The sequence below is a fragment of the Sesamum indicum genome, linkage group LG3, assembly GCF_026168435.1.
Source record: "Sesamum indicum cultivar Baizhima isolate 11 linkage group LG3, ASM2616843v1, whole genome shotgun sequence".
In the NCBI taxonomy this organism is placed as follows: Eukaryota; Viridiplantae; Streptophyta; class Magnoliopsida; order Lamiales; family Pedaliaceae; genus Sesamum; species Sesamum indicum.
Genome location: NC_142659.1, coordinates 14,853,437 through 14,914,384, shown reverse-complemented (window position 1 = coordinate 14,914,384; position 60,948 = coordinate 14,853,437). Strand labels below are relative to the sequence as shown.

Genomic DNA, 60,948 nt, shown 5'->3' with positions numbered 1-60,948 from the left:
TGACATTATTGATTTACTATAATTTTGAATCCAACACCTGTGTAAAAATATGAAAATTTATTACAATATTAAGCTCTAGGTATAGAGTACAGTTAAGGTTGTACAAGTAAATGAGGACATAAGTGGGTGGCTTGCACGTACAGCTGCATACATACATACACAGACAGATATGGGCACTTGAGCTGAAGAAGAACGCGTGAAATGAAATTAAAGTGGATAGGTATCTTAAGAAAGGTGCAAAACATTTAAGTGGACTGGACCCTCTCAGCTTTCTGTTCCTCATTCCTCAGACATCTTCAGTCAGTTTGAGTTATGTCCCAAATTCATCTTTCTTTTTTCTTTTTATAACCTTTTTTCATATATTGAGTGATTAAAATTCAATGTTTTCACCTAATTAGATGTTTGGCTCAACTTATTTTAAATATTTTATAAGTTCATACATTATTTATTATGATGTTTTGAGAGTATATAAAATATTAAATTTTATTTTAAAAATTAAATTTTAAACTTTTTAATAGAGTATATGAGATCATCAATCGAACTATTATATATCAGATGTTAGAAATTATGAGAAATTTGTAATTGATATGATCAAACTTGGGGTTTGTTAAAATCTTCAAAATTAGTTTGGAACTGATTTTTTACTTTTTCAAGAAAAGCTTACAACCTCGTAACATTTTATTCTGGGATCATATAAAATTTATTTTTTTATCAAATATTTTTCAATATCTTATAAGTTCACGAGCATATTCTTATAGAATAATTTGAAAAACTTGAGCCGTATTTGGTTTTATTTTTAGTGGACTTGTATTTTCAATTTTATTTTTCGTGTAGAAAAAAATATAATAAACCCTCTTCTATTATACATTCTTGAATAATAAATATTTGGATTCCAATTTCAAAATCACATATATATTTATTCAATAAATTAGATCTCTTTCTCAAAAATAAAACCCTCAACCCCCCCCCCCCCCCAAAAAAAAATAAAGAAAGATTTGGATGGTAGGTCATAATTAGAATATGCATGCATGGATAAATATGGAGATGAACAAAAATAGCATGCTTAATTAAAAAATTAATTACTTCCCCACTACACTACACATGAATTTTTATTCATTCTCACAATCAAGCAGATCACATGCAATGTTCCCATGAATCACATGATCCAACGGCCAAAGTGGAACCCTCAAACCATCCCCAAATCAAGAACCCTCCGATCTGCCCATATCCAACTTTAATCTTGCCGGCCCATTCTTGTGTTTTAGGCAGCATAAACTTCCCCACCATTGTTTCTCATGTGACCGACCACCAGACTTGCTTGACCTGTCATTGTCTTCTCTTACATGCATGTATAAAAACTGCCTGTTCATTAGTTTTCATCGAATCATCAAACACACATTGCAAGAAAACCCTAATTTTGTTCGAGCTCGAGTTCGACTTCTTTCATCTGAAAATGGACAGGAGTAGTGGTTTAGGGCTGGAAACGGAGCTGAGGCTGGGGCTTCCCGGCGGTGGTGAAGTGGAGAAGAATGAGAAGAAAAGGGCGTTTTCTGATATCTCCGGTGGGGAGGAGAAGGCGGCAGCGGCTGGTGCAGGGAACAATAAGAATCAGGTGGTAGGGTGGCCGCCGGTGTGCGCTTACCGGAGGAAGAACAGCTTTAATGGGGTGAAAATGTACGTGAAAGTTAGCATGGACGGCGCCCCGTTTCTGCGCAAGATTGATTTGAGCAGTCATAAAGGGTACTCCGATCTTCTTATGGCTCTTGAACAACTCTTCGGCTGTTTTGGCATTGGTGAGTTACGTACTATATATAGTTTTTAATTTCTATATTACATTTTTTATTAATGCATTTAGCATATAAACGCTACGTGTATGAAATTTATGCCATCTGTATATTTAAAAGAAAAAATTTTATACATTTCTGAAGGTGCATGAATTTGATGGGAGTCGTAGCCATGCAAATTAAAATTGCAAGATTATATAAGTCATATATTTGCAAAAAAATTGTTTGTATTAATGGTAAAGAAAAATAATTTGTTTTAAGATAAAAAAAGGTCTTATATAGTTTTAAGGATGTAATGAAATTAGGTGATTTCAGTACAATGTTATAGATTGAATGAAAAAATTGATGAAATGGGTTTGGAGTGCAGCGGAGGCATTGGAAGATGCAGACAAGTGTGAGTACGTTCCCATCTATGAGGACAAAGATACCGACTGGATGCTCCTTGGAGATGTCCCTTGGGAGTAAGCCTCTCTCTCTCTCTCTCTAGATCTATATATGTATATATATATTATTAATATTTTTTCCCGTTTTTATTTATTGATTCTGATTTCATTTGGAATTTTAGTTTATAGTTTACGTAGCATTAAGGTTTAATTATTTTAGTGAGAGAGCATATCTTGAGGAAGAAATATTGACTTTAGAATCGCGTTTTATTTGAGGATGTTCGAAAAGAATAAAATATTGACAATAAAATAATATATATATATAATTGAATATTTAGTATATTTTAAAATAATTGAATATTTTAAAAGAATAAAATATTTTCATAAATATTTTGTTCGTATCTCTAGCAGTTTAATGGAGAGATGAGAATGTAATAAAATTTCAAGTATTTATTCTTACCATCGTTATTTTTTGGTAATATACAATTTCTCTTTTTAATCTGAATTTTGTTCAAATTGGGTGAAATAAGTCTAGAACATAACTATATATGTTTTTTAAAAAAAAATGACAAAATTGTAAAAGTTTGAAGGCTTAAGAGGTTTTTTAACTTAGAAATCTTCTTATTCTTGATATTTTTGAACAAAACCACTACAAAAAAAAATTAATTTTCGTTACAATGTAAATGACCACGACTTAAAAATCATGGTAAATCAGTATTATCAACTGCAGTTAAATAAAATTAAAACAGAAAATCTAAATTTTTACTACGATTAAATAAATATTTGTCATGTTTTTGGTCATGCTTGCAAAAACGGCTAATGACTGTTGCAAAGTCGTGGTTGATTTATATTTGCCACGATCTATTTTTTTTTACTATAATAATTATTCATAACAGAAATTCATAATTTTCTAGTGAACCTTAATAAATGATGGAGCACAAATTATAACATTTTAGCTTAAATTCCGTCATAACACATACAGATGCTTATCTATTTTATACTAACTATTTGTTAATTAAATTAAATAAATGCAATAATTAATAAATAAAATATATAGTATAATTAATAATATATGTGTTCATAATTTAAATTAAAAAAAAAAGAAATAGGGATTTGTATAAAAAAGAAAAATTCCCCCTTGTAATAATGTAGAAGCAGCTGATGTCTTGGCGCATTTACGCGTCGCCGACAAACGTGAAATCTTCATCATCATCATCATAGTTGTGAATATGACAGAGAGAGCAATAAATTGGAGCAGGTGAAGGGACAGAGATGATGGCGTATGTAGAAAGTTAGAAGAGGGTGATGAAGGCCACCCAGACAACCTCATTCCCACCATAATAACACTTTCTTCCTCTTTCATCAATGCCTCTGCCTAATATTAATGCCCTGTTTCTCCAACATTACCAACCTAAATTCTAACCCACTTCCCCATATCATAAGCTAAATATTTATAATTTAAACAAATAATTAATAATATAATATTTTTTTATTAATTTAATTCGATTAAATTTGATTTGCGTAATTAATTCAACCCATCTCTCTTCAGCTTATGTTTGATTATAGATACATTCATTTGATGGGATTATATATATATATATGTGTGTGTGTGTTTGCTATCATTTGAAATATATAATTAATGACTGTATGAAAATTCTGATATTTTAATGATTTTTTAATTTCCCTTTTTTTTAGATAAAAAAAAAATTACAACAGATTATTCGAGCTGAGGATTTTGGTATATACATAGATAGATATGTAGCCGGTGATCCATGTTTAATTACGAAAAATGATACTGTCTTGCTTTTATTTTATATTTAATTAGAGATAGATTAATTTAAATTTGACGAGTCAACAACCCTAAAATATTCTCATACTTTAATAATTCTTTTGACCTTCATTACAAGGTATCACAAATTAACAAAGTGGAAATTGTATTTTTTACCCATATATTAGGATGTTTTTCAATTTAGTCTCGTTTGTTATTCTTTTTTTCACGTTTGTGTTTCATAAATTGAAAACTTTTCTCAATGTTAATTGACAAAAAATGCACATGAGACTACTAAGAGTTTTGTTAATTATTGGATTGAAAAATGCACGTAATGATTAAAATTAAAAAAAAAAATCTACTTATGGGATACTCTCGATTTATCACTTGATAGTATCTCGATTTATTTTATTTAATATATATATATATATATATATATTAAATACTAAGATTAAGGTCCTAATGAGTTTGTTAATTACTACGATGTGTAGGATGTTTATAGAGTCATGCAAAAGGCTGAGGATCATGAAGAGATCAGATGCGAAGGGTGCAAAGGACCTCCTCAAGGCACTGGCAGCCAAGGAGGACTACTCATCACTTTTGAATTAATTAATAGCATTTTCTTTTTTGTATTTTTGTTTCAAGTGAGAATTAATTAATATAATATATATCTAGGAAGGACATATCCGTCATTTTACCACCTCATGTAAGGACAAGGGTTGTTCCATGCAGCCCATAGTTGTCATAATATTCTTTGTATCATCAATCACTACTTATTAGTATGGATTTATGCTAGGTGAGATATGTCATAACTAAATACAGACACTTTGGATTTAATTACAAGAGTTGCCTAGCTATATATATGTTTTTGTGAGACATTATTTAATGTTATTCTGTTTTTTATTATGGTTAATTTATCTTGTTTATTTAAAAGCTATTTTTTCTGTAGAGATAGTTGTATTTATACCGGTGACCTATTATCTATTTTTACAAATTATTATCGTCTTTTTTGTAATTATAGAAATCACCCCAACAGCTAAAAAACAGAAATAGTTCGTGTAATAATGTTGATATTTGCGTATATGTAATTTTTCAAAATGTACAAGTAATTTATGTAACTGATGTTGACGTTTCTGGTAGGTACGTGTATATGTATTTTTCAATACATAGATCCGATGGTGTAAATATAATTATTTCTTTTTACATAAGATAATTACAGCATTACATCATAATACGATTCAATACACATTTACAACTATTTGTGTTAATTACTTTACAATAAATTCATTTAAAATTAAAATGGATACCTAATATACACGTCTGGCGGGACTCAAATCCAGATTCATAGAACCCTAGTCGTATAGTTAGACCTCAGTAGTTAGTAAAATAAATATAAACAGTAAGTAGGTCTAATAGAATTACTATATATACTGTGATTTTTATGAATAAGTAGGGGTGTGGTCTCCAGATGTGTGGATATTTATTTTATTTATGTCTGTTTATTGTAATTTATTACTTCATTTTGGATATTTATTCCACTTTATGTGAACTTATTATAATATATTATTTCACTATTTTTTATAATTTAATTGTTTATGAGGATTTATATATATATATTGATATAGTAATACTTAATAATGTAATTATCGCTCCGATTAAAAAAAATGATGAGCCACTAATTATTTTGATGAAAAATAGATTTATAAGTTTTTATTTTAACAAAATAATCAAAGCTTGTCTATCCATGTAACTAGGACAAGATGGAACTTCAGTTCGAGTTAGTTGAACCCAATTCTTGAAATTTGCGAAATTAATTAATTAAACCGATGATGGGTTATGAACTTGATAAATATTAATAAAGAATTAGCAAGTGATTAAGAATAAATTAAAAGAATTAAGGAAGTGATGTCCCCTTGCCCATGTTTTTCCAGATTATATATGTTATGTACATGCATGTAAGGGGTCAAACCTGTTCATTTCATTGAATCATAGAATTAGTTTGTCCTAACAAGACTCTATAATTAGGTACAGAATCTTGAGTTGATGCATATTTTAGTCTCACATGCCCAAAATTAATAATTTCTAATATTATAATAATTTTCAATATGCAGAAGAATAATATGGGATAAGTAGGCTCTCATTTCTTAAGGTTTGGTGTAATTACGCATAAATTCTTTATGGTTTGAGAAATTATATTTAGCACTGCTGATGTTTGCTTCCGACTAATAAATAAGTTCCTCCATTAATCAAAATTCATCAAATTCGTAGATATCAACAAAAAAGAAATTAGAAAAAAAATCTATATTAACTAGTGATAGACCTATTACTGACTTATTCCAGGTCAAATAATTTTTTTTATGATCAAATTATCCTCATACGTCTTCAGGCGTTAACGAATATGAGGAGATATATCTTCACTATTATAAGGGTAGTTTAGTCCGAAAAAATTATTTGACATGCAATAAGTCAGTAATCGGTCAATCGTGGAAAAATATCAAATTTTTTTTAATTTTTTATTAATATTAGCAAATTTAGTAAATTTTAACTATAGATTAAAGGCAATTTATCGTCCCCTAACTTCAGACCATTCTCGTTTTAGTCCTTTAAGTTACTAGGGTTCCATTTTGGTTCCGTAAAACTGAAAAAATCTCAATTTTGGTACAAATTTGATCGGAAAGTTGAGTCACTCGCCGGAAAAAGTCACATGCCAGGCATGTGATTTTTTAAATTGGTGCTTGCATTGTGATTGGCTGAAAAAAATGATGTGGTGAAGACATGACCTGAAGTTAGGGGACTAAAACGAGAATGACCTAAAGTTAGGGGACGAAAATTGCTTTTAAGCCTTTTATTTTCAGCCAATCACAATGCAGGCCCCAATTTAAAAAGTCACATGCCTGGCATGTGACTTTTCCCGATGAGTGACTCAACTTTTCCGATCAAATTTGTACCAAAATTGAGATTTTTTCAGTTTTACGGGACCAAAATGGAACCCTAGTAACTTAGGGGAATAAAACGAGAATGATCTGAAGTTAAGGGACGAAAATTGTCTTTAAGCCTTTTAACTAGCGTAAGAACTTAATTTGTTAGATGAAAACAGAACTCAAGGGTGTTAGATTTAATTTGCAAACTACAGGAAGTTTAAATATAATTACACCAAATTTCAAGGGGAGTGTAATTATTCCAAATAATATTGCAATAATTTGTCATAAATTAAAAGGCCGTGGTGTTCAAGCGCCATGATCAATGCATGCATACATATGTTTATTTTTATATACTTATCCGTTATTTTTGTTTTTTTGAATATTTTTAATTTAAAATTATCGATATATTGAATTAATCTTTGATTTGAATATATTGAATGATACGATGGACTATAATCTATAAAAAGAACAAATCGATATTAGTTAAATTAAATAAACACTAATTAATACTTTTGGTAGATTCGAACTCAACGCCACAACACTAGAAGAAATTTGAGTTTTTGCTACAGTTAATTATCGGGTCAAAAGGAAAAAAAAATCATGGTGAAAACTATGGCTCCATGACAACCATTAGGCGTTGTTTCTGCAAGTGACGCCAAAACATTAGCCATAGTTAAAATCAAGATAAATATTTTAATTATAGCTAAAAAATATTAATTAATTACGGTAAAAAAAATTAAGTTTTCGCATTTGTCTTGTTTGTCTGTGATTAATACGATTTTTTAGTCTTAATCATTTACCGTGTAACAAAAAATTATTATTTTTTTATAGTGCCAATTTCAGTTGCAAAATATTAAATATTTAAGTCCACCATAAAAGACTATAATATTTATAGATATATATTGGTAATTTTAAATTTTATGGTGACCTTATAATTCTTCCAATTATCTGAATATTTATTTCCAATCAATTCAATAATTTCAACCGTTTTAACATATATTCAAATTCCAATGAATTCATCGATTGTTGGGCGGTCAATTTCATTACACTTTAATAGAAAAACACAGTCAATTTCATATAAAATCATGATTCACAATGTCTAACCAGATCAGGAAACCGACCAAAAAATGGTTCGTAAATATCAAGCGTGCCAAAATCACTATAATTGCATATTATTTAGGAAGATTATGATAAAATATTTAATCATGACTGCTTAATTCTATTAGTACTGTAACCATAAAGTGCAATAGGCCCAAAAAATTCCTGCCGTGCCCAATTTGAGTAGTACATGATGTGTGTGATTGTCAATGTTCCATTTCCAAAATAAGGAAAAAAAATGGGCATGAAATTGATTAAATGCTATATGAAGCAGAACCTAATCGTAAATTTAGAAAATTGTGCAGGGCTCAAAATAGGAGATGTCAAATTCGATTGCAATAAGCTTCAAAATCTTTTCATACTTTTTATTTTTTTTAGATAAATATTACAACGAGTTCTCCTAAAATTTGATATAATTATTTTAATATTTAATAAAATCTTGTAATCGTTAGATGGAGGAATGGAATTATCAATTTTGTTCTTACTGTATTCTACCTTTTTTTAAAAAAATTATAGAAAAACTGGAGGACATGAATGAATTTTTTTGAAAATCTGTAAAAATTGTCTACTTAGCCCATTAAAAGAATTTAAAAATAATAAAAATAAGTAATTCATAGTTCACAAGGATATTTTAGGGACTAAAATAATAAAATCAAACTTATTAACCACTTTACCTCCAGAAAATCGAAATCCGACCATATTTTTTCCGAAAAATGGTTAGCGGGATCAAGATGAGACAAATATTAAAATTTAAGAATATTAAAATTAAAAAAAAAACCTTAAAAAATTAAAACATTTTAAAAAAAATTAAGAGGCTAAATGTAACATCTACCCTAATTATAATACTAAAATATAATGTAGTATTCGAAATTGGGGCAGGTCATGCAAACGTTTGAATCGGGTGATACCCCCATAATTAGGAAACACGTGTCGGTCGCGAAACTTGACCCTGGAAATCCGACAAAGCAGCAGAGTCACATGGGCAGTGGGTGGCCCGCATACCCGGATTCAAGCTTTCACTCATTCTCAATTTGGTTGACTTTGTACCTTAATTTACCCGACAGGTGGGCTCCACAACGTTCCCCCCTCCCATCATCTCTTTACCGCTTTCTACACACCAAATAGTCTTGGTGGGACCCGTGAGATTTTATATTTATTTATTTATGAAACTTCATCCTTATGTAATATACATTTGATAATATTAGAAGAGATTTTGCAATGAAAATACTTACTATGCAATAAAATATCAAATAAAAATATTAAATAGTAAATATTTGTATGTGATTTGAGCTGAGATTGCCGATGAAGTAGTGATCCGAATTGGAACTAGGGTACACATGAATCTACATCAGCTAATCAATGTAAGGTGGGGTCCATCAAAACCAACGATCTTTAATGATAAAGTTGGTAACAAAATTTAGATCTGTATTAACTAAAATCCTTCGATGCCTAATTAAAATTTGTTGAGGAGATAGAATTGCTTGTTATAAATGCGCACTTGTGTATTAGAACCTCAATACTTATAGACGGTCATTTGTTAGAAGTTTTGGCTACCCATGTGTCACAATGACCGCCTTTAAATATCTTATGAATCAATAGCTATCAACGTGGTTTATTGGGTGGGACGGGTAATTTTTGTACGTTGCTTGATTTTATTCGTTTGAGGGGGCAAATTCATCTTTGTTGAGCTTTGAACTATTAAACTCACCAATTTGATACAAAAGAATAGGGTAAGTTACAGTGACCTCTGTTAAAATTTATCATAATTATGAATACATCTTTGTATTTGAAAAGTTACAAATATTTTTCTAAAATTAATGATCGTCTAATCAATATCCCCTCATGACAGTTTATTATAGAAGATCTTTGTTAGGTAATCGTTGATTTGAGAGAAGTGTTTATAATTTTTTAAAAATAATAAGTGAATATCGTAATTATGATAAATTTTAAAAAAAATCGATAGGAATTTACCCCAAAAAAAATATAATTTATACGGTGATTAACATTTTTCACTCTTAAATCAAACAAACAATAAAAAGCAGGATGGTACGAGGTGGGGCCCCAATGTTGAAAGCCCTCGAAATCACAAAAACCCAATCGAAACCACAAATGGAAACATGGACGAATCAAAACCGCTCTTTCCAACACACGCGTCTACACATTACTGGTCCCTCAAGACGTTGCCGTCCGCCCCTCTCTCTCTCTCTTCCTTTTTTTTCTTTTTTTTCTGATTTCTCTAAAAGCGCGTTTTCAGTTTCATATATATTCACATTACAATCTAAACACAAAGACAGCCGAATCTCGCACTCTCTGGTAGCCAGTAGCCTGCCAACTTAGAAAATCCCAACAAGGAGAAAAGATGATGTCAGGAGGAAACGCTGCGCCGCCGGAGCAGGAATATCCCGGCGGCCTGAAGACCGACCTCACCTTGGCCCTGCCCGGCGGCGCGGAGACACCTAAACCCCCGGCGAAGCGCGGGTTCTCCGACACGGCGGACTTGAAACTAGGGTGCAGTTGTGAAGATGACGCTAGTGCTGTAACTCAACCTCCTCCCCCCAAGTATGTTTATTTTATTTGATTTTCTGAGTTAATTCCAATTTATGAGTGACGTAATTGACAAACCTCCATGCATAGGGTGGCACAAAACAATTTTTCTTTCTTTTCTTTTTTAGGGAAGATAAAGATCAAAACTGGTTCTCCAACTTTTTGTTCGGGACTCGAACACTTTTGACCGGGTGATTCATTTTCAAAACCTCAAATATTTTACACATATACATTGAAACTTAGAACGAATTATGTTAAGATAATCCAAAAATTTGAAAGTTTTATGAGGAATTTGCGGAATTTTAGTGAAAAGGTCAGACAAAGAAATATTTTCATTCATATGGAATATGATCTTTTATTAACTTTTGGGGGGTGGATTTTAAATTTTGAAGAAAACTAGCTATAATAATATTTATATAGGTCTAAATATTGTTTAATAAAATTCAAGCAGAATGAGAAATAATAGTAATAATAATAATAATGATGATGATGATGATGATAATAATAAAATGATCATGTAATTTTGTTTAGCATTTAATGTATATATGTGTTAATTAACTTTTGGAATTATAGGGCTCAAGTTGTGGGTTGGCCACCGGTGAGATCATACAGGAAGAACATGATGATGAAAATTGGGAAATTTGTGAAGGTGGCTGTGGATGGGGCACCCTATCTAAGAAAAGTTGATCTTGAGTTATACACTAGCTATCAAGAATTGTTGGCTGCATTGGAGGCCATGTTTGCATGCCTAACTATATGTAAGCATTTCTTTCATTTTAATTATGTTTTATTTTTCTTGATAATGGTCTTTTTTTTTAGGACTAAATGCATTTTTGGTCCGTAGCTTAGTTTATTTGACGTTTCTTTTTTAATCTTTTAGGATAGTATTTTGATCTTGCGTCTTTTTAACTTTTGTAATTTTAGCCCTTTTATTCGTCCAAGTTCACCTCAATTGGCGAGAAGGGTGAACGTCGGCAAAATTGAAACATTGAAATTAAAAAGATGTAGGACCAAAATGTTATTTTGAAAATTAAAAGATCAAATATTGGAAAAAATGGACGAATAAAAATAAAAGCCCCAATTTAAAATGTCATATGATAGACACATGCATATTTATGACGAGAACAATGAACCTCAGCGAAAAAAAAAATTAAAATTACTAAAATTAAAAAGATATAAGACCAAAATACTATTCTAAAAAAACAAAAAATGAAAACACCACATAACCTAAATTACCGGACAAAAAATGCATTTAACCCTTATTCTTTACACCTAAATTTCGATGGCTGATTTTGTAATTTCATTCTCTAAGGTAATGTTCTGAATGAGAGGAAGATCATGGACTCTACTAATGGGAAAGAGTATGTGCCAACTTATGAGGACAAAGATGGGGATTGGATGTTGGTTGGAGATGTTCCTTGGAAGTAAATTCCCTATCTTGCCCTCAAGATTTTTAATTTAATTTTATTATATTTTAGTTTGGTTATTAGTCGAATCCCTGATCGGGTTTGTTCTATTTTGGCAGGATGTTTGTTGAGTCGTGTAAGAGGTTGAGGTTGATGAAGAGCTCTGAGGCCGTCGGATTAGGTATGTATGTTGTGCTTCATATAATTTAATGAGCACTTAGAGGGTGTTTTGGCCAAATTTACTTACAACATTTCTTAGGTTCGTACATTTTATAATTTTATCAAACAAATCACCGCACTGTCTGAATAAAATGCAGATTATGAAGTTAATAAAATGTTAGTAACGATAACTTATAACTAAGATATCAACTGAAAATTGAATGATCTTATTGTATAAGTTCTCGAACATCCCGACTTATTATGTACCCCTTAATTAATTAATTAGATTATTTATTTTTTTGAAGAGTATTAAATGTTTCCTATTTTTGATAATTGTTTCGCATTGTGCAGCCCCAAAGAGCACATCTTCAAAGGGCTCGAGCACCAAGTAGATAAACATGCGACTCTTGCCAAATCCTTTGCTGAGCTTAGTTTGCTTGTACATAGAGGCATTGCTTGATGTACCTTCATTATATATAAATTGATATTAGACCACCCTTTTAAGTGTAACGTTGTACTCTGGAAGTTTATCGAATGTTGCACTTTTTGTGTGTAACTAGTTTATTTTTACTTAGTATGTATGTATATCATTATTGGTATGGAATGGTTTGGTGTTTATGATATGCAAAAACATATTCTTTTAATAGGGTATATTATAATGAGGTCTTTGACAATTTGTTATAATTATAAATACTCTCTTATTATTTGAAAGATTATGGGATAATTTCACTTTTCATACCCAAATTATATCCATTTTTCAGTTTTAGTACTCCAGGTTTTTAAATCATCAGACTTGGTACCTAAAGTTTTTAACTTTCCAAGTAAACTAAAGTCTTAGTTTTAACGAAAAGAACGGAATGGACCAAAAATGATGAAATATATAAACTTGGGAGATTAAGTCTAATGAGAGGAAAACATGATGGACGAAATCTGGATAAGTGACATAGTTGAAGGACCAAAAGTGATGTTTACCCTTTATATTGTTCATTTTGTCCTTATTTACTAATTATAAGAGTCTGAATATTCAGCCAACACTTAATATTTGTGCTCTCTAACCTTAACAGAACTTACCATTTGGCGTATCGGGACTGGAGAAAAAACAAAACTAGGAGTTAACTGAATATTTGGACTCGTATAGTTAGTAAATGAGAGTATGACAGATAATATACATGCTAAAACATGAGAACCAATTTTGCACGATTGAAGTGTACAACAAGGCAAAGGGGAATTAAATGCTTCTTTTTCAAAATATTAATGTGTCTTTCTGGCTTTTTTTTTTATTTAGGCATAGAGATAACTTGAATTTAGCTCATCTGCACAGAAGCATTACGTATCCTAAAAAGAAAGGATATATTCTCAAATTTACAACCAGTTGAGTCCCGAGTCCAGGATGGGCGGATTCCAAATCCCAAAAATCCTTCAACAAATTGAATCTCGAGTTTTGACCAGCCGGCCTCAAACTCGATGTAGATTGAATATTCAATTACAAATTTTATTCCATCTTTTACTCTATTCAACATAAACATGTCATGTATATAATGACGATATTATATATTTTATTTAAAATAAATTTTTATATACGTGATGAAATAGTATTTACAATAAAAAAATTCGATTCGGACATATTATCATCTTTAGAAGCTGAAATTTACTTGAAGAGGTTGCTTTGCATTTGGAATTGGACTCTCTTAACTGGTAAGATCCGGAAACAAGAAGCCCAAACCATTCGACCCGACAAAGGCTAAGGACTGGGTCTTCATTCATGTTTTGTCCAAGCATAATGGATAGCCCAATACACATATGGGTCTTCATGTTTTATCTATGTCTCTTATGTAAATCTCTTTTGCTGCCAATAAAATATATTAAATTTTAAATAAAACAGAAAAGTGTCTAAGAAGAAAAATTGAGAGTTTCTGAAAATATTTATGTAAAACACATTGGTGTATTTTCAGTTTGTATACAAAATAAGTAGCAACGATTGCACACCATCTCAGAACATATAATCCAATTGAGCGGAACACAAAGATTATCCACTCTTTTCCAATTAATAAAAAGACGCAAAATTGTCCATATCCTTTTAGATTACGAAATAAGAACACATGCTAAGGTGGTTGACACACTTAGAAATAATTCAACATTTAATAAACTATATAATTCTTTTCTTTATGTAAATGATAAGGCAAATTAAATTGATACCTCGTGTGATTAGGTTAAAATATAAAAAATATTTTGTATTTTTTACAAAAAAATATCATGAAAGGTGTTAGTGTAATATTTTTCATGAGTTTTTATGTAAATTTTGCTTTTAAATATGGGGTGTAATTGTAATAAGAGCTATAAACTTAGAGGATGTAACTGTAATTTTACAAAAGACACGGGTGTTTGTGTATTTTGACTAAACCTCATGTCTTGTCAATGTAATTTTTTATAAATTTATTATTAACTAACAATTTCGTATACAAGATAAATTTTAATAGTACAACTGATTATCGTAGCATACCGTCCCTATAAATATAAAACAAATAATATTTTATATTTTAAAATACATTATAAATAAGAATAAAGTATGTAAACCAACACATCACATTTAAAAAATTTAGGATTTTATGAAATCATATCGTTTGCGAGTAAATTTTTTTTTTTTTAATATTAATATAGATAATAAGGTAATCTTGAATTAGAAGGGAGATCATTAGTTTTTTTTTTCAATTTATTTATTTATTTTAATTCTTGACCTAATTTTGGATAAACGATCCATCCAAGAATCCAAATACTGAAATCAAGGGGCAATTCAAGTACACAGAAAAGAAAAGCCATCTGAATTCATTGTTGTCAGTGCTAAATCCTCGCAATCCTTTCGCCCCACCGACAACGGTGTGCGCTCGTGACTACAATTCCTTCTCCCTCCATTATTGCAACGAAAAAAATCTGTGATCTAAATTAATCTAAAATAATTTGGGAAAGGAAGAAAATCCCTTTACTCGTTTTTCTGTATAAAAATGCATTCTTGACTCATTTTCTTGCACATCCAGTAAAAAAATATTCTCCTTGTTGTTATTTGTTTACCATCCCAGATCTACTAAGTAGGTACATTTCAATTCCACGTAGTTAATGCTGTGAAAATGACATGATCTTGCTTGTTCTTTGGATTAATCTTGTGGGCTCTTTTCTTTTGCTGCAGATTGGTGTTTCTTGACTGAAGATTATGTCGGCCGGGGCGGATTTGCGTTCTTCAAATGGTGTTGAGGTAAAGAATTCCGATCCCATTTCCAAGAATTTGAGCAATGGCAATGTGAAGCCGTTCAAGGTTTTCATAGGCTATGATCCGCGTGAAGATCTTGCTTATGAGGTCTGCCGCTATTCTCTGCTGAAAAGATCTTCAATCCCAGTTGAGATTTACCCCATTAAGCAATCGGAATTGCGCCAGAAAGGCGTTTATTGGCGCGATAGGGGGAAGTTGGAGAGCACTGAGTTCTCCTTCTCCCGTTTCTTGACCCCGTATTTGTCGAATTACGAGGGCTGGGCCATGTTTGTGGATTGTGATTTCTTGTACTTAGATGATATCAAGAAATTAGTTGATTTGATTGATGATAAGTACGCAGTAATGTGCGTGCAGCACAATTATGCACCCAAAGAGACGACGAAAATGGACGGTGCCGTGCAAACTGTGTATCCTCGCAAGAACTGGTCTTCCATGGTTTTGTACAATTGTGGGCATTCCAAGAATAAGGTTTTAACTCCTGAGATTGTGAATAAGGAGACAGGGGCCTTTCTGCATAGGTTTCAGTGGTTGAATGATGATGAGATTGGGGAGATTCCATTTGTGTGGAATTTCCTTGTCGGGCATAATAGGGTCGTAGAGGGCGATCAGAACACGTTCCCTAAGGCGATACATTATACGCTTGGAGGGCCGTGGTTTGAGCAGTGGAAGGATTGTGAGTTTGGAGATTTGTGGGTGAAAGAGTTGGAGGAGTACCAGAAATCTGCAGGGAAGAAGGCAGATTAGGTTGATCAATCTTTGTCGAATTTGTTATTCATTTCATACATATATATAAATAGATGTGGTTGGCCCGCCACCATTTGTCTAATGACCTTTGTCTAGATGTTGTTTAGAAGGTGTTGACTGGTGGAGGTGGTGTCTTTGTTAGCTAGCTACATATTGTTCCAGGTGTATTCCGTATTAGTTTGTGGTAATCGGATTGTTTGCTTGTCGTAGTTCAAGTTCTTTATTTGTTCTATGGCTAAGCATTCTTGAGATCACATTGTAATAGTGTATTCGCAATGAGTATTATTCAGAGGAAGAGAGCAATAGGGTGTTTGATGACTTTGTAGTATGATATTCGTAATGTTTTAATGGAAAGCTCTTCTGTTGATGAAATTGAAGCTCGGTCTCATTCTATTTAATTTCTGTATTTTGCTTTCCTGGAGCACTTTTGTTCTAAGCAAGCTGTTGTCTCAAACAAACTTCAGTTGTATGTCATGATTTTGCTTGATGCTCGTTACGTGCTGGTAGAGTTCATCTACTTTATGTTTGATGTTTCCTGAAATCCCAATAAGGGTCGGCATCACATAATCTTCTGCTGCTCGACTTAACGCTGCAAGTATTTTGAGTGTGAATATGAACTTTGTGCTTCACCAATGTGTCTCTGTAAAATCTCAAAAGCTCTTGGGCCTTTGAGCTCCCTACCTGTCAGCTTCTTGACATGTCCTTTGCAGGAAGCGTCCAAGGGCATAAAAATCTCAACTAGAGATCTCCATATCTGCAGGCTTCATATGCAACTTTTTCTTGTGAGATTGATCATTCTATTCCATAAATTTCTATTGTATGTAGTCCCTGTGTTTATCTGTTCAACTAGTCAAGAGTGTTGGACGAAATTGTTACCTCGGTAATTGCTTTCGTTTTGTTCAAAAGTGCATGATGTCACCTATCGTCTTCCCTCTAAGTTGGAATTCTAACCAGTTTCTGATGAACTATCATAGATATAAGCAAGATTCCAGCTACCTCCTATTCTAATGGACCATATAACATTCACTTACCCTTCAGTAGACATCCCTTTCTCTATGTATAGGTGAATGCGCAACTTTTGAAAAGTCCCATATTCTTAACTTTCAGACAGTCATAATTATCCATGTATATAGTTTATCTGTGTGACTGTAGGTCTTGGGGGGGAGGGGGGTTCACATTTTCCATTTCAAGCTTTAGCCTTTAGCTCCAATCAATGCTGGAGGTGCCACTCTCAACTGTCAAATTAATGCACTCAAAAGCTGTTCTTGGTAGGCCAGCTAACCAACACAACTAGGCATTAAATATGAGACCACCACAACATTTTCATGCCTTGATCATATCTTCAGACTCCCACAACAATTTGAAGCAGAAGAAAGAGAGACAGAAGAGAAAAATGCAAGCAGCACCAGCATATCAAGGCATGTCCTACTCCAACCATATCCAGAAACGCCGTGATGAAAAAGGATGTCTCTATGCTTGGTTGGTATACGGTCCTACCGAAATTACATTTTACTTAATTTTTACAAATTTCATTGCTTATTTTCTAGTGAAGGGCTTAAATGGTAAATCTTGAATTTCAGACTTGAAACATTTTTTTCATGTCTTTTCCTGTCTAAATTTTTCATAATAAATAGACTGAGCAGCCCATGTTTGTTTTGGGACAGCTTGTTTGCAATGTGTTGCTGTTGTTGCTGTGCAGAGAGCTGTGAGTTCTGTCTGGAGGGTGTTTGCTGTTGCTGCCTATGAAAAATAGGATTTGCTGTTCCTGTCAAATGTCTTGATCTATCACCATTCCTGTTTATTTTAGCAAGACAAGAAATTAAATAAAAATTCCTATTTATGACTTTTCTTTGTGTATTGAAATTAATCTTTAATCCATTTCAATAAAAATGCTTCTTCACGTCACTCTATCTGTTATATTATCATCTCAATTATTCATCTTTCTTTCTTATTTTTTCTTTTTTAGTTTTGAGTGTGGAACTCAGTCAATTTTTTTTATAAAAATAATAATATAATTATAGCACTTCTTCCTTTTTCGTCGATTCTATTTTAAAACTACGAATGGGTTAAAAGATCTCTTTCATTTTTTCATTTGACAAAACTATTTATATAATTATGTTAATTTTGGTGATGTTTATGTAGATAAATATTATTATTATTATCTAACTTAATTTTGATAATATATAATAAGTATATTAATTGAAAATATTGAACTAAAAAAATCTTGTAACAATGGTATTAAAAAAGTTCATTAAATTGTTTAAAAATTCAATTCTAATTACTAAATTCATGTAATTAATTTTCTAAGTACCTTTCTTGATTGCATCTAATCTATATCTAAATATTTTATCTATATTGTCTACATGTTATATATATAAATGCAATTTATATACTATTCATAAGACTATTAGCATCACATAATATTTTATATATTTTTTAAAACTTTTTTCTAAAGACAAAAGTATCTATACACAAGAAGTCATTCAAACATTAAATCAGTATACCAACATAAATCTTATTCTCTACAAATTCTATTTTACATGTCATGAAAATATATATATATATATATATTTATATAAAAGAAAAGACTAATAATTTCTGAGCGAAATAAATATGTTGGTAATCAAAGAAATAATCTAATAATTTTAACTAAAACTATGAATGGAAGGTTTTAGATAAATATAAAAATTGAGGTAAGTTTTAAGTTCTAGAAGCTTTTAGAGTATTTAGAAGTATTTTTGAAAGAGTTTGAGAGTTTCTCACTATACCATTAAGATTAATTTTCACCATCCATTTGAATAGACAAATGTATAAATATCATATTGGAGTTCATTTTCAATAATCAAGTTGCGTTAGAATATTTTTATCAAAATTTTCTCATTAAAATTATTTATTTATTTATATATTATCTAAGGATGGAAGAAACAAAAATCAACATTGATAAATTTAAAACTATGGCTTACACTATGTATTTACTAATTTCATTAAAAAAAATATATTATAATTATATCATTACATTAAAATATCAGTCATTACTTAATTTGGTACAACCATTAATAGTTTAAATATTATTACGAATAATAAAACAACAAATTGAAGATAAATACACACATAGTTAATAAAATCTAATTAAATACTTCATATTTATAGAATACTGGACCTCAAATTTGATGTTGATATTGCTAACTTTAAAGGAATTATTCAAACATTTAAAAATATGAATCATAAAATCATGCAAGAAATAGACTTTTCAAAATGGAAAAAGGAAAGGAAAAACATTTAATACCTACAAGAGATTTTATATGAATTAAGTCTAATTCCCATTTCCCAAATCTCCAACTGGCAATCCCACAAAATCATAAACAAATAATCACATATAGAGACATTCGCAATAAATACATAGACCAAAAAATCAAGTAAGGTGACTAGAACTCTTAATCCATAAGCAAACTCCTCAGTTACACCTCTATAAAAACACCTACAAACACAATCTATTAGTCCATCACAATTAAACAGAGACTTAGTAGAGAAGGATGGATGCTCCAGGGTATCAAGACATGTCGTATGTTGATCATGTCAAAAGGAGACATGAGGAGAAAGGCTGCCTCTATGCATGGTGATTACTAATGCATCATACATGAATATGAGTTTATCTTTGTCTTCTAATTTCTTTTTTAAAAATATTATTTGAATCGTGAAACTTTTGACGTTTTTAATGCAGTTTGTTCGCGTTGTGTTGCTGTTTTTGTTGTTTTGAGACATGTGAATGTTGTCTGGACATTTGCTGCTGCAACTGTGGTTGAGTTCTTGCATGGAGGATTGGTGCTGCAAGAATCTTGTGTTAGTATTGTACTAGGTTTGGAGAGGGAATAATGGGGATATGTTAAAATTAAGAACTTGGATTTGTTAGATATGTATAAGATGTTTTGTGTTAATTTTGAAGTTGTTAAATCATAATGTGCTTTTGTGTGGAACTGTTTTCTAGTTTAGTTCTCATGTGAAAGGAATACATCCGAATATGAAAACTTAGATGTTTTGATTTTAAGGTTACTACAACTACTTGTTAATAGTGATACTTATTATGCATATTTGATTCTTAAAAAAATTACAAAACTATTCCCTCTAAGTTTTCACATTAGAAAAAAATATGTAATACTTCCGTTTTGCGATTATGTACAGAACAATTAGACCCTTATATTACTAGACATACAACATTAAATCTATCAAATCACTAAGATAGATCACAGGTTTGAGTGCCAGGAGAGGGAACAGATTTATCCTTCTTAGTGTATATGCAAGAAATGAAACAGTATGAACAGTTGAGATAAACACGAGGGCTTTGTTTGGTTTTGTGTTTTCGTATTTCCCGAGACAAGATAAAACACACTCAATGTTTGTTTTTGTGTTTTTACACCTTATCTGCGTGTTTTTCTGTTTTTCAACTTTCTATATATAATATATATATACATATATATATAATATAAAAAACAAATATGATTTGACAATAAACAGTATTTTTTGTCTCCCAAAAGTACAACATTAAACATAAAATATTTATATATATACATATTTATATATAAATATATATATAAAAATATATGATTTGACAATGAACAGTAATTTTTGTCTCCCAAATCCCAACATCAAACATACACCACTTATTTTAAAATATTTTAAATTTTCCCAAAACACAAATCCAAACATATCATCTATTTTCAACACACACTCACTTATCTCTATTTTTCTCTCTCTATTTCCAAAAACACAAAACAAAACAACTAAAACACAAATCCAAACATAATGGAGAGTTTCAGACAGCAGGGTCGCTCTGTATTTCTTGAACCATCAGAATTTGGACATGAGATAACTGTTTCATTGGTGAAAAAGAATCAAAGAAATTAATTTACATACAAAAATTAAGATTAAACTGGAAGCCTCTCTCTAAATTCTAGTTGGCGAGAATGGGGTTTCTGCCCTCATCAATCTCGACAACGAGTAAATGCTCTGGATCCGATCCATTTGGTCCTTCGGCATAAAGGGTTGGAAGGTATGCTTTGTATGCCGGCAAGTATCTTGAAACGAAATCCAAAACCTGTAAAAGTTACAGCAGAAGAGAAGGAAATAATTTGTTTGCTTAGGAAACTGCAACATATAATCTTTGCAAGCCGCAGATATCAAACAATTTTAGTCAAAACACTTTAAAACTACCTCCTCGTCGGACATTCCAGGTTTTCCATCAGCCCTCATAGCGATCTCGGCCTAAAGATACCCCATGTTACCAGTCAGAGGACTGCGGCATGCAATGACATTTTTCAGATGATGGGATTAGAAGGGCGCATTGCACAACTTACCTGTAATCGCCACTGATAGACACAACTGGGATCCTGAATCTTGATTACTATCCATGATTTGATGAACTTGTCCCACGCGTCAAAATAAGTTTCCAAGTTTTTGTTAATGATCTCCAGCTGCAAATTATGTTGAGAAAATGAGGTTGCAGGCGTGTTGGATGAAGATAATGAATGAGGAACAAAATTAATGTGTCCCAGTTCTCGAACCTGTGGATCTACAGCCTTCACAACATCTACTGGAACAGGCTTAAACCCGAGCATCCAACCCTCAAATAGAACAGCCTATGGACCATGAGAAGAACAAGCTTTGATTAAATAGACAACCCCTAAGTTTTGGGTATATTACAAGAAATCCATCGAATTTGTAATGTATACTGACAGCCTTTCAAGTTATGTTTTTCAAAGGGGAATCTGTAATGTGAAGCATGGCTGTTGGAGATGCAGTGTAATTGTTCCAAATCAAGGGGTTCTTTTTGTAACATGCTTAAATATTAGATGGTGCTAGTGCGGTAATCCCAGAAAACAACGATGATAATGTTAAGTACCATCTCAGGTCGCATCTAATAGGGCATGGTATACATCTGAAAGATTCAGTTTGAACCCAGAAGAAAACAGTATTAAACCAATTTCATGCGTCAAACGTGCAAATTATCCACAACCATGTAACTCATTGTCCATAAGAACTCACTGACCATGAGGACTAGATCTACTATGAACGACCTACCGTTAAAGGGCCTTCTACCTCCGGCCATGTCGAAGGATCAGCCCTGTCACCTCGACCGCTATATGCGGACTGCAAAATAGAATATAAAATTAATGAGTTAGTAACAGACCAAATATTTGAGAGCAGGAGTTTGGTCATTTATGCTTACTTTGTCATATCGAGGAAGCTTCATTTTTGTGCCTGAATTTTGAAAATATAAATAACTATTATGTCACCGTAACATGATCCAAAGAATTAGGAGGAAATACAATATGCTAGATCCCACCTTCTCTAGTTAATTTGCTTAGGGATGTCAGTGTCTCAATGGACAATGAGAGATCATGGCTTCCAGCATTTCCACGGAACTGGAGGTGAAAAAGAGATGTTTAGGTTTTAAACAACAGTTCTAAGAAAAGAAGTTCAATTTCAGAGATAAGTTGTTCGAACTACCTCTAGGAGCGCATTTCCAGGATTGCTTTCTCTCAGTTTCGCCTAAAACAGATATTAAAATCCATCAGAGAGGAAAACTTCACAGATTAATGCGAAATGATGAACTAAAATTTACCTGACCCTCTGCTGTCAGATAAAAGTCATCAATAGATATAGTTGCAGTCTTCCTGAAATTTTCTGTTGGTCAGTTTGTACATCTTTGACTTAATATTCAATATCTTACTTTCAACAAATATTACCATCTTGTAATCTACCTCCCATTTATACGGAAGAGGAAATCCAGGGCAAAAACGAGTGTAGTTTTTCCACAACCTTGTGGTGCACTGAAACCGATCTGCACCAAGAGTAAATAAAATTATCAATGCCAGCTTCAATAGATGCTATTGCACTCAGCATCTGGCAAACAATGTTTGAATAGGGAAGAGTATGAGAACTACTCCAAGGCCCAAGCAACATATACAAGAATTAGTTAAGAATTAATGCAATCCCTTGAACGTTAAAAAAGTACCACTAGAGGGGGGATATCATCTTCGTCTTTGAACTTGGAATTATGACGAGAGATTTCCTGTTCACACCACATGAAGACTGGTATGTAGTAATGGTAGATCCGAACTTTTTGTGGTTCCGTGAGATAAAGTTCATTTAGCTTAAACAATCGGCACAGCTGTGATCCATATACTACCCACTTGTCGATGGATTCAGCCACCTTGTCTGAGGTCAAGCCGACTTTGTCAATAAGAGGACCGCCGCATATAAAATCAAATAGGTCCTTCACAGAAGATACTTCCGCCGGTTTTGTAGGAAACACTGAATGCAATGGACCTTCCCTCATCCCATGACCAGCAATTTTATCTTGAACAGAAGAGTTGTCCGTCATCCATGAGCATCCACTGCCTGCATCAATTATCACTAAGAAAAGAGCAACAAGAACCCATCTAATGAATCACACAACAATTCTATTCTAATAGAGAAATTCTGTGAACATTAGAAGTTTGTATATTCTAGTGTTTGAATCTCCTTCTTCTTTTGTGGCAGGGGCTTTATTTTACAATTTCTCAACCGAATTCTGATGCAAAGAAATAACTCACGGCAACATAGTCTGTGCAGTAGGAGGAGTAACAGTCCAAAGATAACTTACAGAACTCATGGGAGTCACTGTCAGATGATTTCTCTTTACCTTTCAAATTTCAGATTTGGTGCAATTAGAGTGCTTTCAAATATAATTAATAAGCCCATATTGTGGAAGGCAGACAACAGCAAAAGCCCCTGCAGCGGGATAAAGGGAAAACAACATTTTCTGTTAGAACATTGCTTAGAGTTCTTATTGAACAAGAATCACCTATTGCTTAGGCAATTCAACCACCCGTGTGGGAATTATGAAGAATGGCCTCACTGTTGATATGCCTCGAAGCTGCTCTTCGCGAAGACTCCGGTTTCTCTTCTTTTCTCTACCATTTTCTTTCCCTTTAAACAAATAGCTACCAAAAACTCTTGCTGAGCGTTCAGGGGTTAAAAATCTTTCTTTTTTATCAGAGCGCTGACAAGTTCGAAAATTGATCTACTGACACACCCCCTTCAAATGTCTTTATGCCACTCTTGCCCTAGGCTCTTTTTCACTTAACTTCTTTCAATGAAGGAAGAAACAAGAATCATGAATTCATCAAAGCAAACAGAGACTGGAAACAATCAACACATGAAGAACACAAATGCACTGGAATAAGTACTTAATACAGTTATAAGTTTATGATAAACCTTACAGACGAGACTATAAGCCCAACAATCAGGTGCTGCACAACTAATACTGACTGTTCTTTTCTTAATATTCTAACTTTTTTCGTTCATTTCTATCTCTTCACAGTAACCACAAAAATTAAACAAATCAACAAAACAACAACAATTATAAAAAAAGAAACAAATTCAACAAAATGACACAAACCCTTAACCAGGAATGATCACAATAGTTCCCAAACTACAAAATACAACCAAAAAAGATAATCTCTTGCGAAATTAAAATTTAAAAGATAACTTCAAAAATCTTGCATAATCATCCCATAGTGCAAGAAACATCCACAAAAAACAAAATCCTGACAACCTCAGTAACTCACCTGATGAACTTGAGGACTCGGGCATCATCCGGGACTGCATCAAGCATAGCTTTGATTTAGCTCTTGCCTTTGTTCTCTGCTTAGAAACTAGGGGAGTCGTGGAAAATGGAGCCCATTTAGAATTATTCTTGTGCAGACAATACCAATCTGTACAGTCATTGTTATTAAAATAATAGGAAATGGAGAGTGAGGAGGGTGATGGCGTAAGCAGAGAAGGGTTGGTTGGCGGGGAGAATACAGTCAGCACCGCCATTGTTATCTGCTGGGGAATTGCGGGAGAATCGCAACTCTATTTTGTGGTGACTGATAAAAAAATATGATCAGTTTGGGTTGGCTCAGAAACAATTCCAGCCTTCGCCACCTTGGATTGAGCCAAAGTACACTATTGCCCTCGTGGGATTCCATTTTTTTATTTTTTTATTGAATAAAATTATAACGAGTTCTCGTGAAATTTGAAACAATTATAAGTATTCTTTGTTGAAAAATTATCAATATTATTAATGTACGAAGAAATCACTTGAATGGAGAATTGGACTTATCAACATTTTTTGTAAAAGAAAAAAACAACTTGTAAAAGATTTGGACAACGTAGACGGAAAACTTTGAAAAATTTTAAAAAAAAATGGTCCATTTAATTTATAAAAAAAATTAGAAGCTTTTTTAAAAAATAAAATTATAATTTATAATTTTAAAAGTATTTCGTCAATTTATCGTAAAAGTTGAATAAAAAACTAACAAAAACTAACAAATAGTTGTTGGACGATTGATAAAATAATGGAATATTTATAATTTTTAAAATAATAAAAAAGTATTTATAATTAAATAGTATACAAATTGCCCTCGTAGGATTAAACTAAGTAGGTGAGCTTTTTTTTTTTTGGGAGGGGGTAATAAAAATAAATGTATTTTGCATATAGTAATGTGTGGCACAAAGAATGCGTTGCTTATGGAAAATTATAAATATTTATTCATTTATTTTAATAGTAATTTTCATGTGTACATATGTAAATTGAAATTCACATAAAAGGAAAAAAATAAAAATACCATGAATAAATAATAAATATAAGAAACATAAGAAAAAGAAAACATTCATGCGGATGCGATTATATTTCACTTTAATTATTAAAAAAATAATAATAATTTATAATAAACTCCCCTAAAATTTATCATAACTATAAAAATCCCATTCTGATTTGAGAAACTGTCAATAATTATAATTTTAACGTCGTTCAATATTTAGCACAATCCGTTAATCTTTATTAATTTGTCATTCAATTTTTGCCGTGACCAATTAAAATGATACTTATGGACCATGAATTATAATTTTATTAATTTTTTAAAAAAAATCAAATTTTTTTAAGGATTAAGTGGACATATTATTAAAATCTTTCAAATTTTGTTATCCACTTCGTCCATTTTTTTAATATTTTGTTGTTTTTAAAAAAATACAGCAATAGCGCAAAGTTGGCATTTCAAACCTCTATCGGGATTACATAATGATAATTTTTAAAACCACAAAAGAGCATCATAATTATATCGAGTCTATCGACTCTCAACCTTCAGAAAAGCTTGTTGTACTTTACCTCTATAAAGTTATAGACGTACATATATACATACATCGACACTTGTATGTATATTTCAAGTTTAAATTTAAAATATTGGGAATATTAGTGAACATGGGTGTTATAGCTGAAGTGCATTTTCTTGAGATGGGACTTATATGACAATTGATTGAATTTTTGTGCCTTTACAATTATTCATTTATTAAATATTTTTATCCTTTTCTATATTCTAACATGAACATCAATCCAATCTACTACAACAAGTTTGCAAAAATGGTCAAGATGAATGGTCAGGATCTCAACTCAAATATTTTTAAAATGTGTTGATTAACTGATATTTTCCCTATTTCTAAGCCCTCAAATATGGTTTATGTGGAGATCACATATCCAATTTATCCATTCTCCAAAATGTATCATGAAAATAATCAAATACTCTACGATCCAAAATCGATTTAGTGATATAATTAATTTAATGGCTTTCTGATCATTAATCATTTTTATATCGATGGATCTTAGTTTGACGTACGGTCCAATAATTACTATAAAAACACTGTTTCAATGTCAAGTATATTTTTTTGTCGCACTAACACTACTTGAGTTATCTTCATATGCATGTTACCAATTTAAATGTCGAAAAACTATAATCAAGGTCTTCGCAAAGTTCTTCTAATTGAAATCTACAAGTGTAGGGATGAATATTGGTTCGGACCCACACCTCATTTGTCACGGTTTTTGAAGATGTAAATCGAGTCAACTCGTCAAGTTTCCGAAAGGGGATAGTCGGGTCTGAATCCAATAATTTTTTCAATAGATCAGGTCCTGAATTTTGGCAATCCCACCTTTACTTCGACCAATTGTTTTTCCTATACAAATGTAGATTCACGATAACAAATTTAACAATCTGACACAAAATTTAAGGATAATATCATAAAAAGACAACATAATCATTGTCCAAGTTAATACAAACAGTTTAAAAAGGCTGAAAAACTAATTTGACCAGCTGCATTGGTTTTTCTTTCTTTTTCATTTTTTTTTCTTTTTATTAAAAAATATTCATATTTAATTCCTTTTAGTTTGAGAAGGATAAAGCACAACTATAATGGAACTTGAATTTGAACTCAGAATTTTTGGATGTCACATGTTTGAAGTGTATGCAAAATAGGTGTGAATATTTATAAAATTATGAGTAAAAAGTAATAGAAAAATATAATAAAAAGTGAGACTTTTAAGAATTGCACATATAACTTACCAAATTGGTGTTGGTAAACTATTAAAATGTAACAATATTTTAAAATTTTCACATATGATATACCAAATTAGTTGCTTAGGGAGCTTAGATTTAATATAATGTAAATGTATATATATATATATACACTAATATAAAAATAAAATATATTTTTCACCCACAAACGATGATTTACAATACTTATCAGTTTTTTTGTTGTGTCGATAACACCATTAAGTTGTTTTATTATTTATTTTTGTTTAAATGTAACGTGTTGGTTTATATATTTTATTTTTATTTATAATATATTTTTTAAATTATAAAAAATTATGTATTATATACATACAGAGATAATATACCATATATATATAATATAAAAAAAATGATATTAATTCCACCATATTATTTATTTGTTGATAGAATTGAAGCAATTGATTTTGGGCAACATTGAGAAGCACTAGTGAATTGGGGGCAAATTTGGATTAATTTGATGTTAGAATTTGGATTGGGCCTACTTAATAAATGGTTATGGACTCCATATTGCAAATATCTCAAACTTCCATTCTTCTCCACTACATTCTCTTTTGCAAATTTCAACTTCTTTATTTTTTTTTCTTTTAATAGAAGCAAATGCATAATTACATTAAAATATCCACAAATCAATATATTTTAAAATAACTATTAAATTATAAATAGTTACAATAAAATACAATTATTTATGCATCTGATGAAATTTAAATTTATAATTTTACACTTACAAATTTACAAAAAATCGACTTTTACTCGAAATCTTATCAACAAAATATACGTTTTATTTCATTTTAAATTTTTGAATAAATTTGAATTTCAAGACACATTAGCACATTTTTGGATGAGTTGTATGATTCCTCATCATTATGTCACTCTTCTTTTTTTTGTTTAATTATGAAACTAACAACATATGCAAAATTGTGTTTGAAATTTAAAATGTCAAATTTAAAGGTTTAAGATGGCAAGGAATCATTTAAAGTGCTTTCAAGTTTGAATTATTTGTTGTTTTACCATTTTACATATCTTAAATATTAATATTAATTATTATTTATAGAATATTATTTTATTTATAATGCATTTTTATATCTTGCTTTGGGAAAGAAATTAATTTTCTATAAAGTTAATTTTATATTAAATTTAAATATTAATTATTTATTTTGGATGGATATTACTTTCTTGATTATATAAATAAGTAATGGGCTTTAAGTTTTTTTATTTAAATAAGTGTGAATTTCCAAATAATTTAATGTGAAATTGAATGTAAATATTATTTCTTAATTATGTAAATAAGTAAAAATTCAATAAACTAAATTTCCAGATAATTTAGTTTGCAATTTGTAGATTTAACGTTTAAAAAAAACACACACACACACAAAAAAAAGATAAAAAGTTTATTTTGGGAAAAAGTGGATTAAAAATTTTCAGAAAATCCCCCTAATGTAAATGTGCTTAAATCCAGGGGCGGAAGTGTAATTGGCGATTCTTCTTTTCTTCTCAGTCGACCGTTTAAACGTCGCCGTCCTCCTCCATTTCTATGGCTCTCAGCTCCAACAGCCTCAAATTGCAAACCAGTTTCTTGTTTCTGTTTCGTTTCGTTTGATCAATCGTTAACTCTTCTTCTTCCTATTGTTGTCTGAGCACGGCTTGCAAGTTCGTTTCAAAACCCTAATTCGAGCAAACCCTTTTTGAATTCGTGTTGTACAAATACAGGGGGAGTGTATGTATATATAAAAAATGGTGGGCGCTTCGCTGGCCGGCTTGCAAGATCATCTGAAGTTAGCGAGAGAGTACGCAGTGGAAGGGCTCTATGACACTTCTGTTATCTTCTTCGATGGCGCCATTGCTCAGATCAACAAGTAATTTTCTTTTGCTAATTGGCCGCTGGCCCATCTCGTTTTTTTGATTATGCGCTTGTGTTCCAAGAGAATTTGAAGCTAATCGGAGCTTTAAGTAATTTTATTGGATCTTTAGTTTGGATTTTTTTACTTGTCTGATTGAGAAAGGAGTGGAAGGAAAATGAAAACGTGAAAATTTCAGAAAGAGCGGATTTTGGGAAATCTTTACTCGGTTTGGAATTTATTAATTTTGTTTTGCTTGTTTTGATGCTCTTTGTTTTTGTTGTGTGCGAATTGTTTTACAAAGTAGGTTTTACGCAGATGCAGTTTCCTGTGCTGAAAAATTCATCTCGTGTCTATCTCTTTACAGGCATTTGAACACGGTTGATGACCCTTTGCTTCGTTCCAAATGGATGAATGTAAAGAAAGCGATTTCAGAAGAAACAGAGGTCGTGAAGCAGTTGGATGCTGAGAAAAGGTCGTTCAAGGAGGTTCCTATTGGTAGGCGGCCTAATTCTCCTCCTATTTCGACCAAATCGTCTTTTGTATTTCAACCATTGGACGAATATCCTACGTCTTCTGGTGCCCCAATGGATGACCCTGATGTGTGGAGGCCACCTAGTCGAGATCCTACGGGTCGGAGACCTACAAGAACTAATCAAGTGGGCATGAGGAAGTCACCACAAGATGGAGCTTGGGCTCGAGGAGGTTCCACAAGAACAACTGCACGGGGAGGAAGGACTGGTGCGACTAGTAAGGCCAACACAGGTGTTCGATCATCAACTACTGGAAGGAAAACATCTGGGAAGTCCACCACTGGGAAAGCTGATTCTGCAGTAAGTATAACGACAGAAGCTCCAGTTGTTGTTTTTATTTTTGTTGCTTGTTAGAACTTTTGGACGTGGAGTAGAATTCTGCTGAGAATTTTGTTCAAATTTATGATGTTATCTAAGAAATCAACTAATAATAGCAAGAATAAGTTTAACCTTGACCAAGGAGCTTCTTTTCTCTTTCTGAAGGGTCCAAGTGGATACAATTCTGCTTTACACTTCCTACTGATTTGAGTATTACTGTGGTTACTAAATGGGAAATTGAGTTGCCTCTTTTATAGTTGGATAAAATAGGAAATATCCCCATGCTCATGTCAGAAAGAGTCATAGAATTTGGCAACAGGGGGATAATGTGTAAGCATCTGTTTAATTCATATACCACGATAATGAAGATGTCAGGTCGGAAGTCCATTAAGTAATGTAGTGCTATCTTTTTGTTCCCTCGTTTAATATATTTCCTTCCTTTGCACTTGCTGTAAGTGGTATGACTATAATGTCAGAAGAAAGTCAAAGATGAAGAACACACATGTTTGCTTTTTGTTTTGAAACTTACTTTCTTTATTTAAATCAGGTGCATTTATTGACTACCTTACAGTCTATTTGAGGAGTATCTTCTATTTAGTTTGATTATACTGTTCTCTTCCGGAGGCAAAAAAAAATGATAGTTCAGGCCAATACCCAGATTTCTCTGTGTTCAGTATTTTATTTCAGTTTTCTGTCTATATCACTTGCTAAGCTTTAAAACTTTGACTTCTTTCGAGGATTTGGAATTGGCTTTGCTTTAACTATTTGTTCATATATTGTTCTTCTCAAGTTTCTTGAATTTCTTGATTTTGTTGCAATTTTCAGAATGGTGATCCTGAGGATGGAAAGCCGAAAAAAATTCAATATGAAGGCCCTGATGCAGACTTGGCAGCTATGCTTGAAAGGGATGTATTGGACTCCACTCCTGGCGTTAGATGGGATGATGTGGCTGGGCTGAGTGAAGCAAAAAGACTTCTTGAGGAAGCTGTGGTTCTTCCACTATGGATGCCCGAATATTTTCAGGTATCATGTACTGGTTGAAGATGAATGGTTCTATTATAATTTTAATGTTGTCTAACTTCCCTAAATCAATTAGGATATTCTTCATCATGAATAGTTTCTAAGTATATGTTGTTAGTGTTGACAATTCATGTGTACTTAAGCTGGAGACTAGAGAATCTTAGTTGTAATCTTCTCCCTTTGCTGCTAATCTGCAGTTGCTATAATTAAGCTATGGCATTTATTAGCACCGAGCACTATTCTTTCTTATTCTTCACTTGTGGAGAGAATTTAACTTGGCAAAAGATTGAATTTCATTGTGGAGAGACAGGTCTGTTATGTTTTTGGGAAAGAAGGATGAAATCTAGAAAACTCTATCTGCTTTTAATAATTAGAGGTTAAAATATCTATGCCTGTAGGGAATTCGAAGGCCTTGGAAGGGTGTTCTCATGTTTGGCCCTCCTGGTACGGGGAAGACTCTTCTTGCTAAGGCAGTAGCGACTGAGTGTGGGACGACATTCTTCAATGTTTCTTCTGCGACCTTGGCTTCAAAATGGCGTGGAGAAAGTGAAAGAATGGTCCGGTGCTTATTTGATCTTGCGCGAGCTTATGCTCCCAGTACAATATTCATTGATGAGATTGATTCTCTCTGCAATGCTCGCGGGTAAGATATTCATTGCTTTTAATACTAAGAATTCAGTAGTTGAGTGATTAAAGGCATGGTAAATCTCTCAATCAATTATTTTTAGCATTTTAGTATGTATGTCGTATATTTGCAAACATCTAAATTTTTTTCAATAACCAAATATTCTTCTTTTCCGGTCTCTGATTCTCTAAATCTACATGGCTTGTGATTGTATCTTAATCCTGTTACTACCCATGTGCTTGGTAATGGACTTGGGGCTAAGCAAAATGCGTCTTCTAATTATTATTTTCATAATGCTTTACTGTCTAACATTCAGCTATGACATTTAATTTCTACACTTGTTTAAGTGTTTAATCCAAGAATTCAGTCTGATATGCTTTTGATAATTGGTTCAGATGCATATTTTGTTTACGTCCCTTGATCTATGAGTTATTTTCATTTCATAGGGCTTCTGGAGAACATGAATCATCCAGAAGGGTGAAGTCTGAACTTCTAGTTCAGGTAGATGGTGTCAATGCTTCTTCCACCAATGAAGATGGTACACGGAAGATAGTGATGGTTTTAGCAGCTACAAATTTTCCTTGGGATATAGATGAGGCATTGAGGTCAGGCCTTGTGTTATTCATCATTCTATGTTAGTGATTTTCTTTCTTCAAAACCTAAGTTGGAAGTTCCATTCTGTTTTATCATGACAATTGCAGGAGGCGGCTTGAGAAAAGAATCTACATCCCGTTACCAAATTTTGAGAGTCGTAAGGAGCTTATACGAATAAATTTAAAAACTGTAGAGGTAACAACTTACTGCTCTTTGAGCAGGCAGATATTGATTTTGCAATCATGTAATTTACTTGGGAAGAAGCACACTTCCAATGCTACATTGTTCCATCAGATCACTGTGCTTAACACAGTACCCGTTGACACGCTATTTTGGATCACTTTTTGGTTTAAGGCTTCGTTGAGTCTGGCATCATCATTGTTCATACCAAACTAGATTTATTAATATGGATATGTTGTTCTGCAAAGAAAACTATCTAATTTATAACAATGGAGATGGTAATACTCAAAGCCGGAATATATCCTGTTGGTACTTCTGAACTATTCATTGTCATTTACTGTTTCCTTGATAGGATGGTATCTCGTGTTATGGTATGTTGATGTCCATGCATTTCTTGGTTATTATAACTGTCTCGTGGAAAAGATAATCAACATTTTGAGAAATGTTTTAACATATGATACCTCGATTGCATAAAAATTCAAAATGGAGCACAACTATATAGGTGTCGGTCCTGATTTTTACTTTTTCCTATTAAATTCTCATTCTGACAGCATTTGCATGGATGCGGAATAGGTGATTATCATATCATGACTAGGGTTTCGTGTAGGTTCTAATGCTTTATTTTCTTGGACTGTTCTTCGTTCCAATTCTATGAACAGAACTTACTCCTAACCACTATGAATGATGCGAACGTTCAAGAAAATTACATTTCTATTCATTCACTTTGTAAAGTATGAAAACGCGCAACGTGCGTTTTAGAATTTGTTGTATTGTAGTAATCAGTTAATTTGTGCCATTAATTGTCATCATATCAGCTTAAAATTTATGCATTTGTCTGTTCAACCAGGTCGCACCAGATGTGGATATAGATGAAGTTGCGCGTCAGACAGAGGGATACAGTGGGGATGATCTAACAAATGTTTGTCGCGACGCTTCATTAAATGGCATGAGGCGCAAGATAGCCGGAAAGACACGTGATGAGATCAAGAACATGCCAAAGGATGAGATTTCGAAGGATCCGGTTGCAATGTGCGACTTCTTAGAAGCCATCGCTAAGGTTCAACCCAGTGTTTCTGCGGCTGATATTGAGAAGCACGAGAAATGGTTTTCTGAATTTGGATCGGCATAGAGCTTCGAATTTCTTGCACTTTTAGCTTTGCTGCTTCATGTGTCTCATTTCGTCCACTTCTCAAACTAGTGTTCGGTTTCTTGGTCGGAAGTCAAACGTTGCAAAGGAATCCGATCATCGGTCTTTTTTTTTGTTTTTTTTTTTTCCTCAGCTCAGTAGCTATATTGGCCGCTTGGTTGATTGTTTTCTGAATAGTGAGAGGTGCTCACTTTGTTGTGTTCTTTGTATTAGTAACCTTGTACTCAAAGGCTTTATGTTTGTTCCCTCTGCTAATGGTACAGAATCACTGTTTTCCTTATCCAAGAATTCGATTATTTATCTTTGTATATTTAAGATATCTTTGATTGCAACCCTTTCTGTAATTACAAATACCCTTCGTTGGAACTAAGTAAATGCAATCGTAAAGCGCAGGGTTATTTTTTAAAATGACCCATCCTATGGAACTAAGTTTGCAATTTGGCCTACTTGTATCTATATAAATTATTTATATTTTTATAAACAAATTTTCTAAAATAAATCGTATCTGAGCTATGTCATATCCTAAATTTTCTAAAAATTACTTACCATAGCATCCATTACTCTAAATCCGATACAATATATACCTATTATGTATATAAATCTTTCCTTAAACAAATATATGATATTTTTTTGGTAAACATAATATATATATATATATATATTAATTAAAATGAAAATGGGACAAGATTTAAATAATAAAAAATATAATTTGGACCAACATTACACTATTGTATTTTTTAAATGAAAGCGATGCGCTATTATTCAATAAATATATTGATTACAATTGTCAATATTAAATTTTTTTACCGAATAACAACAGACAACTATAATAATTATATACTAATCATCAATATAAAATGACTATATTTAATCAACTAATATTATTAAAATAAAACAATACTTACTATTAAATTAAAATAATATCCCTATCCCAATGAACTAGATCTTATCGACAGACATGATTGTTTCCTCAATAGTCGGTTTGGTACTTGAATTTTGTCGTGTTACATCGTCGTACAAATCGAGTCGTTCAATTGGAAATGTGACTTCTCGACTAATCACCCATAATTGTCGCATTCGATTTCTCCGCCTATCGTCTTTAATTTATTCACAAACAAATGGTACTTTTTCCCAAGTGTAAAAAATTCGTAATTTTCTATGTAGATTTCTCCTTACGTACGTACAAGATGCAAAACTTGCTTATTGATTTATATATATAAGATAAATTAGCTGTTTTAATTAATTAATTACCATCGCATTATTATTGAATAACTGACGATGGTAATAATAAATCTATTAATGATTAATATTCAATATTTATAAATAAAAAATTACTATTATTAAAATAAATAAATAATTAGTATTAATAGAATAACAATCTACACACTACAGAATTTGAATTCCAAATCTTATATAGTTATGAAGCCTTATCTTCGACAATTAAATTAGACATCATTTGCATTACTACTACAGATTTAATACGAAAACATTTTAGAATCAAATCAAAGACTAGAACCACCATAAATTAAGAAAGTTAAACATCTGATAGACTAATATATTTATATATATATATATATGTATATGGAAGATTAATAAAAATAATCTATATATTGTCGAACAACATAATATTGGAAACATAATCACATCAATACTTGCTACTTTAAATCTCAATTTGTCTTGCTTTTTGCACTTAAAATCTTGGGGGTAAATTTTTTTAAAAAAATTCCTTTTGGAACTCTTACGGAAAAGGTTCCTAGAAATGGAGAATACAGGACAAAGGGTGCATAAGAATTTCCCTACAACCTTTTAACTTTGTCAATACAACAAAAAAACATAGGTTTAAGTGGTGTATAAATATGTTCTTTGTGCCTCTTTTCTCAATTGCATCAAAAAATTATGAGGGTTTCACCTACCCTTATTCTTCTTCCTCTCTTCTTCGTCTCCTTCCTTCTCCTTCTTTCCATCCATGCAAAAGGTACTTTGACTCGTGATTTTGATCAACTTTCAAGTTTTAAGTATATATTAAAAGTTTTGTTCTATTTTACAGTTGAACTTACGTATTAAATATTATATATTAGATTGTGAATTGTCGGAAATGTAAATATGATCATATCATACAGTGTAATACCGGCATTGTTAATTATATAAGGTATTTTAATGTTATACAATTTATTTCGATATTTGTTCATGTGAATAGCATAAATTAATGCGGGCCCTTTTGATAGATTGACGTATGTAAAATTCAAGTTTGATTTAATGAGTTTGGTATTTGTGGTCTTGTACTGATTAAGGTTGTCTTGTGTTGTTTTTGCAGCAGAAGATGTTTGTGCGAACGTGAATTGTGTAAAAGGAACATGTGTCCCTTATAATAGTTCGATTCTAGGGTTTGATTGCGAGTGCTACTCGGGGTGGAAGAAAGTTCAAATTGGTCCCGTCACCTTCCCGACATGTGTCATTCCAAATTGTATATCTCTATATATTTTCTCAATAGCTCGTTTCATTCACACGTATAAAAATATTTGAAAAAAGAAAAAGAAAAATAGTTGGTTTCCATTTTTGGCATGCCTATAGGAACTTTAATTATTTAGACTTCATAATGATGTAAATAATTATAACATAATTGGAAATATTTACAGGCACTTTGAAATTGCAATGTGGAAATGGGGCGCCACCGTCTCCTCCGCCGCCTGCCGCTGCGCCGCCACCGTTCAATCTCCTTAGTCGTAAAACATTTTTATTATTTATTTAAATAATTTATAGCTTCTCATTAAATAATTTATTAAAAAATTGAGAAAACAAATTGAAAATACCTTTTTTGTTTTTCCTCCTAATTTTGAAAGCTTGTAATCTTGTGTGGTGCGGTGATGGGAGCTGCGTTGCAAACGGAACGGGGTATTATTGTCAATGTAATGAAGGATCTACCAATTTATTCAATCTCACTACCTTAGCTTGTTTCAAGGGATGTAAGTGTTTTTCCCCATTTACCCTCAAAATTATTCTAATAGTGGGCTTTGTTTTAATTGGCAAGCTGAGTTCCCAAAGTTTCTTTACTTGAAACCGGTCTTGATTTTGAATGTCATGTACATGTAGCTTTAATAATTTTAATTTATTTATTTGTTGAGGTTTGACGAAATTGCACTTTTAATTTTATCAAAAAGAGGGATCAATATTAATTTAGTTCTTCGATTTACATTATTCTTGAAATGATTTTATATTAAAAAAATTCGACACGTTTAATCCTATGTTTTATGGAATGTTCAAAACAATCTCAAAATTAGATGGTAAGAACATGTGCAATGTGCGTATTTGTTAGCTTGGTTATTAGTTTAGCTTCTTATACAACTGATAGACACACACACTGTACGTATCATTGCCGTCTAATTTTCGAACATGGGACTAAACTTGTCGAGTTTTCTCAATTTTATAATCATTTCAAAAGTTCCTTAAATTAGAGTACTAAATGTGTTGACCCCCTATCATATGAAGTTGAAAGTGTAATTTTACTTATTGAGCTGGTAACGTACTTGATAAAATTTTGAATATTTTGATATACATTATATAATAATTTAATTGATAGTTATATATAATATATATAAGAAAATAAAATTATCTTATTTTTTGGTTAATTCGACAGGTTCGTTTGGAGCAGATTGTAGTGGACTTGGGCTCAATCTACATTCACTACCACCACCGCCGCCGCCATCATCAAATGGTACGTTAGGATTAGCACCACCACCACCACCACCGCCCCCTCCAAATGGTAGGTGGCTTGGGGTGTTCATTTTGTTTTTCTTCCCATTAAAACTTTCACACATTCATAAAACCTTTCAAAAATTAATTTAAATTCATATTATTAATTGGCACCAAAACATTGCTTAATTCTTATATTAGCAAATATGCCAAATACATATATAGAGACAGCTCACAATTTTTTCTCTCCTTTCCCACAATCTAAAAAAAAAAAAAAAAAAGTATCTATATATATATATATATATATATATATAAATAAATTTTAAAAAAATTACAATAATCACTTCTTAGGTTTAATCTAATTACAAATACCCCCTCTCACTATTTGAAAAATTACTTATACCCTCTTAAGTTCAATGACTGTGAAACAACTAGTTCAATCCGTTAGTTTCTTTTAGATTTTCATCATGTAAATTGACAGAAATGTCTTTGTGATTTGTGAACTATAAATTATAATTTTATTTTTTTTTGAATTTTTATTCTATTCCTTTTGACTAATTATATAAGTTTTTACAGCTTCTTGAAATTTTCTATCCAGCTCGTGTAATTTTTTTATAATTACTTTTTTGCAGACCTTCATATAAAAATTATATAATTTTATCAAACATTAGAGGGTATTTATAATTTTTCAAACAATAAAAAAATATTTATAATTATACCAAATCTTATAAAAACTCGTTATAATTTACCATAAAATTTTTGAGTGGAATAAAATATTCATACAGGCATTAACAAATTATATTTCTTTTTTCCCCATGGATTGAAGGATCGGAGAAAATGTCCAAGTGCTCAAGGAGTTGTGATATTCTCAATATGCTTTTGTTATCTTCAACTATTATTGGTTTGGTGCTGCACTTGTAACAATTTTACTTTTCCTGTAGTTGTGAGAACATATATAATATTCATAAATACATTTACTACTTCAATTATTTAATCATTGTAAAAACAATTGGGTCTATAAATAGTTCAGACACAGCTATTTAAACATGATTTTTCGTCTTTTACTCCATTTAATATATATATATATATATATATATATATAGCATGTACAAAGATCGTATTATTTATTTTATTTAAAGAAAGATTTTATACACATGGTATTAATATAAAAACTTTAATTTTTCGCTATACTATAAATGACCACGATTTAAAAATTATAATAAGTTAATATTATTGACCACGTATGGTCAAACAAAACCAATGTGAATATTTAAATTTTTACCACAATTAATCAATATTTGTCATGATTTTAGCCGTTGCGGAGCCATTAATAAATTTGTATTCCACATGATTTTTTTTCTTTGATCATAGTATTTAACTATAACAAAAAAATCATATTTCTTTTAATTTATTGATATTTATGCTATATATTAAGGCTCAAGGCCTTAAGACAATTCAACTACTTTTGGCATGCAAGATGTAAATTGGCTTAAATACCTTTAATTATATTTTTTTCTTCATCAAATAACTATTTTTAAATTAGTTAATTTTTTATTCATGTAATTTCAAATTTAGTCTATCTTATCAATTTTGATCCTCTATTCATATCTCAGTATACGTATGTGTATGCATCGTGGAATGACAATACTAGAACAATCCTGGTATCCAGTAAAATTATAAATAAATAAATAAATAAATCAAAGCCAAGATGTACACTATGGGCCAAAATAGGCCTACAGCCTAACTAAATTTAGGCCCAAATCCAAGTAGCCCAACTTACACCAACATATCCCTTCCATGTGTCCTCCTGCAAGTTCTCATGCATTCACACTAAATCAACAAAACACGCCTCCATTTTTTTCGAAAAAACAAAAACAAAACACGCTTCAATGTGAAACCATTGATCTCTTTTCTAAATCATTAATCTCTCTCTCTCTCTCTCTCTCTCTCTCTCTTCACATAATTATATATATAAATATAAATATATATACACATATATATTGCTTGTCTTTTTTTTCTTCCTGTAGAATACATGTACTGGGAAGTTGTTAAAATGTAGAAAAAACACAAAAGTTGAAGTAAAAAATAAATAAAATTGATGTTGTCGAGGTTTTTTACTAAAGGATTAAATCGGGATTTTACCGCGATGGAATTGCACACCAGGTGAAATGCAATTGTCGCAAAATGTGTAATTTTCAAGAGTGGGATGTCTTGTCAATGAAAGTAACCTAGATTAAAAAATTAGTATTTTGGTATTTATAGGGGTGTTGGAAATTATATGGTGTGGTGAGGTATATATGTTTAAGGTGTGCCCATATATGTTAAATTACTCTTTTACTCTCACAAGTTAATATTTTTTACTAATATACATCATATAGCCCCCCACTCTCGGATGAAATATGCACACCCGGTGTAATATTTCGTCCGAGAGTAAACACTTTTCGAAATTGAGTTAACACATGGGAGTGGATGGTTGGGCAGTCGTTTTTTATTTTTCAATTCACTGGGGGTGCGCGAATTCTTGGCCAACAGTGTCTGGTGCCCGGCTCGGGCTGCGGATTCATTAAGTGGTGCACCCCAAGCCCTCCTCAAGTTTGGCTTGAGTTTTCAAGTGTTGAGAGGAAGTGCTTATTTTTGCGTCCCCTGGGTTTTGAACCCAGGTCAAAAGTGCGAAAAGTGAGAACTCCAACCACTACACCATCAAATATTTCTTGATAATGTTTGTTCCCATTCTCTATTAGTAGGAGTTATTCAGAGTTTATTCATCTCTTCCGCTAAATTTTTTCATTTGTCTTGAGGATTTCGACGTCATCTCCAAGAGAGACTCCTGTAAATAATTCTTACATGCGGTGATAGAGCCCTCCAAGACTTTGGAGAAGATGAAGCGACGCAAATTTTTTTGAGGATGTAGCCTCTTGAGGTGATTTTTTCACCATCCATTAAGTTGAAAATTTTGGTAAGTAACTCGATAGTCCTCCACCTTCATAGATGTAGTCACTACACTCACTAAGTTGTTGTTTTGTTCTCTTATGATTTGTATTAATCAGATGTTGCCTCAAGGGATGTTTTTCTCATGCCCCGGAGTTAGATTTTTACCAACTTCGGAAGGGGGGGCAAAATTTTCCGAGTTCAACATTTTTATGCCGAGGCATTGCCTCAAGAATTTGATAAGGGGATGTTGCCTCAAATGATACTTAATCTCTCGGAGTCGGTCTTTTACCAACTTCAAAGGGATATAAAGTTTTCGGGGCGATATTATCGACGAGGATCTCAATGAAAGTTCCATTTAGGGGGTCCTGGGACAATGGCGACTTTTGTCTATATGACAATGACGATTTTTGCCTCAAGGGTCCTCGTGAAACTTCAAGGATCTCTATGTCTATATTCGTCTCGTTTGTTGGGACTACGACAAAAAAAACTAACTCCATTACTTAAAATTCGAAGTACAATATTTTTGGAGAAATCAAAAGAGGAGAAAGATATGTTGAGCTACTACTCGAGTTTTCTCCTATTACAAGTGAATAGCCAAAAAATGATTTTTCCGCTACATGAACTCTGAGTTACTCCTTCGTGGCTTGTTGATCTTTTTTAGGTCACGGGATAACTCCTGCGGTGGGATAGTTATCATCGTGAGGAGTTGGCGCATTCGGTCCACGGTCAAACTGGCGTCCTTGTAGATAGTGGTTAACATATTCCTTTAAGTGTCCCCGCTGGATCAATTTTTCTATCTCATTCTTCAGGTGATGGCATTCCTCCTTCGTGTGTCCCCTGTCCCGGTGAAAACAGTAATACTTATCGGATTTGAGTCTCTTGGGGTTATCTTTCATCTTTGCCGGCCATTGACTGATTAGCTCTTGCTGTTCCGCCACTATTAATATCTCCCCCCTAGGAGCGTTCAAGGGGGTGTAGTGAGCAAACCCCGCCAGAGGTACATGCTTGTGTTCCTCTTTCTTTTTCGGCTCCTTTTCCTCTTCCCGACCTTTCCTTTTGCCGCTAAGGGAAGGATCGAAAGCATTAGACTCCTCAATCCGAATGTATTTCTGGGATCGCACGAGCAAATCTTCCATAGTGCTAGGGGGCTTGCCGGCTATGGACTCCTTGAATCTTCCCGGTAGTAGGTTCTGTTGGATGATACTAGCCAACAACTCATGATTAACATGGGGAACTTCGTGCACTGCGTCCACGAATCTGTGGATGTAGTCTCTCAAAGTTTCGCCCTCCCTTTGGCGAATGGTGAATAGAGATGCGGCCGTTTTCGAAACTTTTTTGTTCATGGAGAAGTGGTGCAAGAAACGTTGAACCAATTGCTCGAGGCTAGAAATAGTTCCAGCAGGTAGTTGGTTGAACCAGGCTAATGCGCGTTTTGACAGCATAGTGCGGAAGACCTTGCAGTAAGCGGCGTCACTTAAATCGTACCAATCAATCTTGGCATAAAATTTGTCTAAGTGTTCTCGTGGGTCTCCCGTTCCATCATACTCCGACAGATTCGACACCTTGAGACCAGCTGGGAGCGCCTCTGCCCGAATGTTGGAGGCAAATGGGCTCCGTCTTGGAGGTGCCACACCCAACGGCAAGTGGGAATCCTCGGCTCCCCAAGTTGGTGGGGGGGGGGGGGGGGGCGAGAGATTCTCGATTATGGAGATTTCGATCTTGAGTTTGTGCAACTTTGGGTCTGGAAATCCGACTGTTTACTTCCTCTCGCCTCTGCTCCTCCTCCTCGGGAGCCGAGGATAGTTCTCGACTTCTGCGAGGGGAAGGAGGGGGCGGGTTCACTGGTTGTTGCGCCACAAATTGGGCAACGACTTGAGCCGCAGCTCGTGTAGACGCGTCTCGAATTAAGGCTAGCAAGGCCTCCTGTGTCAGCTGAATCATCGGTTCTTGGGGTGGAGCATCCGGGGGGAGTACTCCGGTTGAGGGCACGGCCGAAGATTTTTGATGTGACGAGGGGAGTCCCCCATTGAGGGGTGTCTACTGGTGCGTTAGGGGGGTTACCTCCTGAGGAACTGACTGTTCGCCAGGGGGGTTCTGTTCCATTCCGTTCGCTTGGGCTTCTGGGATTGCGTCTAGATCGTGTACGTCACGGGCTCGGGACCTGGTCTGCATGCTCAACGTCGAGGTAAAATTTTTTCCCACAGACGGCGCCAATGATGTTGTCGAGATTTTTTACTAAAGGATTAAATCGGGATTTTACCGCGACGGAATTGCACACCAGGTGAAATGCAATTATCGCAAAATGTGTAATGTTCAAGAGTGGGATGTCTTGTCAATGAATAGTAACCTAGATTAAAAAATTAGTATTTTGGTATTTATAGGGGTGTTGGAAATTATATGGTATGGTGAGGTATATATGTTTAAGGTGTGCCCATACATGTTAAATTACTGTAAACTCACAAGTTAATATTTTTTACTAATATACATCAAAAATAAAAAATTTAGGTAGTGTAGATGAGGCGAACGTTCTGGATAGCCAATCAGTGTAGCTATGCCCGCCCATTCGCTCTAAAAACTCCAAGGTTCTGGTTTCCATGAATTTCATTGGTTTTCTCATATACATGCATATATTATGTAAATCGGGCGGGCGGGATGCATTAGCCCGTCTGATCTTTATCTTATCCCGCTGAGTTATCTCTGCTAGCCTCAGGAGATACTTCCATGCAATCACGCATATCGAAGTTGTGCTTTTGGCGTACCATGCATGTACACCACTTGATGATGACGATGATCTCTTGATTGTTCTTGGATCTAGGTAGAGAATGTAGTCTGTCGTGGGATGAATGGATGTCGTACTGGGTTTCTTGTTTTTAGGGTTTTTCATTAGTTTCTCATGATAATTTCCAGCATTTTCATTACAAGTAGATCGTCGAGTCTTTCGGGCAGAGGGCATGTTTGGTTTTGCACACAACCTATATAAAATGATATATAAAGTAGCCGAAATTGATGATAATATCATTACACGTTGTTCCACATTGAATGCACCATATCGGGATATTACATAGCAATACCCAAAAAATGCATTATAAGTTTGGATTAATTATATTTAGAACCCTTTGAAAATAAAAAGTTACAATTTTCCTCATAAAAGTTCTAAAACTACATTTACAATCCCTTCAAAATTCACTTCATGACCCCCTTTTATTAGTATTTGAACAAAAAATATTGACATTAGCAAAAAACTCATATAAATTTTTAATTTACTCCTCATTTAACATTCTCATAAAATAATTTTATACTTATAAGAAATTATAATGATGTTAACCTCACTCCACATATATATTATATTTATTTTTTTATTAATACAAAAATCTACATGAAAATGTTGAATGAGGGCAAAATTAAAAATTTATGTAATTTTTTTTATTAGCGTTAGTATTTTTCGTCCATACTCTAACAGAAGGGTGTCAGGTAATGAAGCAATATTTTTCGAGGGAGTGTAGTGTAATTTTAATGTTTTTTAGGAAAAAACTGTAATTTCATATTTTTACAAGAGTGTAAGTGGAATTAATTCTATAAGATATTTATGCTAATCTTTTCCTACAGATCACAGATCGATAATTATAAAAATTAATTAACCCATAACAGGAACAGATTCATTTCCCTTTCACATATACATTCTCTTACATTATATTTTTATGTATTTGTTGTCTTTTACTAAAAGCTTAGACTGATTTCTGTGCCTAATCTTTTTATAATATCTTACGTTATTATTCGTCAAGTTGGGTACTTTTTTCTCTTACTTTTTATTTAGGAAATCTATGTCTGAAGGTTTGCATGTGTGAGTACAGATCATAGATCTGCTACAGGTTACAATGATATGCTACATCTGCAGGTGTAGATTAGTTTGCAAGAATAATAATATTGCAATCATGCACCCACAGAAATAATTGACCATACAATATTTTATTATTTTAGGCTATTTGTTTCTGTCCCATCTCTCAACACTTTGTTCCTGATAAAATTCCATACAAATACATATCTATTACTGCTACCATTAAATCTAACATATATAAATATATAGTGTAAATATTATATACATACGTTTGATTTGGCGTATGTTTTTGAAACTGAAGAATGATGAATGATATATTTATTTTGATTAGATTAAATTATACAATAAATAATTAATTATGACGTGCGATGTATAATAAGTTTGTAACATGTGGATAATGATTGATGGTGTTCAATCCTCATTCGATCTTGTCTAATGATCAACCGAATATGTGTGTCAATTGGGTGAGACCATGCGTTTATTTGGGTGAAATGATGCGTCCATTCAATTGAAAAATCGTAACTTTTTAGATTGGATATATTCATTCAATGATACCTTCCCGACTTTTATAAATTGGTCCTCCCCCGAGCATTTCATGAAATCAATTTGAAAAGCATTTTTCCATATTTTAAAGTGTCAGCAATAAAAGCATGTTGTCTTTTATTAAGAGATTTTCAAAATATTATTTGGTTGGCTGTTTCTCAGAGTTTGTAGTGGTACTACTTTGAGATCATTATAAGTCGTTGTATCTTGAGAGATGAAATGCCGTTTTCATTAGCATTAGAACGGAGCAATAATTGTCTTAAAGATAGAAAATCGAACTCTCTTGCCTCGATTTCTATAATACATTACTCCCACATATCCCTCAATTTTCTTAAAAAAAAGCTTCTATTAATTTAAATGTCATGAACAACATACTATTGATAGAAAAATCTAAGAAGATGATAATTTTTATATAAAAATAGGGTAAATTAAAACCAACTCCTTTAAAATTTATCATAATTATAAATACCCTTTCACTAAATTATCACAAGAGGGTATTTATAATTTCATAGAGATATTTATAATTTTTAAATAACGAGAGAATATTTATAATAATGACAAATATCAAGAAAAATTTATTTTAAAAATAAATATTAAAAAATACATATTTTTATCAATAAAAAATAAACTCCTCACACTTAATAAACAGTATAGACAAGAGAAAGCGGTGTACAATTGTCCATAAATAACGTAAGGACATCCATCATCATCATCATCATCATCATCATCATGCCACCCAATTCTCTATGATTGATTGAAAACTTCATACTTTATCATTTATTTTCTTGTCATTCCCTCTCTTGGAAATGGGTTCGACACACATACAATACATACATATATATATATATATATAATATTAATCAAGTTATTATTTTATTTTCCCCATTAGTATCCTCATCTCATGTTAAAAACGAAACTAATCTTATTAAGGGAGAAAGCACAAAAATCAAACATATGTGGTTAAGTATGACTCTAAAATTTTATTCCTCGAAAACAATTAACCAAATTATCTACCTGTTCTACCAACAGCCATGTCTTTTTGTTGGTACGAAACTCTTATTAATTTACTGACTAACTTTGTGATATACATTAAACACCAACATTAACAAATAATGTGGTTTTATCTATTTTATTACAATTAATAAGGTTTGTTCTAAAAAAAAAGAGAGAAATTTGAATTTTTCACGTCTCCCTTTTCACTAGAGGTTTTGAATTCAAATCCAAATCCCCCACCTCATCAGCATAAAATAAAATTAATTCATGTAATCATTATAATTTAAATTTCACTTAATACGATTTTATATATATATACATATCACATCGATTAATATAATTTGTTCTACATTGAAATACAAACTCGAAAATTATTCCAATCTCATGAAATTACTTTGGTCTTATTTTTCACAAGATAAGATCAAAATATATAAATATTTTTTAATCATTCGACCGAACAGAAATACTAGTACTAGTAGTAGTAGTAGCAGCCCTTGGTGGACCTCAAGTTGCGCTGCTCTTGGGACAGTACCCCTTCGCGTTGGGTTTGAGACGAGCAAAGCCTAACAAGTTAAAACCCACAATTTTAAAAACTCCAAGTGAAGCAAAAGTAAAATTTTGGCCTCTTATTGTCACTAATAATATTTTTTTGAGACGAAATTTGTGTCGGAAAAACGTGTAACGTGGACGAATTATCTAAACTGTTCCTTCTCTCCGGGAATGCTGTACCGTTGGTTTCGGACCATGTGATTCCTCATAATATATGCTACAAGTTGCTATATATGGTAATAATAATGTGCTAATTTCTTATGCTCCAATCATAATGTAATGGATGAACTACCAATTAGCTACAACTCTTGCTTTCTAAGTTACTATTTATGGAAATTATTGAGGTCCTTTATTTTTTTCGGGTAATTTGTATTTGTATCCCTTGATCTATGCTCCAGTTACATAAATTATCCATGTTTTTGCCTAATTATAGAATTCATTGTCAACATTCAAAAAACATGGGTAATTTTTGTGATGATTTAAAAGTTTTTGAGTGTGTGTATTTTTAAAACAAATTAAGGATGATTTGTGTAAATGATGTTGATTTTCCGGTAGGCGTATGTGTAGCTTTCTAAAATACAGGGGTAGTTTATGTAAGCAAACTTTAGATTAGAGGTGTAGATGTAATTTATCGATTTCTTTTTAATGATTTGGCCAAATTTATGACTCAACTAGAATTTTTTGGAAGTTCGTCAGGGAAGTGTTAAATGATCATTTCATTTAAAAGTTTAAACCATTTTTATTATAAATAGGTGACAATGAAATTTGAACACAAGACTTTCTGTTTGGCTTGACTTTGATACCATATTTACTAATGGTCTCATCCAGAAACTTAAGTTGTTAGAGAGAAAATCATTTAATATTAATCTCTTAACAGAAAATTTTTGGAGTCGTGGTAGGAGTGAAATAGCCCAAGCCCAAATCGGTTTGGGTAAATTACATTAGTACCCTTTGAAGTTAGATCTAATTGGACAAAATATCCCTTGTCTTTAATAAAATTATAGGTACACTCTTGAGGGGGTATTCGTGTAAAGTTTCGTCATTGGGTAGGACTTGTATTTGTAATTACGATTGCAATCTGAAAGGTTATCTTCACTTATAAATCTACAAAAAATAGGAATATTTGTAATTAAATATAACCTTAAGGGGTGTGGATATAATTTACTCAACATATATTTATTTGTTCGTGGACCGACCTGAATTGCTTTATTAAAAAATTATGTAAAAAAAGATGATTTTAGGGTTATATGATGTACTTATATCAGTAATAAAAATTATCTCTCTTCCCGCGCAAGTAGGTCTACTAATCGAATTACGTAAATTCTTGTGAGTTTTTTTTTTTCCTTCCAAATTTTCTTGCTCTGATTAATTTATATTTATTTTTTGGAGTTCCCGGGAACAGAAATTTAAATGTGTTGAGGGTTCACTTGAGATAATTTAAATATGGGGTTGGATATTTTTTATGTGGTGGAGGGCTTTGTGACCAACCCGCTCCTGCCACGTCGGCATCCCTTTCAGTGATGTATGTGTATATGGATACCTAAATACGTATGTATGCTTATACGTGTATATTATGCAGTATTGCAACTTCAACGTAGTCAATTAAAATTTTCCGCTAATACTTTAAAATTCACATAATTTGGATTTATTTCGCACATTTATGATTTTTGCTAAGTTTATTGGATGTGATTGATTTAGATGGATCACTGCAATAAATAGCATTATTCATTGACTATTAGATAATACACATTATATAATTTTTTAATTATTATATTGACTTGTATGTCACAAAAATTATCTTTAGAATTAACCCTATATATTGATCCCAAATTGATTTGTGAATGAAGGAAACACCTCAAATTTTCAAAGGGTTTAACCCTAGCTAGCTATCTTGAACATGTGTCTCAACCTTGATTACGACATATATATATATATAGGGAAAAATGTAAGCAACTCTCTTGTAATATTATAAATGAACAAATTACCCCTTATGAAAAAATAAATAGCAATGTACCTCTTTGTATTTTTTAAAATTACCTTCTATAATTTTTAAAATGAAACAATTTACCTCTTTTTCAAAAAGTATAGGGGAATAAATTGCTATATTTTTTTATAAGGGGGTAATATGCTCTTTTTTAATATTACTGTGGGATAAAATTATATATACGTAAAAGCTTGGTTTGTTATTAAACTATTATTGATAAAATTTTGCAGAAGATTATAAAAGAATAATGTGATTGATTAGATTGTTTATTAAATTATTGTAGAAGGATGATGTAATTCATGTGTGTGTCTACTCCTCTACTAGCAATTCCATTAATTATTTTCCTCATCACTTCTATTTTGTCTTTCAAATGTCACCTTTCGTTTCATACTTGATTGATTGCTTACCATGTTTATCAAACTTACTCAATTTATCCTAATTGGCTCGCTCTATTTATGTTTTCATTTTTATTGAAAAATATGTATTTTTTAATTTGTATAATTTTTTTTATATAACAATAAGAATATATTTGAATCGACTAATGAGATGTTATTTTATATTAAAATGTGGTAAAAAATTAATATATTTTCAATAAAGATATATGTAACTAATCATATTTTTATTTTAATTAGTTATCATTTCAAAATAATAATAATAATAATAGAAACTCTGTGATTTTTTTTTTCAAGACAACTCTTCGTGGAATAAAAAGTATTTTGCCCTTTTTTTAGGAGGATTTTTTTTATGAGATATATTATCGAAATGATAGTAAACTATAAAGTAACTCTTTAAATTGTTTTTTATTTATTTATTTATTTTAAATAAAAATTTATTGAACTATAATGATTTTTTATTTCCATTCAAATAAAATAAAAGTATTTATCATATATATATATATATATATATTTGTGTGTGTTGCCAAATTGATGGGCATGCATGTGAGCATTGGCCCCTCATATCCAGGGGATATCGTCTTTTTGCAATAGCTAGCTGCCAATTAAAGCACGACTCTTCCAATTATCAAGAATTTCCATTCAATAATGCATTGCTTAAAATGAAAGTCACCATGTTACCATACGTATCTATGTATATTTCATTATATGTGTTATTTTTTTTAATTAAATTTGTAAATTTTTATATATACCATAATAACAAGAAGCTAATATAGAATTAAAATAGAAACAACTCTTAATATTAGTGATATTTAACATATAATACTTCTTAATTAGATGATTTACCATGGAGTCAGACTGAAAACAAACATATGAGTTGCACGAAACATTTGAAAATAATATATGTATTTACGTAAAAAATAAATAGGGTTATAAAAAAATTCGAGTCGAGTCGAACACACTATGTTTGAGGTTGTTTGGATTATTATCGAGTTCGAAAATTCGCGTTTGTTTTGGTTTGAATTAGTCATGTTTTGGTCAATTCAGTCGGAAAATTGCATGTGACTTGCACACGATCGAATTAAATAGCAATTCTTTATCCTGTAAATGAACTCATGCAGGACTAAAAATGCCACACATTCATAAGTTACAAGACTAAAAATTGTAATTTAATTGGGTCATGTGCAAATCACATATAAATTTTTAGTAAAATTATCCAAAGAAGGACTGAATTTGACAAAATTTTAAAATTACAAGAATCAATTCTTACATGAAGATATTAGGTGTGTTACTACATTTGTGGATTTAGGTAGCTAAGTAGGAGGGTTCAATCTGATCATGCGTCTCATATTTGAGATGAGACACATCGCCTATGATGTATCACAAGTTGTCTTAATAGCTTGCACTAACATAGACTAACAAATGAAGGTATTCAACTTTTATTGTCTGCTTCCAATTAATAATACTACTATGCAAAATAAGAATACTGTCTAAATATTTGTATAAAATTTTACCTTAGTAATATATATGACGAGTAGTTAATTTTAAATGAAAATGTTGTTTTGGGGGATAATATATTTTCTTCACTTCATGGGGTTGACATTTTATAAAAGTAACATGGGGTTGACCGACGTGAGGTGAATTATGGACCAAAATGCCTGAATTTCAAGCCTTTTCTCTTGCACTTATTTGTTGATCATTTTAGCAACTATCCCAAATATATTAAAATATTAACACAGTATTTGGTTTTATTTTTGGTTCATCTCCGACAAAACATATAAAATGCTTGCCTTAATTTATTTTGAAAGTTTTTTTGGTGTTTTGAAATAGTGTTTCGTTTGTTTTTTGTCCAAATAAGTCTACATTAATTATAGGCCCTATAACTAAAAGAATTATATACATACTCATATATATAAAAAAGAGGCATGATTTGACAATGAACAGTAGTTTTGTCTTCCACTAAACAACATCAAACACACTGTATTTATTTTATATTATCTCCAAAAATAAATCCAAACATATAGACTATCTCTAACACATACTTATTTATTTTTATTTTTCTCTCTCCATTTCCACATAACAGACCAAAATAAGTAAAAAATGAAAACAAAGATGGTGTAATGTTTTTTTGGTAGGCAAAAACTACAATGTCTAGTGGTAGACTGGTAGCAACTCTAGTTCAAAAAATTCATTCTTATTATGCTGTCAATCACAACAAAATGTCTCGTGATTGTTAATTGCAGACGTGTTATGGGCGTAAATATAAAATGCTGCTAACATTAACACCATCCAATTTTTGTGATTTGTCTGTTGACGAAATGGGCCTTTTTGGTACGTTTTATATTTTACGAGTGTATTTAAAATTTGAGTATCGTTCAAAGATGAGGAACGTATTATTTGATTTATTATTGGTTATTAATAAATATAATGATATAAATGTACTGAACTGTCTATTGATATAATTGATAATATATAATTATCACTTCTATAAAAATATTATATATAGCAAACCAAATACTAATAAATAGTGCAACTTTTTCCTTTTTATGCCAACGTACGCTTTTCATACTTAATTAGGAAAAAAGATCACAGTTAAAAATATATAAACAATCACTCAAATGATTCTTAGAGTTAATTAATTAAGATCAAATATGCTCCCCTCACTAATGATGATAATAATAAAAAATACCATCGATCGTTATAGCGTTATCATAACTTAAAATAAGTTTTAATATTCAGACCAAATTTTCGTGACTAAAAAATTAATGTTATTAAACGCTTTTATAACTTTTACAAGGAATAAAATAAAAAATAAAAAATAAAAAATAGATAGTTAATGACTTTAATAAGGGCTCAAAATCTAGAAACTAATGATTAAAATGATTAAAATTGGAGTTTGGTATTGTTCTCCACATCAATGGCAAAGTTTTCCAAAAACAAGTCAAAAGTATGATTAAGTGTACTATGTGGTTATAATATCCAATAATTATTACTTTTCCTCTTTCCTCTTTTTATGGGTTCTGCCGACAACCATTGACCAATACTATTTGCCTCAGCTGTCCCACACCCCATTTTTACCCATTTATTTTTACCATTTTTACCTCAAAAGGGAAAAACAAAAAAAAAAAAACAGGTAGCCAAAAAAGAATCATAATTGTTTTTTTGAATAAATTATACTAACACTTTTTAAGATTAAATTAAAATAAACAAATATCTCTTATTTTTTTTTGTAAAATTTTATAGTTACAATACTTTCTATAAATGCCAGTGTAATATTTTTCAAAGCGTGTTTTTGTAAGCTTTGTCTTTAAATGATAAGTGTAGTTGTAATTACAGCTATAGTATTAGCGAATGTAGTTGTACATTTGCAAAAGATTAAGAATATTTGTACATTTTTAACCTAATTTTGGAGGGCATTAATGTGTTTTGCCCATTTTTTTGTTGTTGATTTTGATGGAAACAAAATAAGGAATAAAGTGAAAATACAAAAAAAAAAAGAAATAAAAATAAAAATTACATTATTGCCATTATACAAATTGTCGTATCATCGTCATTGGATAAAAAGTAATAGTTGATGAATGAGAGAGCTAACCATATTTTTAATAATTTATACGGAATATTGAATAAGGCGTAAAACTAAAAAAAATATGCAATTTGTTGAGGTTAGCATTTTTATCTAAATCCTAAAGAAAGGTGTACAATTATAAATACAGAATTTTCCGAAAAGGTGCAAACATAATTTTATATTTTTTAAGGAGGTTTAAATGGAATTAATCAATATGCTAAATAAGTAATATTTTTGTTACTATATTTTATGAAAATTTTGTAATTTTCACTTGATTTTTGGTTATATAGAGACGAGTTTTCTTTCTTTCTTTTTTTTTTCTTTTAAATATTCTATTTTTTTATGTTAAATTTAATTTATAAATATGATAATAATTCTGAATATAATCGAAAATTTATAGATTTGCGTGCGGACGTATTTGGAATGAGAGCCCATCATTAATTATTATCTTTAGAAAACAAAAATTAAAAAGTTGAAAATAGTAAAAAGAATGTCTATATTTAGATAATTCTTGGGCCCCACCTATTCTTTACCTGAAATAACGGTCAATTTGAGGCATAATATTTCCATATTACCCCCTTTCAATGTTGCAAAGCTAGACTAGCTAGCTACTCATATATATATATATATATATATTCCGAACACACACACTCAAGATTTAAAATTCAGATCTAATCGTTTGGCTATCCTTAAGAAAAAACAAGTTTATGCTGGTTGAATAAGAGTCAAATTAAAACAGACACATCAGAAATATTTACTCATAAAATTTAAAAAAAAAAAAAACTCAAACATGTTAGCACCACGTGAAGAGCATGTGCACGGGAGAATGATAAATATGCATGTGTATGTGTCCTGAGGAGCACATGCCCATGTATGGTAAATGTCTTGGCATGCCAAAATGTGACATGGGTACATTTGTTCCCATTCTAGATATTGTGGTCATCCCCATTGCCACCACACAAGAACAAAAAAAGGTTTTAATTGTTGATGAGAATTTATGTGTTAAAAAAGCTTATCTTTTATGTATGTGGAGATGACTAGAAGAGGCAATGTGTAGTGGTGTGATGGGATTCCTGTTTTTCCCAAATCCAACATCATGTGTATGTATATATATATGTGATGGATTTTTCAAATGAATGCTAGTATTAATAAAGTTGATGATTAGGGTGCCCACTTGGTCTATAGGGACAAAAACCTACAAATCTAACCCTAGAAACCAAAAGTGACTTTGTTATTTATCACCTACTATAATAGATTTCAATAAATAAAATAAAATATAATACTCGTTTTGTTTTTGGATGACGAGAATGCCCTTCAATGTGAGTAAGAACATCGAGAATTCTTTATTTTGGTTATTAAAAATAAAAAAAATATATTTTGATCAAAATTCGGTGGAAATGATAATAGGAAGAAAAAATATACGACATAAGACATCTTTTCACCTTTTTTTTCCGATTGATTTATGCGTTTCGTCTTATCTCTATTTATGTTGTAGTAGTAGCCTCATCATCCCATTTGAGGATAGAACATGCAAGTCTCAACAAGAGTGTGAGTCTCCTAGGCATGTCCTAGATTCAAGAGAAGTTTCATCAACTCCTAAAGGGCAAGGACAAGACGGTCTTTTCACAAGGGTGAGGGCTGGGAAAGAAGATGAAAATGGTGTTGTCTATTAGTGAAGGAGGGATTAGGACCAAGTAGGGAAGAGGTGATGGAGATGTTTTTCTACTTGAAGACAAGACAAAGGCACATGGAGAAGGATAGGCCCCTCCCTTTACATGGAACCCCTCCTCTGTTTTTTTGAGGTTGAGATGCCCTTTCTTATTTTCCTCATCTATGTAGAGGACAAAATGGTCCTTTCCGCTCGTCTTTTCTCTTCTCCAATAATATTATATATACATACATATGTATATATTACATCATTTTTCATTTCTTGGTACACGTATATACAATTATATTAATCGTATAGTTTAAAACAACGTATATATATTATTTAAAAATACGAGATAAAATACTGTATTTTTTTAAATTAAAAAAAAAAAATCATATGAAAGCAAATCCCACCGCTAAGTTTTCTCCACTAACCTCCAAAAAATAAAATCACTAAAAGTTAAACCGCTCCACACACACATACAAATATGCACACAAACACACAAAATATTATTCAAAATCCATACTCCATTGAGTGGTCACCATCCTCTCCATTTCTATATAAACACAATAGACACCCCTTCATTCCCTTACAACATATTTTCCTCCAAATTCTCCCACTACAAACCTTGCCCTACTACTACATCTACAACTAGTACGAGGACTCAAGAAACCAAAAGTTCTCCCACACACTTTCTTTCTACTCTAACCAACACACACAAAAAAAAAAAAAAAAAAAAAAGGACATCCTCCACACCATGCTTTCAACACTACTCTCCGATGCCTACAGATCCCATCCTCTCAATCTCCACAATAAATTTTTGGACCTAAACTCGGTCAAGGAGTTGCCGGATACCCATGCATGGACGTCGCAGCTCGACGGCTACCCCTTGTCCTCTCCCGGCGGCTGTGGTGGCACTTGCCATTCCGAAATGGTCCCTATCATCGATCTAAATAACGAGAACGCCACCGAACTCATCGGCCATGCATGCAAGAGTTGGGGTGTTTTCCAAGTCATTAATCACAATATCCCCATGAATTTGCTTGATGAAGTTGAGTTGGCTGGAAATAAGCTCTTCTCCCTCCCCATGCACCAGAAGCTCAGGGCGGCTCGCCCGCCCGATGGCATATCGGGCTACGGTGTGGCCCGTATATCTTCTTTCTTCTCTAAGCTCATGTGGTCGGAAGGTTTCACCGTCGTCGGTTCGCCTCTTGAACATGCCCGACAACTTTGGCCTCATGACTACCACGAATTCTGGTATGATCTCATGCCCATCACCACTACATATGATCAAGAATTGTAGTGCTCTCTTTAATTTAATTTCCATCTTTATTTAAATTCATATAGCTTATGTGCCCTCACATATAACATATACTTTTATAGTACTGCACGTGCGAGAAATTATTAGTAATAAATTATTGATTCTATCTCGTACTATAATTTTCAGTGATACGATAGAAGACTATCAGAAATCAATGAAAAAGCTCGCGGGTCGACTCATGTGGTTGATGCTCGGTTCGTTAGGCATAACAAACGAAGACGACATCAAATGGGCTAGCCCGGCAGGAGAAGCCGGAGGAGGAAATGCGGCCATACAATTAAATTCTTACCCGGCTTGTCCGGACCCAGATAGGGCCATGGGGCTAGCGGCACACACGGATTCCACCCTCCTCACGATTCTCCACCAGAGCAACACTAGCGGACTACAAGTGTTCCAGGAGGGAAGCAAGCGGTGGATCACGGTACCACCACACCCGGGAGCGCTAGTGATCCACGTGGGAGACCTCATGCACATACTATCGAACGGTTTGTACCCTAGTGTGCTCCACCGTGCGGTAGTGAACCGGACCCGACACCGGTTGTCTATAGCCTACCTATATGGGCCACCATCAAGTGTCAAAATCAGCCCACTTCCCAAACTAGTAGACCATTTCCACCCCCCACTCTACAGGCCAATCACTTGGAGTGAATATCTGGGCACTAAGGCCAAGCATTTCGACAAGGCACTCACATCAGTACGGTTGTGTGCTCCTCGAAATGGGTTTGTCGATACCAACGATCATAACAGTGTACAAGTCGGATAGAATTAAAATTAGTTATAATTAATGATAATAACCATATATTTAACTTAACTGCACCATTTTTATTTTTATCTTTTTTTTTTCATTCGTCTATGTTCTAATTTGTAATAAAAGATTCAGACAAGAATATTTGTCTTCGCATAGACCGGAAAAAATACTCTTAATTTGAATATGTGGAAGGAAAGGACAGAGAAACCGACATGTTTTATTCCCCGGATATAAAGGAAATCTTCCCTTGAAAGAATAAGACAGGGATGAGGATAAAACTGGTTAAATCATTGGGTCATGCATTTATTGGAAAGATAATGGGCGACAAATATCACTGTGAATAAAAACACATATAGTGTCCCCCAACCCCACCCCATACCACCCCAAAAGAAAAAAACAAATAGAGTACATTTATTATAATAAGACAAAATTTTAATTCAATTGGAGTTTGATCGAACGTGAATGAATTATATAATAAATCACATTTACTCTATGATAGGTGTATAGTTAAAAAAAAAACTTATCATATAACAAGCGTATTATATTTACTTTATAATTAATTTGATTTGGTTGAATTTAATTTGAATAAAAAAGTTCTTAATATAAGTTGATCAGAGGCATAAATATTAATTATTTTTTCAACCTCCCACTATCTGTCTACTCCTGTTTTTCCAGCCGGGAAACTTTTGGGCATTATTGTAAAGACAGGGAGTGACAGTTCTTGCAGTCTTAATTCAGCAGATCCAGACTGTGAGTTTAGTAGATGTATTTCTTTCTAGAATCATGTGATCCTTGTCAAGTCCTAACATTATATTACAAACAACAAACAACTGTATCACTATATTTGATTTCTTCACTGTGAAATTTTGAGGTGGGAGGAGTTAAAATTTAATATTCTCGAACCAAGTGTCAGTGTAATTAATTATAAATTCTGCATTGCGATCTGGTATTCAGTATAAAAAATACACATAAATATGATGATTAAATACCATACGAGACAAGACAAACAGGTTTATTGCTTTTTCCTTTTTTGAATTTTCGTCGCGTTTTTATTAATGTCTTTTTCCTGGTTTTCTTTAAATATGAAAAAAACAGTAAAAGTTAATTGTGTAGTTTTCGGACAATGTAGTGATTGAGTTTGAGACAAAATCCAGGTTTGTTTGAGGATGATCATAATGACTGAAGGAATGAAGATTGAAGGCAGAAATTGCAGTGTAGCATTCCCTATATATCTCTCTCTGTCTCATCTTATTCGGCAATTCTGCTTTTTTATCTTCTTATCTAAATTAGTCTGCTTCAAAAGCAGCGTCCAAACTGCTCTACAACTTTCAAGACTGCCTGGCCCCGCCCCCTCCAATCTCAATATTATTCGAATATTTTATAATTTTTTTATTTATAATAATAATAATAATAATAAATTATGCAATTTTTTCCCACTACAAGAGGATCTGGTTCGTGTCGAGGAGTCATCTACTATCAATGTTGAAATCATTCGAGGCGGATGGAACTAATTAGGGTTTAACATGAACTCATCATATAAATTGATCGGGGCCGTTGGCGGGGACTCCCGGTGGAGATCTTTCCAGGACCATTTACTGTAAGTATTTATTTGTGTGATGTATGGAGTAAAGTTTCGTTTCCAACACATGTTGCAAGTTAATGATCATTAAAAATTGTCTGAAAATGATTTGAAACAATGCAGAAAAATTGTAAGAAGTGAAGAAACATATGTAAAAAAGAAACTACTATATATTTTTGTTTCTGTTAAATTGAAAATGAAAACTTTTCCATAATTTCAATAAAATCACTACATGAAACTACCATAATTTTCAAAATCTAGATTAAGGTTGGATTGCGGTCGGGTCGAATACAACTGTGCATGAAATCATCTAACTTTGTTGTAAACTGACAAAAGTGAGTTACAATCCTATATTTTAAAATTTTCAAGATTTTTTTATGAACTAAGTGAAAGTTTTTTTTTATTTTTTTTTAATAATTTTCTGAATTTGTTCATCCATATTGTCTGATTTTTAAAAAAATTTAATAAGCTCAAATATGACAATTTCAAGCTCCCAACAAAAAATTACATAATTTCACCAAACATCAGTAGGGCTATTGACAATTTTTCAAACTATGTAAAAAATATTCATAATTATACCAAATATTGGGATAGCCGGTTTAATTTAATTTATCCTTTATTTTATTTGAACATTTTCATCTAGTTTGAAGGATATTGTAGTCCTTTTGACATCATTTTCAGAGACAAAAACCATCAAGGAAAAAACATTTACATCTTAATTAACAGTAGAAATGGTTATGGGACAGGAAGGAGGGAGGGGAATATATATAATATAGGGAAAAATGCAAGCAACCCCCTTGTGATATCGCAAATGAGCAAATTACCCCCTTGTGAAAAAATAAATAGCGATTTACCTCCCTATATTTTTTAAAATACAACAATTTACCCCCCTATGATTTTTAAAATGAAGCAATCTACCTCCCTATATAAGGAGGTAAATTGCTTCATTTTAAAAAGTATAGGGAGGTAAATTGCTATATTTTTTTCATAGGGGGGTAATGTGCTCATTTTTAATATCACAAGGGGATAAATTGCTATTCACCCTGTATATATATATAGATAAGATATAGTAGTTGGGCACTGATTGAATGAGAAAGTGTGAAGCAATGATGATTAGCATTTACAATGAAAAATATTCCAGTTTTTTGAGATGTCCATTCACCTCATTATCCTGAAATTGCTGAGTGAAAGTCCCAATCTCAACAGTCCTACAACAAATCTCCCACTCAGGAGACAACAGCGATCACTCACAATTCACAAATGCAACCTCAACATAATCACATTTCCTGTCCTAATTCAAAATATTTCAAAAAGAGGAATTTCGTTGCGATGATAATCACAGTTCTATAACACGATTAGGAATCGAATAGTTGTTTTCGAATCAAGTTGGCCCACATGAAATATTAATCAAAATTAACTTGCACTCAACCAAGACGGCCATCACCAGCCTATCATGTCTATACCTGCATAGAGTAGCGAGTTTTCTGGCATTCATGAAAATTTAAGTGGGAAATTGGCGTTTTAATCAATAAACCAGAAGAAATATTTATATTTAAATATGATTAATTGTTATGGAAAAAAAATAAATAGACGTAGTAAATAGTTATAGACCACGGCTCCACAACTTTTGTTGGTCATGGGTTTTGCAATTATGCTGAATTATTTCTAATGGTTAAAAGTCATGGTAAAAATATTTTTTTTATATGTATAAACTAAATTTTTGTATTGATTTTATTTAATCATAATTAATTATAATTATTTATTATGATTTTTGGTTCGCAACCATTAAATAGTATTTTTTTTATCTAATATTAAACCATTGTATCAGAAAATGATTAAAAAAAATTAAAAACAAAGAAGCAAGAAAGAAAAAATAAGAAGTATTTAAAATAAAAAATATATCAAATAATAATAATTGATCGCTTACACACAAAACAAATAAATAAATCAATAATCCATCAATCAAAGTCACCCAAATTGCTTCATCCCCCAACACAAGATGCCAAAAAACCAACCCACTTCTCACCAAAAATGGGCTGGTGAAAAGGAAGAAACAAGAAAAAGAAATGGCCATCATCACTTTCTCTTGCTTTTCTTGTCAACTCCTACTACTCCCATTAAATAAAAAAAAATGGAAATACCGACAGAAAAGTGAAGAAAAAGCATCAGGTATTTTCAAGAAAGTCCACTTAATTCCACGAAATTTCAAATATAGTCATCATGATAACTGCACATCATGAGATAATTTGTGAAACACGACATCCAAACACGATTGTATGCCACTGTGTGACTGTGTCCATCCATCCATCCATCAACTTGGCGCAATATCTCGTTTTGTCAGCTAATCCATCGGATTCTTACAATCTTTCAGAATTGATATTTGAATGGGATAGAGACAATAGAGTTTAAATGGATAGGACAAACAAGATTATGTGGTCTAGTTCGGACGGTTAGAATTTGGAGAGTATAAATTTTTCAAAATTTTAGGAGTGGAGAAAACTAATTTGTATTATCTTCTAACTTCAGTTCTTGATTCCTTATAAAATGATGGATACATGGGTATTTATAGGTGATACCAAAGATGTATCTTACACATATTTATGAATCAAAATTAACTCAACTAATAAATTAAGTTCATGTATTGACCAAGAGTTCAAAGGTCATTCATGTATTCTCCAATATTTATCCAAAACTTATTTATGAACTTTAATTATTTAATTAATCTAGTTTATATTTTCAACATCTCCTCTTAAACTAGATTAATTACTTCGAGCAAACAACACAGCCTTTTGAAGACATCGGACTTCAACGGTTTTGTGAAGATATCAACAACTTGATCTTGAGACTTTACATACTCGAGCTTCACTTCTTCCTTATGCATCCTCGAATAAAATGATACCTAGTATCAATATGTTTGCTTCTCTCATGTAGCACCGGATTCTTTGCCAATGCAATTACCGACTTGTTATCAACATAAATTTTCGTCGGACCTTCTTGGGCAAATTTGAGTTTTTTCAACAAACTCCTCAACCAAATAGCGTTACATACACACGATGTTGCAGCCACATACTCCGCTTCACATGTTGAAAGAGTCACAATAGGCTGTTTCTTTGAGTTTCACGTGAATGCTGAATTTCCCATAAAGAAAACAAACCCGGTAGTACTTTTCCAACTATCAACATCACCGGCCTAATCGCTATCACAATAGCCAACAAGCTTAAAATCTTGAAAATTATCATAGAAAATTCCATGATCAATCGTTACCTTTAATATAACAAAGAATCCTTTTTGCCACCTTCAAATGTGATGAAATAGGAGCCTCCATGTACCGACTAGCAAGTCCAACACCAAAGAGAATATTCAGTCTCATACAAGTTAAATATCTTAAACTTCCAATGAGACTTTTGAAAAATGTTGGAT

The 60,948-nt window shown here is 32.1% G+C and overlaps 8 protein-coding genes and 1 long non-coding RNA gene across 11 annotated transcripts; 7 read left to right on the top strand and 2 right to left on the bottom strand.

Annotated features, from left to right (window-relative positions):
- The first annotated feature begins 1,367 nt into the window (after positions 1 to 1,367).
- Positions 1,368 to 4,848, top strand: LOC105157571 (auxin-induced protein IAA6). The gene is made up of 3 exons (XM_011073980.3): positions 1,368 to 1,793; positions 2,152 to 2,245; positions 4,427 to 4,848. The coding sequence occupies exons 1-3, from the start codon at positions 1,454 to 1,456 to the stop codon at positions 4,542 to 4,544; spliced, it is 552 nt and encodes a 183-aa protein (XP_011072282.2). The 5' UTR covers positions 1,368 to 1,453; the 3' UTR covers positions 4,545 to 4,848.
- A 5,369-nt stretch (positions 4,849 to 10,217) lies between these two features.
- Positions 10,218 to 12,662, top strand: LOC105157570 (auxin-responsive protein IAA1). The gene is made up of 5 exons (XM_088878695.1): positions 10,218 to 10,513; positions 11,072 to 11,256; positions 11,811 to 11,922; positions 12,024 to 12,085; positions 12,415 to 12,662. Exons 1-5 carry the CDS (start codon positions 10,314 to 10,316, stop codon positions 12,453 to 12,455), a joined length of 600 nt encoding a protein of 199 aa, XP_088734821.1. The 5' UTR covers positions 10,218 to 10,313; the 3' UTR covers positions 12,456 to 12,662.
- Positions 12,663 to 14,785: 2,123 nt separating this feature from the next.
- LOC105157568 (protein CDI-like) lies at positions 14,786 to 16,441 on the top strand. 3 transcript variants are annotated; one of them, XM_011073978.3, is made up of 2 exons: positions 14,786 to 14,937; positions 15,245 to 16,441. In XM_011073978.3, exon 2 carries the CDS (start codon positions 15,269 to 15,271, stop codon positions 16,067 to 16,069), a length of 801 nt encoding a protein of 266 aa, XP_011072280.2. In that variant the 5' UTR covers positions 14,786 to 14,937; positions 15,245 to 15,268; the 3' UTR covers positions 16,070 to 16,441. The 3 variants fall into 3 exon arrangements, with proteins under 3 accessions (XP_011072280.2, XP_011072278.2, XP_011072279.2); XM_011073976.3 differs by lacking the exon at positions 14,786 to 14,937 and adding an exon at positions 14,944 to 15,146; XM_011073977.3 differs by lacking the exon at positions 14,786 to 14,937 and adding an exon at positions 14,944 to 15,150.
- A 2,159-nt stretch (positions 16,442 to 18,600) lies between these two features.
- LOC105157567 (uncharacterized) lies at positions 18,601 to 20,043 on the top strand. Its single transcript, XR_847452.3, has 2 exons — positions 18,601 to 19,685; positions 19,791 to 20,043. It is a non-coding gene; the product is annotated as an uncharacterized LOC105157567 (long non-coding RNA).
- An 829-nt stretch (positions 20,044 to 20,872) lies between these two features.
- Positions 20,873 to 25,004, bottom strand: LOC105157566 (P-loop containing nucleoside triphosphate hydrolases superfamily protein). The gene is made up of 12 exons (XM_011073974.3): positions 24,679 to 25,004; positions 23,082 to 23,467; positions 22,828 to 22,907; positions 22,689 to 22,740; positions 22,574 to 22,615; positions 22,410 to 22,488; positions 22,293 to 22,324; positions 22,145 to 22,213; positions 21,628 to 21,702; positions 21,421 to 21,537; positions 21,278 to 21,328; positions 20,873 to 21,161 (listed from the first exon to the last, which is right to left on the bottom strand). The coding sequence occupies exons 1-12, from the start codon at positions 24,929 to 24,931 to the stop codon at positions 21,018 to 21,020; spliced, it is 1,380 nt and encodes a 459-aa protein (XP_011072276.2). The 5' UTR covers positions 24,932 to 25,004; the 3' UTR covers positions 20,873 to 21,017.
- A 3,989-nt stretch (positions 25,005 to 28,993) lies between these two features.
- On the top strand, positions 28,994 to 34,030 carry ERH3 (P-loop containing nucleoside triphosphate hydrolases superfamily protein). Its single transcript, XM_011073973.3, has 7 exons — positions 28,994 to 29,351; positions 29,701 to 30,166; positions 31,010 to 31,207; positions 31,603 to 31,847; positions 32,276 to 32,434; positions 32,531 to 32,618; positions 33,451 to 34,030. The coding sequence occupies exons 1-7, from the start codon at positions 29,230 to 29,232 to the stop codon at positions 33,730 to 33,732; spliced, it is 1,560 nt and encodes a 519-aa protein (XP_011072275.2). The 5' UTR covers positions 28,994 to 29,229; the 3' UTR covers positions 33,733 to 34,030.
- A 1,576-nt stretch (positions 34,031 to 35,606) lies between these two features.
- Positions 35,607 to 40,528, top strand: LOC110011766 (uncharacterized). Its single transcript, XM_088878101.1, has 6 exons — positions 35,607 to 35,725; positions 36,042 to 36,214; positions 36,387 to 36,473; positions 36,591 to 36,713; positions 37,385 to 37,510; positions 40,488 to 40,528. Exons 1-6 carry the CDS (start codon positions 35,607 to 35,609, stop codon positions 40,526 to 40,528), a joined length of 669 nt encoding a protein of 222 aa, XP_088734227.1.
- A 505-nt stretch (positions 40,529 to 41,033) lies between these two features.
- LOC148788696 (uncharacterized) lies at positions 41,034 to 42,312 on the bottom strand. Its single transcript, XM_088878100.1, has 2 exons — positions 42,126 to 42,312; positions 41,034 to 41,956 (listed from the first exon to the last, which is right to left on the bottom strand). Exons 1-2 carry the CDS (start codon positions 42,310 to 42,312, stop codon positions 41,034 to 41,036), a joined length of 1,110 nt encoding a protein of 369 aa, XP_088734226.1.
- Positions 42,313 to 54,458: 12,146 nt separating this feature from the next.
- LOC105157564 (gibberellin 3-beta-dioxygenase 1) lies at positions 54,459 to 56,104 on the top strand. Its single transcript, XM_011073972.3, has 2 exons — positions 54,459 to 55,137; positions 55,328 to 56,104. Exons 1-2 carry the CDS (start codon positions 54,638 to 54,640, stop codon positions 55,962 to 55,964), a joined length of 1,137 nt encoding a protein of 378 aa, XP_011072274.1. The 5' UTR covers positions 54,459 to 54,637; the 3' UTR covers positions 55,965 to 56,104.
- The last annotated feature ends 4,844 nt before the right edge of the window (positions 56,105 to 60,948 follow it).

Bases quoted from the DNA above. Each gene is read 5' to 3' on its own strand.
- LOC105157571 (XM_011073980.3), top strand. From the start codon at position 1,454: ATGGACAGGAGTAGTGGTTTAGGGCTGGAAACGGAGCTGAGGCTGGGG. The intron at 1,794-2,151 runs GTGAGTTACGTA...TTTGGAGTGCAG, and splicing joins CTTCGGCTGTTTTGGCATTG to CGGAGGCATTGGAAGATGCA. The intron at 2,246-4,426 runs GTAAGCCTCTCT...TACGATGTGTAG, and splicing joins CTTGGAGATGTCCCTTGGGA to GATGTTTATAGAGTCATGCA.
- LOC105157570 (XM_088878695.1), top strand. From the start codon at position 10,314: ATGATGTCAGGAGGAAACGCTGCGCCGCCGGAGCAGGAATATCCCGGC. The intron at 11,257-11,810 runs GTAAGCATTTCT...TCATTCTCTAAG, and splicing joins GTTTGCATGCCTAACTATAT to GTAATGTTCTGAATGAGAGG. The intron at 11,923-12,023 runs GTAAATTCCCTA...CTATTTTGGCAG, and splicing joins GTTGGAGATGTTCCTTGGAA to GATGTTTGTTGAGTCGTGTA.
- LOC105157568 (XM_011073978.3), top strand. From the start codon at position 15,269: ATGTCGGCCGGGGCGGATTTGCGTTCTTCAAATGGTGTTGAGGTAAAG.
- LOC105157566 (XM_011073974.3), bottom strand. From the start codon at position 24,931: ATGGCGGTGCTGACTGTATTCTCCCCGCCAACCAACCCTTCTCTGCTT. The intron at 22,616-22,688 runs GTAAATTTTAGT...TATCTGTTTTAG, and splicing joins ATCTGACAGCAGAGGGTCAG to GCGAAACTGAGAGAAAGCAA. The intron at 21,329-21,420 runs GTAAGTTGTGCA...GGGTATCTTTAG, and splicing joins TCTATCAGTGGCGATTACAG to GCCGAGATCGCTATGAGGGC.
- ERH3 (XM_011073973.3), top strand. From the start codon at position 29,230: ATGGTGGGCGCTTCGCTGGCCGGCTTGCAAGATCATCTGAAGTTAGCG. The intron at 29,352-29,700 runs GTAATTTTCTTT...ATCTCTTTACAG, and splicing joins GCCATTGCTCAGATCAACAA to GCATTTGAACACGGTTGATG. The intron at 32,619-33,450 runs GTAACAACTTAC...CTGTTCAACCAG, and splicing joins TAAATTTAAAAACTGTAGAG to GTCGCACCAGATGTGGATAT.
- LOC110011766 (XM_088878101.1), top strand. From the start codon at position 35,607: ATGTTCTTTGTGCCTCTTTTCTCAATTGCATCAAAAAATTATGAGGGT. The intron at 36,215-36,386 runs GTATATCTCTAT...AAATATTTACAG, and splicing joins GACATGTGTCATTCCAAATT to GCACTTTGAAATTGCAATGT. The intron at 37,511-40,487 runs GTAGGTGGCTTG...TGTATTAATCAG, and splicing joins ACCACCGCCCCCTCCAAATG to ATGTTGCCTCAAGGGATGTT.
- LOC148788696 (XM_088878100.1), bottom strand. From the start codon at position 42,312: ATGATTCAGCTGACACAGGAGGCCTTGCTAGCCTTAATTCGAGACGCG. The intron at 41,957-42,125 runs GTCGGATTTCCA...ACATTCGGGCAG, and splicing joins GAGGCGAGAGGAAGTAAACA to AGGCGCTCCCAGCTGGTCTC.
- LOC105157564 (XM_011073972.3), top strand. From the start codon at position 54,638: ATGCTTTCAACACTACTCTCCGATGCCTACAGATCCCATCCTCTCAAT. The intron at 55,138-55,327 runs GTATGATCTCAT...TATAATTTTCAG, and splicing joins CATGACTACCACGAATTCTG to TGATACGATAGAAGACTATC.